This window comes from Salvelinus alpinus, chromosome 16 (assembly GCF_045679555.1).
Source record: "Salvelinus alpinus chromosome 16, SLU_Salpinus.1, whole genome shotgun sequence".
Lineage (NCBI taxonomy): Eukaryota > Metazoa > Chordata > Actinopteri > Salmoniformes > Salmonidae > Salvelinus > Salvelinus alpinus.
This window is the reverse complement of record NC_092101.1, coordinates 5,250,398-5,322,486: the sequence shown is the minus strand read 5'-3', so window position 1 is coordinate 5,322,486 and position 72,089 is coordinate 5,250,398.

The following is a 72,089-nucleotide window of genomic DNA, read 5'->3' as shown; positions in this document are numbered from 1 at the left end:
CCACACGTTGTTTTCACCATATCAATTGCGGCCGTTAATATCAAAGTCTCTGCAATAGTGTGTGGTTTCATAGCGTAGCGGGCCTAGCCATTCACTGTGGGAACGATTCAAGTGCAATGGTCAAGTGCGGCCATTTCCCATGATCTAAGAGCGCTCTCTGGTTGAATTTTATCTTTTAGATTTGAATCATTTTTATTTTTAAGGTTAACCATAGTACAATGATTTTGAGATACAAAGATGTTATTTTTTTGTATATTACATCATTTTTTTGGAAAAAAAATGTGCCCCCAATTTTGTGATATCCAATTGGTAGTTACAGTCTTGTCCCATTGCTGCAACCCCCGTACGGACTTGGGAGAGGTGAAGGTCGAGAGCCGTTATCCTCCAAAACACGACCCCGCCAAGCCGCACTGCTCCTTGACACAATGCTCGCTTAACCCGGCAGCTAGCCGCACCAATGTGTCGGAGGAAACACCGTACACCTGGCGACCGTGTCAGTGTGCATTGCGCCCGGCCTGCCACAGGAGTCGCTAGAGCACGATGGGACAAGGACAACCCGGCCGGCCAAACCCTCCCCTAACCCGGACGACGCTAGGCCAATTGTGCGCCGCCTGGAATTGAAACAGGAGCTGTAGTGACGTAGCTAGAACTGCAATGCAGTGCCTGCCTTAAACCGCTGTGCCACTTGGGAGGCCCTTTTTTGTCAATTCTCCCGCTACTCCATTTTCATATCAGGCGACCCCAAATGGGGTAGTGACCCTTAGTTTGGGAACCTCAGTATTAGTGTGTGTGAGGGATATTCATATTCAACAAATATGTTTAGACGGTGATCTTTATATTGCCGTGGATATTTAGATTAGATGTTTGATTGGAGGATCAAAGGGAAATATGGTGTTGTTATAATGCATTATATTAAATTACAAACAGATTACAGATACAGTGATTTTGGTGATATATTATTCTATGAATGTAATAATTATTTTAAGGAACTCAAAAGTATTAATACAAAAATAGGATTTTCTACAGCTACAGTGCTTTCGGGAAGTATTCAGACCCTTTGACTTTCCCACATTTTGTTCAGTTACTCTATTCTAAAATGGATTTAATAAAATTCCTCAGCGAAAACAGGTTTTTAGAAATGCTAGCTAATTAAAAAATACTGAAATATCACATTTACATAAGTATTCAGACCCTTTGCTATGAGACTCGAAATTGAGCTCAGGTGCATCTTGTTTCCATTGATCGTCCTTGAGACGTTTCTACAACTTGATTGGAGTCCACCTGTGGTAAATTCAATTGATTGGACATGATTTGGAAAGGCGCACATCTGTCTATATAAGGTCCCACTGTTGGCTGTGAATGTCAGAGCAAAAACCAGGCGATGAGGTCGAAGGACTTGTCCGTATAGCTCCTTGACAGGATTGTGTCGAGGCACAGATCCGGGGGGGAAGGGTACCAAAACATTTCTGCAGCATTGAATGTCCCCAAGAACACAGTGACCTCCATCATTATTAAATGGAAGAAGTTTTGAACTCCAAGACGCATCCTAGAGCTCTGTGGAAATGGGAGAACCTTCCAGAAGGACAACCATCTCTGCAGCACTCCACCAATCCGGCATTTATGGTAGAGTGGCCAGACGGAAGCCACTCCTCAGTAAAAGGCATTTGACAGCCCGCTTGGAGGTAGCCAAAAGGCACCTAAAGACTCTCAGACCATGAGAAACAAGATTCTCTGGTCTGATGAAAACAAGATTCAACTCTTTGGCCCGAATGCCAAGCGTCACGTCTGGAGGAAACCTGGCACCATCCCTACGGTGAATCATGGTGTTGGCAGCATCATGCTGTGTTTTATTTCTTCAGCGTCAGGGACTGGGAGACCAGTAAGATCGAGGGAAAGATGAACAGAACAAAGTACAGAAAGATCCTTGATGAAAACATGCTCCAAAGCGCTCAGGACCTCAGACTGGGGTGAAGGTTCACCTACCAACAGGTCAACGACCCTAAGCACACAGCCAAGACAACACAGGAGTGGCTTCGGGACAAGTCTCTGAATGTCCTTGAGTGTCCCAGCCAGAGCCTATACTTGAACCCGATCGAACATCTCTGGAGAGACCTGAAAATAGCTGTGCAGCAACACTCCTCGTCCAACCTGACAGAGTTTGAGAGGATCTGCAGAGAAGAATGGGAGAAACTCCCCAAATACAGGTGTGCCAAGCTTGTAGCGTCATACCCAAGAAGACTCGAGGTTGTAATTGTTGCCAAAGGTGTTTCAACAGAGTACTGATTAAACGGTCTGAATACTTATGTAAATGTCATATTTAAGTTTTTAATATATATATTTTTTAATTAGAAAAACACATTTAATAATCAATTTTTGCTTTGTCATTATGGGGTATTGTGTGTTGATTTATGAGGGGGAAAAAACGATTTGATCAATTTTAGAATAAGGCTGTAACCTAACAAAATGTGGAAAAAGTCAAAGGGTCTGAATACTTTCCGAAGGTACTGTATATAACTTACTATTCTTCCTTTCATCCAGTTGACCTCAGGTGATTGTTTTGTGTACCAGGTGGGTGAAAGGTAATTTGTCACACACACACACGCACGCACGCACGCACGCACGCACGCACGCACGCACGCACGCACACACACACACACACACACACACACACACACACACACACACACACACACACACACACACACACACACACACACACACACACACACACATCCCAGGCCAGGGTGTGTGTGTGTTGGTGAGCGGTCAGTTGTAACAGAGTGATCCCGTCCCCTCTCTGTGACCCAGGTCACCACATTCACTGCTATCTACTCTCTACTCCTGGACCCAATGGAGCGCACTGCGGACCTTTTTTATTTCCCCACCGGCCCTCGCAAAGGTATCATCTAACACCACGCTAATGACACAGAACAGTTAAGAGGCTGCTTAGAGACTCTCAGAGCCTCTTAACCACCAATCTTCAGAGCACAAGCATTAAGATATCGTCCTTATTAACCATTGATGAGATAAAATCCCCCCCCCCGCCCGCCCGCCCTCATTTGATGTGCAAACACCTCCAAATCAATGTGATACCTTTCAATTAGGTCCTACATTAACAGCAGCGTCAACTGCGGGCCATAATAAAGGTTCACCGCAGCGAGTCAATCTATCAACGTAGACAGGTGAGGTGAGGAGGTCGAAAGATGCGGTTTATGGCTCTGAGAGACTAAAATAGCTCTCAGACTAAAGAGGGACTTAAAGAGCCATTGTTTTCTCCAGATAAACTCCCAGGGTGGATGTCTGTCAGACAGTGTGCACACAAACTCAGCGAGGTTTGACTAGTTCTTTCCGCTAAACACTGTTGTTTGCACACCTCTCCAAGAGAGACAGCGGCAGAGACACACACACACCCCGTGGCTGTAAGCTGCCCCATGTACTCATCTCTGGCTGTGTGTACTTCCGTACTTCCTTCCGTCATCGAGACTTAGCTTTGCGCCGGTTAACCAAGTACTAATGGAGGGCAAATACTGGGCCTAACCATTAACAGTGTAGTTGTGTTTGGACAGGTCAATACAAGGGAATGGCGTTTATGGTTGGTCCCCCCCATTTTAATGTGGTTCAGGTAAGGAGGAAAATATGGAAATAAGGTAGATGTACACTGTAACAGAAAACTGTCATTTTTTTGTATTAACAACAGTAAAATACTGTTTTACTGCAGCATACTGTAAATGATGGTGCATTGTGCGTAAATGTTTTGGGTGGGGATATAATTTCTGTATTTCGAATGGTACTGTAATTCCACCCCACAGAATACAGTACTGTATCTTTGGAGCACCAAAACATATTTTCAGCACTAGTGCATGGTATTGTTGTTTCTGGCTCATAAAATGTATTTTGAGGCGTGCCTTGTAAAATTCTATATTTGTTGCACCCGTGAGTGAGAATGCTCTACCAATTTAACTTCTATACGTTTATAGTGCCTCATCAATTTAAAATGTATAGGGGACAATTTGGCGTGTCATTAAGTCTTAGACTTTAAATGGTTGAGCATTTTGCCATGTCCTTTCGGTCTGTTTTGACCTGTAGTCGCTGCCTTTGTTAAGGCTTTGAGAAGTGCGAGTGATATAAAACACCATTCATTAATATGTAGTAATGGGGAAACAATGCTTCCTGTAGCATTGAGGTTTTCCAGCCAATTGTGTCTCAAATAGGTTCCACCCTCGAGGCTTTAATCAACGCAGAGCAGCCAAATTATTATAGATGACGTCCCACACTCTATACCACATGCGCAGCGTAGCCTTTCTCTCTTATACCAAACCAATCCGGTGTTTTTTTTGACCAAACACCTGATTGACCATTGATCATGTGCTTCTGACAAAGTGATACAGGCATAGGCACACTGCTTAGCGATTTCAACGCATGCCTCGGAGGTCCAGTATCAAACGTAACATCAATTTGAATATGCTGTAATGTTTGTAAATCCCATGTAATTACAGTAAAATAGTGTGAAAATATACACCCTCAACAAATTTCATTCATTCAGCCATTAATTCATTAATTCATTTCAATTGCGGTAGCATTAACTTTTTTTTTTACAGTATAATACAGTCAATTTTACAGTATTGTACTGTCATTACACAGCACTTGATTTGATACCTCGTTTATATTACAGTAGGTGTGCTGTAATTTCAAATACAGAATTTCACTTGCCACCGAGCTGCCAGTAAGTTACTGTCAAAATCACGGTAACCTGTTTACTGTGTAAGGTTGATGCTATCTTACCTGTTTGTGATGATAAACAATGAATGGACATGGCCCTTGTCCCCCCCCCCCCCCCCCCCACCTGGCATTGTTTATTCTGACTTTGCTTGTTCTGATATTTCTTAATCTCTTGTTTCTTATTTTTTCCCCTTGGGATTATTTGTATGTGACAAATAAACCGATTTGATCTTAAACATGACATTATAGCTTCATAGAGCACATATCAATTTGAACCTATAAAATGTTTTTCAATCACATCATTTGTGCAACCCCATAGATATACAATGATATTATGTTATTGCAGAGCAAGATATGACTCCTCTCCCTTGAACGGTGTGTGTGTGTGTGTATTATGGCCATGTGCTAAATACAGTTTGCATAACGTATAATGGCACTCTAACTCACAAGCCGATCATTAACCCATTAGACCAACAGGTCACGAAAGGTGAAATCCTAGTGACCAGGGAGAATTCTCACTCCCATGTGAGTGTTTGAGCACTTACAGTAAAGCATACACACACACACATGCAGCACACGCACATTCATGCATATACACACTTCCGCGCAAGCATGCACACACACACACACACACACACACACACACACACACACACACACACACACACACACACACACACACACACACACACACACACACTTCTTCTTCTTTGTGAGAGATCTCCAATGCCAATCCCCTTCACTCTGTGCATCATGCTTCTGAATAAAGCATCGCAGACAAGAACAGACAGCTCCTTCTACCATTGGCATTAAAGGGCCATTCTTAAACGTGATGCCTTAGACACCATGCCATTAAAATGTCATGAAGGTTGAATGGCTCCTGTTTGTTTTGGCCCAGATCAATCTACATTGTGCAAAGGCTCACTCAAGTCTATTCCTTCCTTCTCTTCATGGCACCGAACCCAACCTTTAGAAAACGTTTTGGAAGTTATCCCAATATAGAAGATTCTTCTTTGATTAAGCGACGGCAAAAAGAAATCGTCTACTTCAACTTGAATTAAAAAAACACCCAGCAAAATCAATGGTGTAGATTTAACTCTGAAAGTGTAAAGTGTACAACATTTTCCGTTCACATGAGTCCCACTGAACTGGTCTTAAAATAACTATTTTGAAAGTGTTAAAGATTTGACTCTGTTGCAGTGTTCCCCATTTTACTCTTAAAGTGTTCAAAGTAACTCGTTTGTGGTTTTTGCATAGCTCTACTGTAGAGTAATAAGCAACACCTAAAGTGTCAAACATAACACTTGATTTAGTGTAAACGGGACTCACTCTGCTTAGTGCTGACGCTGTTACACTTTCTTCAGTGTAAGAAATTAACAACTGTAGTGTTACAGTAAATCCTTTTGGGGTGTTGTTTTAACACTGTATGGTGTAAAGTCTAATTTGCATATTTCCCAGGGTACGTTTTCTTTTTGAGTAAATTGTAGAGTTAACACCCATGACTGTATTTGTTAGTGACAAAGACATGGCTGTTGAATTATTTCCTTTTAAAGGCCTGTTGCTTCCACCCCTGCGAGTTTCTAGTCGAATGTTATCATTGAAATTAAACTCTATGACACTATATCATAAGGCCTTACTTATTGGCCTAGTTTTACCCTAACACAGTGGTGTTAGGAAACTCCTGGTTTACAGGCCAGATCGGGCCTACAAGTCACGTTATGCTGGCTTGCAAAGTGATGTGTAATTCCTTGGAACAGATCAACATTTACTGGGGGGAGGGGCTGGTCCAACTCAAAGTGTCGTAAAAAAAAATGCACCCCCCTCCCCAATGTGAAAAATATTTTCACATGACCCTCCTGTTGTACTGTAAAATAAATTGAACACCCTCCCTCCTCATAGAATTAACTAAAAATAATGTTTACGACCACAAGTAACAATAACTGTAGCGACCGTGTGTTTATAAACGTGGATATCGACTTTGTCACTTCAGCATGCTTTTGTGGCACAGTTGATGCCACGCAGGGCTACGGGACCAGAAGGTTTAGGATTTGCTGACCACCTGTTTTATTAAACTACCATTTATTACACTACGATTACACAGAGCCAGCTGTAGACAATAATCAGCTCGGGGGAAATCAGATTTTCAACATTTCGATGCCATATTTATAATTATATAAAATATATGCAATGAATTTTCCACCAACAGGTTTCTGTGCCAATGCACCACACAGACAATAAGCAAAGCATACCGACTTCAGACACTTCAATATAATGGTTTGCGTTTTCAACATCCCAATTAATAGACTATTTCAATTTTGACAAACAGAAAATACATCCCTCCCTAAGTTGTAGGCTTGCTCAGTATCAAAGGCTTGGTTTGACAATATCAAATCAAAGTTTATTTGTCACGTGCGCCTTACAGTGAAATGCTTACTTACAGGCTAACCAATAGTGCAATGCAAATAGTCCTGGTAGCCATTTGATAACCTGTTCAGGAGTCTTATGGCTTGGGGGTAAAAACTGTTGAGAAGCCTTTTTGTCCTAGACTTGGCACTCCGGTACCGCTTGCCATGCGGTAGTAGAGAGAACAGTCTATGACTGGGGTGGCTGGGGTCTTTGACATTTTTAGGGCCTTCCTCTGACACCGCCTGTTGTCGAGATCCTGGATGTCAAGCAGCTTAACCCCAGTGATGTACTGGGCCGTACGCACTACCCTCTGTAGTGCCTTGCGGTCAGAGGCCGAGCAATTGCCGTACCAGGCAGTGATGCAACCAGTCAGGATGCTCTCGATGTTGCAGCTGTAGAACCTTTTGAGGATCTCAGGACCCATGCCAAATCTTTTTAGTTTCCTGAGGGGGAATAAGCTTTGTCGTGCCCTCTTCACGACTGTCTTGGTGTGTTTGGACCATTCTAGTTTGTTGATGATGTGGACACCAAGGAACTTGAAGCTCTCAACCTGCTCCACTACAGCCCCGTCGATGAGAATGGGGGCGTGCTCGGTCCTCCTTTTCCTGTAGTCCACAATCATCTCCTTAGTCTTGGTTACGTTGAGGGATAGGTTGTTATTCTGGCACCACCCGGCCAGGTCCCACCTCCTCCCTATAGGCTGTCTCGTCGTTGTCGGTGATCAGGCCTACCACTGTTGTGTTGTCTGCAAACTTAATGATGGTGTTGGAGTCGTGCCTGGCCATGCAGTCATGGGTGAACAGGGAGTACAGGAGGGGACTGAGCACGCACCCCTGGGGAGCTCCAGTGTTTAGGATCAGCGTGGCAGATGTGTTGCTACCTACCCTCACCACCATCTCTGAATTTCAATAAACTTTTTGGTGTTATGTAACAGATGTCTCTTTCCATTCATCGATTGGCAGTTTGGATTGATTGATTTATTTTATTTGTCAGTAAAAATAATACATATATACATAAATATTTGTTTTTAAGTGACCGGGATTGAACAATAAAGTCAGGGACTTATTTAGCTAGATTTCCATCCAATTGGCGACAGATTTACAGGTGAATGTTCTAAAATCTTCATAAAAACAATATGCCATTTCAGATTCCTTTAGGAAAATTTAACACCGGACAACATGACAGGGAAGATTTTAATTTACTGGACATTTGTGAAATTTTACGGACATCCATATGCATTCAGATCCAACCTGGCGCAGCCAGCGCCATTAATAAACAAGGGATGTTGGGCAAATAAGCCACATTAATGTGTCCTTGTGTGTCCTCAGTCAGTTGAAGCTAGAGATATCATTTATTTTTGTCTCAATCCACCGCATCCGCCCATGGCGTACTTCTGCATCTGCGGTGAAAGGTGACAGAGCTAGAGCGGTGTTTGAGACATCCCGAAAATCTGTCTTCTCACAAAATTGTCCAAACAGTTTGGGCTACACACTAATATGACCCCTCTGTGGAAAGGCGAGTCTCTCACGAACACGTACAGAAACAGAATGGAAGTATATATATGGAGACTGTTTAGTTCCAAAAAATAAGGGGTTAAATGTAAAAAAAAAAATCTCTCCGATATAGTACAGGTACTTTATCTTTATTTATCTTTTATTCCATGTAGTGAATCTGTTATTCAATGCGTTTGTATGGGCTAATAGCTGCTATTTATTTTTGATTCTTCAAGGGGTCTTAAAACTCAAAATCAAATAGCAAAATTATCCTTGGTATGACTTTCTTAAAACAATTCCATACAGCTTAGTAGAACCCCCCCCCGGCTTAGACTGTAATGGGTTAATTTCACTCGTACAGAGTGAATTTAACTCCTCAATCAAAAAAATCAACACTGGTCAATTTGCTGTGCACGATGTAGTTGTTCTTTATGCTGACATGGGGAATGGAGGTGGGTGCATGTGGGGTTTGGGGGATCTAGAGTTAAATTGGGCTGGAAGGAACCCTTCGTCGTTCTGACAGACTTGGCCTGAGAGGGTGGCGAGGGGTTTGTACTGTATATTTTCAGAGCAAGGCAGCTAGCTGTGTGTGTTTGCATGTGTGTGTGTGTGTGTGTGTGTGTGTGCAGGGTTTGTGTGATGGTGGGGGATCTAAGTGTGTGTGTGTGTGTGTGTTTGAGGACCACCCATAGGCTGCTCCTCTCTCGGTGAAGCCTGGGTATGGCCTAATTGAGTGCCCTGTGTGAGGTGGTTTTGTGGCGGGGACACCTGTGAACTCAGATGTGGGCCGTCACCAAAACCTCAAGTCGGACTTTGCTTCGGCACGGTGAAATGGCTTTCAGCTTCCTCAGACAGAAGGAAATCTCTGACATCTGTTTCTTATGCTGGTTAAAGTACAATGTAAAAAGAGAAAGAAATCTAAATACTGTTTAAACTCCTGTAAAAATGTGACCTATTCCAAAATAAAAAGGGCAAAAAAATGTCCCCCATGCAAAAATGTTATCCGGTTTTGAAGCTTTCGAGGGGAGAGACGTTTTGGTGTTGGAATCCATTCCTGCCCCACATACAGGCCCTGTGGATGAAATATATCGGTGAAGCTCTTTACTGGATATCCAACTGGATATAAATGGTGGTTCAATCTCTCTCGGCAGTGGTCTCGAGGCGTTATCGGGGGTTTGAGGCGTTTTACCTCATGCAGACACCAATAAATCTGTCACCCCGAGAAGATCCGTCTCTCGCCTGCTGGAGGGAACAAATTGTGTCTTTCGGGGGAGGGAGCGCGGAGAGTGGGGTGAGGAGTGGGGGTGAGAGAAGTGACCTGTCAGCCTTCCCCATTCATCATCCGGACAAAATGGCTCCCGCATCTTTTCCGCTGACCAGGGAGAACATCCCGTCGTAAGCAAGTTCAGGAAAGACGTTGAAACCTCCGTCTCCAATCCTTTTCCCCTCATCAATATTCCCAAAGATTTGCAAAAAAAAAACTGTCTGATGTTTTCGGCCCCAAAATCAAAATGTTCCTGTCTTTTTCTCACACTGCGTATTCTCCTGAGCAGTAACAGTGGCCAGGGAATCTGCTTACATGCAATTGGTATTTGAGAAAAAAAACAACAGTGGAAAGTGTGTGTATGAAGTTATTGAAGTGAAGTTGGACCAACGGGGGATCGTGTGTGGTATTTATAGAATGTGGTGCTGAGGCTACTCAAAACCATTTTTATAACAGGCCCTGATCGGGAGATGTATGGCTGAATGTAGCTATATAAAAGTTGGCTTGTAACAGACCACATTAATAAAGTACCTCCAAGTTAAAATGGTCAAATGTGGGGCTGTAGCAGCCAACAACCTGACAAAGAACTCCCCTCGAGACTACGGTTGGCATTTGGAGAGTTTGGCAGGATTCTGAGGGACACGCATAGGGTGTCTCACACACATGTACACGCACACGCACACGCACACGCACACACACACACACACACACACACACACACACACACACACACACACACACACACACAATCACTCGCACTTCAAAGTGTCATTCATAAACTGGCATGTAGAGCATAACAAAATTCAGATTTCATTGTGAAACCTGGATTGAAAACATTTAAATGAAACAGCAATGTTTGGCAGACAGGCTTAAAGAAATCACCAGAATAATTCAACAACTTAACGAGGGAGGTGTTTGCTTATTTTCTCTTGGTTTCTGCATGACAGCACAATAGAGAAGGTCAGTTTCTGTTTAGTCAAAGGGGTTCCAACTGCACTATCACATTTCCTATCATTAAAAAAAAGCAGGATATGACAAGTAAACGAATCCAAAAATCCAAAACGGGCCACTTTGAATCCCCCTGGGAATACACATTTTTTTGCCTTCAATGAGTCTCATCTCATTCACCACACACACACACACACACACATGTGCACGCAGACTTACACGCACCCCCCCCCCCCCCCCCCAAATGCAGACACTCATCGATTACTATTTTTGAGTCAGCGTAATAATTCATGCTATAAAATATTCACGGTTCAGCTAAGTCCATCTGCTGTGGCCATAATAACGTAGAGTGTACTTTGTTTTCAATAAGACAAGTGGACTAATGTGCACATTGAGCTATTACAAAGCTCAATATCAGAAGCACTATTGCTACTACTGCAACAATCACTACTACTAACTACACAGTACGATTCCTAAGTACTGATGCGGCCAAATATATAGGCACCCTTGCACAATTCACAAATTCTTCTAGAATAAGTTGAAATATTTGGTGGTCACACGTGTATTTGTTTGATTTACAACTGCACGGGACCAATAAAGTAAAATAAATCAAAACTTCAAAGTAAAAAATGCCTGGACTAAATAATTATTAACAATTCAAATGAATTTGGTCGGAGGCCAGTGATTCACATTTTATATGTAATTTATCTCACCTGTGATAAGTTGCAGGTGCCTACAGGGGACCAGTTTTGATAAGAGAAAACAGAACATTCCGCTCCATTGCACTCCCTTGTAAAGTGCAAGGGTGCCAACATATTTGACCGCATTTCCTTTGCTACTACGGACAATAACAATAGCACTATTTACATCACCTTGGCCCAAGTTGATGTGCAATTATTATAAAAAATAACATGCAGTACCAGTACAATACTAGCATCTTTACTCCAATACTAGCATCTTTACCCCATTTAAATATTGATTTAACATTTTCCCATCCCGTTCACACCACCATGCGATGGAAGGCAGATGAAGATGTGGCTCTCCACACTGTGTGGAGTCATGCATTCAACCCTGCACAGCCCCCTCGCATGATGATGAATTGGCCATCCACCAATGGCTGTCAATAAGACCATATACAGGAAATAAACAGAACCTTTTTTCAATGGCAGGTATCTGGGCAGATAAATCATAGTAACAGCCAATAATAAATGGATCATGCTTCTATGTTTTTAAACCCAGTGGAAGCTGTATTGAATGGGGAACCTTGTGTGTGGGAGAAAATAGACCTTTATTGATCAGAAATAACAGAGGAGGAGGGGGGGGGGGAAGAAACGTCTGACATCCAGGAAAATGATGTTCTCACCAGATTTTTTTATAGACTCCCCAGCGCAGTAAATTCAAATGGTAGGGCTCGGTTTAAATAGATGGCGTGATAATGATGCCATTAGACAAAATATACTGTGTGTGTGTGTGTGTGTGTGCTCATTTCACTAAGCCACTCACCTCTTTGAGAGGATGGCAGATGATTATAACTGCCTCCGTATGTCAGGGCGATCTTTCAGAATGAGAATAGTAGAATTAAAAAGCCATTCAGTGTGTCAAAATGCTCTTGAAAAAGAAAGCACATCTCTATTTCTATTTCACAGTGTAAAATTTCAAATGAAACTGAAAACGAAATGTTTCAAAAAATCCGCCCATATTCATTTCCAGAATAGTGGTGATTGAAATAACAAAAAATGTAAAAATGTATTTGCTCAGTCTTACATGCCAGATGCAAATTCCGAAAAGGATTTCTCTATTTTTTTTCTCATCTCGTTCTCACTCCGGTCCTGCACGAAACATCAAGTTACAGACTGGGTACAGGACCAATTTAAACACGCCGGGTCCGCAGCTGAACACTGGCTGCAGCGGTGTGGTCTCCAGAATACTTTGTCTGTGGCCAGACAATTAAGGATTTAGGTGTGTCGATAGGAAGAATGTGGAAACTGGATCTGTGCGGCCAGGGAGAGCCCACACCCTTGCTGCTGCTGGAGATTGGGCTTCCTGCAGATTCCACATGCACCCCGAGACACAAGCCTGCCAAACAGTCAGTCGGCCAGCCAGCCAGCCAGCCGGGCCTTATAGCTTTGCTCTATTGTTCGGCTCCCTTTAGGCAGCCCTACAGGGCCAGGGGCGATGGGGGAGAGAGAGTATCCCAGTACATACCCCCTTCCCCTCCATCTCCACCCCAGCACCCCCCACCTCTGTAACCTGTGGGACACCAATGGGAACCTATCCGTCAAAGCAGATGACATTCGACTCTTCCTGTCGGGAGGCCTTGTTTTGCACTGTACGCCACCCTATAGAGACAGATATGTGTCTGACAACATATATTTCATTAGAACATACTGTCGCAGTGTCTATTTCCACTGTTCGGAGGAGGAAGATCTAGAATTGTGCATTCTCTTAGGGCATATGGCTTGATTTGGTTTAATTTATTAAAAATAAAAGGGGAATTAGTGATTTGATGATAGTATGTGTAAACTGGCAGGCATATGACTGATTTTAAAGACAGGAAGCGGAGCAAGAAGTTGAGCTGAACTAGACCTCAAAAGTTCACGCACACGACATGCATCCTCTACACCAAATCTGTTTTTGTGTTTTCAGGGTTTCAGGGATTATCAGATTAATATTTCAGTATCATTTCAGTTCAATTTAATTTCAGTATAATTTCAGTATCTCATCAGACATTTCAATATACTCTACATGAGGACAAACTAACTAAAAAGAGAAAAGATATTAAATTGACTATACTGAGAAAATTGAAGAATCTATGGTTGTATTCTATCACGTTATCATACACTGTGGCCTGTAAACTTTTACAGACAAATCCCCTGTGTCGACTAACTTATGATCCATGTAAACTATTAGATGTCCATTTATTATGCAATTAAATCAATTATCATGGATGAGAGGGGATCAAACCTCGAAAAAAAATCATTGCAACAACTGGCCAATATTACTGCCTGGATGGAGAACGGAGAGATTGGGAGAGACCGATAGAGCCATTCCTCAAAATAAGTGAAGTGGCCTGACTGGCGCTGAGATAGACCTAGTGATAATGGCCCTGTTTACCTTGACTTCCAACAGGCTCCAGATCAGTGCAGGTAGGTATCACTCTCACTGGCGAGCAGTGATGTGTCTGTCCACGTGTCCATGTGTCTGTGTCCATCTATGTGTGTGGTGTGGAGCAGCTGCAGGTGGCTGTGGTGATGGGTGTGAAGGCTGAAGAGAGAAAAGAGAAGAGAACCAGCAGGTATGCCAAAGGGCAGCCATCAGAACTCCTTTTCTGAGCGGTTTTGTGAATTGCTAAATGCAATGCTTAATAACCCTATTCAATCTAAACTGGTAGGCAGGTATTGCCGTAAAAGGTAAAAACGCACTTACAGATTTGAGTTTCTCTTTGTTTTTTTACCACCAACATTGTTTCCTTGAGCCCAAACAACATCGACAAAAGAAGAAAGGCAGGTTCGTCACAACGGATTTGAGTGAATACAAAATAGTATAATTCTATTGTCGACTTGTGTTTCATCTCAACAAAATCGTGCCATATGTGCTATCTATCCTAAACATCTCGGGGGAATTTTCAGTACGGTGTATCAGAGAATATCATTATCACTACTAATAATTCCTTAGGAACAATTTACAATACAGCAGAACCTAAATAGCAACCACTCTCCCAAGTACTCTTCCCAGTATTTGGTCCTGAATGAAGTTGTGTACGGGGAACACAGACAGACGCGCAGACAGACCTTGGGTATGTAGCTGCTGCTACTGTCGTGGATGAAAACTGGGGGGGGATGAGAGGAAGGCATGGGGGTAAGGGATTTCCTGATGCGACTGTATCAATATGTTTAACATGTCCTCCCTGTTTTACTATCAGTCCACAGGGCTCTCCCCCTCTCCTTCCCCGTCACTCCTTCCCAACATAAAACACATCATCATGTCTTCTTTTCTGCCGCAGCTTGCAAAGACGTTGACGAAGCTTCAGGCGTGGTGGAGGACCAGGGAGAAGGAAGGGGGTACTACCGAGGGCTACCCTCTCACCCCTCTTTAACTTTCTAGAAAAGGCTGCCCCTTCTCCTCTGGGATACGTCAGCCCCTTCTAACTCACAGAACAGCACGTCTATGTCAAGAGCGCTGTTATGCCATATGCGAGTGTCACTGCTGCAATCGTGAAAAAAAAAGAAGGTGCAAACCGTGCAGAGCCAATTACTCATGGTAAGAAAGTATTCAGTCTGTTCTATCTATCCATCCCTAGGCTTTAAAGAGAGTTCAGCCGACTTACAAATTGACATCGTTTTGTTTCAATGCATGGATTGCGGTCTCTCCCAGTCTGACTGCATGTCAAGCCGAGGAAACATATTTGACCGAACTGTCTCTTTAACATCTAACCCTGTACAACAATTATGTTCTGTGATATTACAGGGACATTTTCAATTCAACTTCCGTTATCCTCCAAGAGAGGATGACTATCTCTTTCTCACGTCTCAACCTATAATTCACAGCGGTTGCTACTGCCTCTTTAACCCTGTCAACCTCTTGTACAGTAGGAAGCACCTGTTTCAGTTTCCAACATGTGTAGAGAAAGACTATTCAAATCACTGTACATATCAGTGGAGGCTGGTGAGGGGAGGATGGCTCATAGTAATGGCTGGAATGGAATGGTATCCAATTCATGGAAACCTTGTGTCTGATGTGTTTGATACCATTCCATTTATTCCATTCGAGCCATTACTATGAGCCCGCCCACTGATTTAAAGTGACACCAGCCACTACTGGTACATATGCATAAAGTACCGACATCACTCTGAGTATTTTAATGTACATTCCCCCGTCTCCGACATGTTAAAGAGCGCCCGATGATTTAAATTGATTTTTTTCCTACGGTCCAATATTTTCATATCGTAAAAGCGATTAAGCATATTGATTTCCACCCAGGGTTGGTCGGTGTATGTTTTTGGGATTCCGACTGACTCGGTGGCTGGGAGTCTGGCAGAGAAAGAGGGGGAAAGAGGCTGTGGATTGTGACTTGCTGCCTGTGCTGCCTCAGCATCCTGGGCCAAGCTTGGATTGATATGTTTCCCCTCAGGAAATATCTGTGGAGCTAGCTAGCATAGTGGAGGGAGTTCAAGCCTCCAGCGGCAGCCAGTGGGAGAAGCCTTATATCAGCCCCAAGACAAGACTCCCATCCTGGGGGAGAGAGCCCGGCGAGGCAGGCCCAACGTGGATCACCTACATAGATTATTACCGAGTGTTTCAGAGTGCTGGCGGAGTAAAGCTTATCTCGTGTGAGTAAACCCCACTGGGTTTAAAAACATAGAAGCATGATCCATTTATTATTGGCTGTTACTAGGCAGAAAAACGAATGTATAAAGCCAATACAGAATAATATATCTATATATTTTCTTAATGGCTAAGATTTTTCCATGAAGTACATTATAACTTGTCCAGTGCTTGACTTGGACTGAAATAGGTGCTGGTGGTCAATTTGGGTCCTGGAACTGTTTATATTTAGGTGCACTCTGCAATACTTTTAATTCAATATTCTATAAGAGGTCACGGAACTCAAGTCTGAATCTATCTCGTAATGGAATGAAATGAGATGTGAGAGCATCATCCTCCTCATCCTCAAGCCTTGAAAGCTTTAAGGTCACATAACTTTTTCTCAAACATTTCTATTGCTGGTCCTGTAAAACGACTGGCATGGAAAATGTGGATTATTCCTTCACACAGCATATCTTCCACAGGTCTGTGGCTGATTTCAGGTGGACTCCTGTTGTTTATGAATTATTCCTACCAACATTTTTTTTAAATAAAAAAAACTGTTGAAGTAGCAATTAATAACCAATGGCTGGACTGAACATGGAATTCTGCAGCCTGAGAAAGAGAACACATGTTCTAGTCTGCAGTCCTTAGTGTGGCTTTTCCCCTCAGGCTGCAGTCTGCGGGCCTGTGCGTGGCTTTCTCCCTCAGGCTTTCTCCCTTTTTGTTTCCTCCCCAACGGGGAAATAAACGAAAAATTCCAAGCCATGGTGATGAACTCCAGAAGCACCGTTTGGTTGACCACACAGACATGTGAGGGATTACGTTGAGATTTCCATGTTTCAAACGTCATCAAAGCGATAAACAGGACAAACAACAGACAAAAAAAACAATACACACAGACCCAAAACCTTGCAATGGTTGCTATACAAAGGACTTCCCAATGTTCTTGGCGATGCATTTCGTTGTTAGAGTTTGTTTGCTTTGGTGTATATGGAGATAATTGTCTTGTGAAGTGATATGGACGTTTATAGTCAGTTCTCAGAACAATACATGCTAGACAGCTCCCTGTTGCTATCAAGGAAAGTAAACAGGTTTTCCAGGGCGGGTGTTAAAGTAGTGGGAAGTATTTACCCTTTTTCTCAGGTGCTAGCTAAGTGGGCTCAAGCAGGTGCATGAGTCACACTCTCCATGGCTAAAACAATCCAGCTGCCTTCCTAACTCTCTCACCCTCTTTTTTTTTGTTGCTAGTTCCTCTTGGTTGTCTGTCACAGGGAGAGATAGGAAGCCCAGGAACACTCTTGATCGATGTCATGGTGTGCCGTGAGGAGGAAACAACATAGCAGAGGGCATGGTTATTTTTGAGTCGTCGCACGGAAATGGGATGCATCCCAAGGAGGATGCAGATAGGCCAGAGGGAGTTACATAGAAACCTCCCCTCATTCTCTCACACACATGCACAACACGCACGCACGCACGCACGCACGCACGCACGCACGCACACACGCACACACACACACACACACACACACACACACACACACACACACACACACACACACACACACACACACACACACACACACACACACACACACACACACACACACACACATCACTACTTAAGAAAGAAGCTATGGCAGGGGTGTGTGGTGCGTGTGTGTATACATGTGTTGGCATACATATAAGCCACGTATGCAGAAAAACTATGTACACACACAAACACACACCACGCACAAACAACAAAACAAGTTGAAAGAGGACGGCAGGCCAACTGAAAGTGATAATGAGACATCAATGCTTTATTCATGCTGAATTCGGAGACAAAAGCCAAACTAGGAACGAAAAACATCAGGAGTTGATCCTTGATTGTACATGAACAATATTTCTTTGATTTAATCGTAGGAAGAAAACGCCCTATGAATCTGTAAGCAACATTTCAGAGAGTGATTTTTCCTAAAAATCATCGTCATTTTTCTCGTCTGGATGCTGCGTCGGGGTAAGAGGGCTACATGTGTGGTCTCACCTAAATCGCCAGAAGTTAATATCACAGCTGGACCCTGGCGGGTCTTGTGGCTAGTCCCGAAAGAGAAAAACGACCTCTCCTAATAATATAAAAAGAGACAAAACCCCCAAAAGGGAAAAACGCAATTACCTTTGAGGAAAAGGCAATTCCTTCTGTTTGACTGGATTCCTGAACTAAATACGAATTCTGTTTCAGGATCCTGTTTCAGGAATGACACATCCAAACTATTATTTTTAATAAACTTATTTTAAAGGCCCAATGCAGACATTTTTATATTAATATCAAATCATTTCTGGGTAACAGTTAAGTACCTTACTGTAATACATTTCCATTCAAATTAGCAAAAAACGATTTCTCAAGCAATACTTTTGCCAGGACTGTCTAGGAGTGATCTGAGTGGGGAGGGGAAAACGGATAAAGCCTTTAAAGAGGCTATATGGTGACTTTTTAGAGGGAGTGTTTTTAGCAGAAAGACAACCCCCCACTCTGAGAAAGGATCCCCATAACCTCTTTAGTTTCTCCCTCTGTCATAAGTGGCTGCGGACCACAATGTTTTCACTGGGTGGTTGGTTGCCCATCCTACTCCCAGAGTTGCTAGACCGTGGCAAAGAAGAAGCTTGTTCAACATGTTTCCCCCTTCTACTGGCCTGCCTCCTCAATACCACCCAAGTGTCGAGAGAGCCCTCAACACGGGGGCTGCGCATGAAATCAAACAGATGACATCACATGATTTAGATGACTTAAAGTACAGACTGCGAGTATATGTCAAATCCTCCCCGGAAAAACACATTCATATATTAGTTAATTTTGTCCTTGAGCTAGAGTCTTTAGGGTTAATATGTCTAATATTTAAATAACATTCTACAATGGCACCAACAGGAGTCTCATTCAAAAACTATGTTCTATATTTCGGTTGTCCAATAATGACCGGAGGTTGAGTTGAGTGCTGGGGGCAGGGGTGGGTTGAGGTGATTGGTTTTTCACCGGTGCAACGCAGCAGAGATTAAACGTATACAGCCTCCAATGCAATCTGTCAGTGCAGTTATTACCGCGTTCACGACAATGAGGACGACCTTCACCAAATCAGAATGGATCTGTCTGAGTGGCCAACACACACGCATGTGCACACACGCACGTACTCGCACATGCAGGCCCACACGTATGCACCCACCCACGTGAGCACGCACACACACACGTGCACCTAAGCATCAATGCAAGAGTAACAACTCTAATCGGAACAAGTGGTCCTTATGGACGCAAGCACTAACACGCACAAAGGGCACACACCTGAAAAATGAGGCGTACACATGTAACATAAGTAAACACACATCAATACACAATGACAATAATACACACGAGCACACATACATTGTGGTTCCATTTGTTAAGGTAATGGAGTGATATTAATTTGATTGGCCCTATCCTATCATTTTAACCATAGGTTATGATGCAGTAGTTGCCAGCTACACCGCAGTTTAAAAAAGCCCTATTTATTACCCACAATACCCAGAGAGAGCCTGTGACCTCCACATCACGGCTCACATGATGGGCTCTTATTTGGATGGAGGAAGTCAATTAATTCATAAATACTTAAGCACCTTTACAGTAAGGCAGAGGGAAGAGAGGACTATTGATCGATTAAGCCTTTGGCCCCCAGGCCATAGGTTTAACGAACCTGGGCATCTCAGTCCAATCATACCATGATCAGAAAATACAGGGGGAAAATAACTTTAATGATTTTACTTTCAGTTAGATGGGAAATGTTGTGAAAAATGTATTAATATAAGAAGGAAGATGTTTCTATGCAATTACAGTAATATGTCAACAATCATTTTTATCAGATACCTGTATGGTTAGAAAATACATGGGAAATAGTAATAATTTGGTATAGTAGTGTTCTGTTAAATACCAGGTGGAATATGACTAGTATTTCATACCAGAGTACTGAGTAGTGAATACAGTAAAGACAGAGATACTGTTCAGTGAGAAAGAGAAGTGAGGTTGTGTGTGGAGTCTAGCGCTGCTGGCAAAGACATCTGGGAGATTGTGGCGGAACAGCAGAAAAAGGTGACCTCATTTTTGCGGCGCTTAGACGGGCAGGCTTACAGTGACCTAACCAGACCTCTAATTTTAAGTCAGCACTTCAGGAAAAAGTAATTGAGATCTTGAGTAAAAAGAAAACGCTGCTAATGTCGAATCTGTGGAAACTATAATTATTCTTGTTATTTAAAAAAAAAAGTACTTACATTTATATTTGTTCATAAAGTACACGGCCGTCACCTGTACCCGGCCGGACACTACTATGTCCCCCAAGTTAGGTAGGAAAAAAAGCAATTGAAAAACAATCCAGTGGCTGTTGATTTATAAATGAGATGGAAATCCCTAGAAACATTGTTTCCTATCAGTAGAATCTATGCACTATAGGCTATTAAGCACTCTTAACATTATGAATTACTGGCAAGCCATCAGCTAAGCAATATCGCACTGGACTAAAATATGAATGGAGCCAACCTTTGTAGCCAACACCACATCCAATACCAAGCCAAGCAGATAAATGGATACATTAAACATTTCTGAGGCTGAATTAATGGGGAGAGATATTGAGCTAAGTAATTGCAGGTGTTTAATTAATTGATCTCAAAAGAAATGATAATAATGATAAATTATAATTGTAGGGTACAGTACGTGGAGTCAAAAGAGCTAAATAAAATGATGAATGTGTGCATAAATAGTATTATATGCGTCTTACAATCATTCACAAACTGTTTAAAATTGTTCTTACACATAAGACACAGATTATTCATCACAATAATCATAATCCTTGCATTAAATTACAGCATTTGGTAGATGTTGAAGATCTGCACTCTAAAAAATACTAGGTTGTTTGGTTAACCCAACTGCTGAGTTGCAGTTATTGGGTCTCTTATTTAGGTTGTTATTGATGCTGGGTGCTGGGCAGTGCTTCATTTGTAAATCGGAAGGTCCCGGAACACATAGTGAGCGCTAGAGAGGGGCTTTGAGGTACCGGAACACATGGTGAAAAAAATTGCCAAACACAACGTAGCAACCAAGTAGCTTACCATCTATGGTGGTGAATCGGACAGCACTCATATCAAGCGAAATGCTTGCGTTTCTAGCTCCAACAGTGCAGTAATACCTAGAAATACAAAACAGTACACACATAATCCAAAAGTAAAAAATAAAGAAATTAAGAAATATCAGAATGAGCAATGTCAGAGTCTGGACTATATATATTAAAGTGACCAGTGTTCAATGACTCTGTGTACATAGGGCAGCAGTCTCTAAGGTGCATGGTAGAGTGTGTGCATGTGTGTGCTTTTGTCTGTGTGATTGAATGTGTATTTGTGTGTGTGTGTGTTTGTTTGTGTGTATATGTGTGTTTGTGTGTGTGTGTTAATATCACTCCATTATTTTAACAAATGGAACGACAATGTGTGTATGTGTGTGTGCCAGGGTATAGACAAGCAAGGGGCCATTTGTTCTGTTCACGGCCCCCGGAGCAATCAGTCCGTCAGCGAGGGTGGAGCCCAGCTAATTTACCCCCCTCCTTCCATCCCTCCCTCCCTCTCTCCCTTCCGCTCCCAAGACTGATGCTTTGGGTAATAAGGCTAATCAATACACTTTGCCTCTGTCCCCAGACATAATCAGCCATTTGTCATAAGAGCGTCGCCCTTTTATTAGACATCCCCATCTTGTTTACATGGTGCCCCCCCCCCGTCAGATTTACCCCTGTGGTGATGAATAGACACATCGGCAGGTTGACAGGCTACACATGCACACTGGTGTCGGGATAAATTAATCAACCTCGGCAAGAACAATGACAATGACAACAACAACAACAGCCCCCTTCAACAAATAACACACGCTGTAATTTGCCTCGTTTGATTTCTCAAGGGCCCCATGGCAACTGGCACCTTTTCTTAATTAATTAAGCAACGCTATGCAGGGTGGTGGGGGAGCGTCGCGTGAGTGGAGTTATCCGAAGTTACCTTACTGAGGAACTACTTTGTCTAATTTTTCTGAAATCACGTATTCATCAATGAGAGGAGACAACATTTTGCTATCAAATTAAATACTTTAGATACACACTAGTGGAGGCTCCTCAGAGGAAGAAGGGGAGGACCATACTCCTCAGTGAATTTTATGAAAATTAAATAGTGAAACATTTGAAAAAGGTATCATTTTTTAGATAAAACTATACTAAATACATTCACATCACCAAATAATTGATTAAAACACATTGTTTTGCAATAAAGGTCTATAGTAGCCTCAACAGCACTCTGTAGGATAGCACCATGGTGTAGGCGGAGGACAGCTAGTTTCCGTCCTCCTCTGGGTACATTGACTTCAATACAAAGCCTATGAGGCTTGTGGTTCTCACCACCTTCCATAGACTTACACAGTAATTATGACAACTTCCGGAGGACATCCTCCAACCTATCAGAGCTACTGCAGCATGAATGGACATGTTGTTCACCCAATCAAAGGATCAGAGAATGAATCTAGTACTGAAATCATAAGCTACAGCTAGCTAGCACTGCATTGCATTTGTGTGGGGGAAGGTTTATGTATATATCGGTCCGCTAATACAGGACTAGTAAAGGCCCAGTGCACTACTTTTGTGAAAACATTTAAACTAAATGTATTTCAGTGTTTACCAGAGTCTGATAATTATCAGTACAAAAAAGTGAATCTGATAATACTTGTGGAATATAAAAATACTGTCTAGATATGTTTTCCAGTTTCTTGAAATACTTTGCAAATGCAACTTATTTCTATGTGAAAACTAAAATGGTCTATTCATTCCTTTTTACTAGACGCTCTTATCCAGAGCAACTTAGTGAGTACATCCAGAGCAAGTAGTGAGTACATTCATTTTCGTACTGGTCCCCCATGGGAATTGAACCTATAACCCTAGCATCGACATGTTCTACCAACTGAGTCACATCACATCATCACAAGCCAGTTGATGTCTCAATGTACTCTGTTAATGTATGGGGCATTATTTTTCTTCATAGTGATGGAAAGTCTACAGGTACACGCCTAGATAACCAGCCTATGCACAATACAGTAATGTACATTTACATTAAGTGGTTTGTAAGGATGATAAAAGAATACAGCACAAAAAGTGTTAGTTTTCCATGTTATTTGATCAATAATTTTTTTAAATTTGATGTTGGTTTTGTATCTGCACCTTTTTATGTAAATGATTGAGCACAAGGTTTTGTTCTTTCTGGATTTTGTTAGAATGACAATCGCAGAGAAAGGGACATGGCAATAACTAGTCCGCTAACACTAGTAAAGACCCCTTTTGTTAAATAAAAATAGTGAAAAAATTTATTAGAAGTTAGTAATAGTTTGTTTTATTCAGATTTTTTTTCAGTTGAAATTAAGGAGAAGCGAGAGCGCTATATTTAGTATTTTGTTTTACTTTCACTTACTTAGCTAGAGAATGCAGCTAGCTAGTTAAGATGGCTATGGCTATCCAACACTGGAACTCTTCCAGGTCAAGGTAAGCTTTTGTTTTTATAATTTATTGCCTCCGTGGCCCACCGGTTTAACTGCTAATGCTGGAGGAAACAGGTACAGAAGTATCTATATCCACAGTAAAACGAGTCCTATATCGACATAACCTGAAAGGCCGCTCTGCAAGGAAGAAGCCACTGCTCCAAACCCGTCATAAAAAAGCCAGACTACGTTTTGCAACTGCACATGGGGATAAAGATTGTACCTTTTGGAGAAATGTCCTCTAGTCTGATGAAACAAAAATAGAACTGTTTGGCCATAATGACCATCGTTATGTTTGGAGGAAAAAGGGGGAGGCTTACAAGCTGAAGAACACCATCCCAACCGTGAAGCACGGGGGTGGCAGCATCATGTTGTGGGGGTGCTTTGCTGCAAGAGGGACTGGTGCACTTTACAAAATAGATGGCATCATGAGGGGGGAAAAGTATGTGGATATATTGAAGCATTATCTCAAGACATCAGTCAGGAAGTTAAAGCTTGGTCGCAAATGGGTCTTCCAAATGGACAATGACCCCAAGCATACTTCCAAAGTTGTGGCAAAATGGCTTAAGGACAGCAAAGTCAAGGTGTTAGAGTGGCCATCACAAAGCCCTGACCTCAATCCCATAGAATATTTGTGGGCAGAACTGAAAAAGTGTGTAGGCAAGGAGGCCTACAAACCTGACTCAGTTAAACCAGCTCTGTCAGGAGGAATGGGCCAAAATTCACCCAACTTATTGTGGGAAGCTTGAGGAAGGCTACCTGAAACGTTTGACCCTAGTTAAACAATTTAAAGGCAATGCTACCAAATACTAATTAAACTTCTGACCCACTGGGAATGTGATGAAAGAAATAAAAGCAGAAATAAATCATTCTCTCTACTATTATTCTGATTCACATTCTTAAAATAAAGTGGTGATCCTAACTGACCTAAGACAGGGAATTTTGACTATGATTAAATGTCAGGAATTGTGAAAAACTGAGTTTAAATGTGTTTGGCTGTGTATGTAAACTTCCGACTTCAATTGTATATTGACTTGATGTTAGCTAATATGGTGACAACGATGTAGGCTATTTGTAGCCGTTAGCGGTTATGATATTTAAAAAAATATATATACAGTGGGGAGAACAAGTATTTGATACACTGACAATTTTGCAGGTTTTCCTACTTACAAAGCATGTAGAGGTCTGTAATTTTTTATCATAGGTACACTTCAACTGTGAGAGAAGGAATCTAAAACAAAAATCCAGAAAATCACATTGTATGATTTTTAATTAATTAATTTGCATTTTATTGCATGACATAAGTATTTGATACATCAGAAAAGCAGAACTGAATATTTGGTACAGAAACCTTAGTTTGCAATTACAGAGATCATACGTTTCCTGTAGTTCTTGACCAGGTTTGCACACACTGCAGCAGGGATTTTGGCCCACTCCTCCATACAGACCTTCTCCAGATCCTTCAGGTTTCGGGGCTGTCGCTGGGCAATACGGACTTTCGGCTCCTTCCAAAGATTTTCTATTGGGTTCAGGTCTGGAGACTGGCTAGGCCACTCCAGGACCTTGAGATGCTTCTTACGGAGCCACTCCTTAGTTGCCCTGGCTGTGTGTTTCGGGTCGTTGTCATGCTGGAAGACCCAGCCACGACCCATCTTCAATGCTCTTACTGAGGGAAGGAGGTTGTTGGTCAAGATCTCGCGATACATGGCCCCATCCATCCTCCCTTCAATACGGTGCAGTCGTCCTGTCCCCTTTGCAGAAAAGCATCCCCAAAGAATGATGTTTCCACCTCCATGCTTCACGGTTGGGATGGTGTTCTTGGGGTTGTACTCATCCTTCTATTCCTCCAAACACGGCGAGTGGAGTTTAGAGCAAAAAGCTCTATTTTTGTCTCATCAGACCACATGACCTTCTCCCATTCCTCCTCTGGATCATCCAGATGGTCATTGGCAAACTTCAGACGGGCCTGGACATGCGCTGGCTTGAGCAGGGGGACCTTGCGTGCGCTGCAGGATTTTAATCCATGACGGCGTAGTGTGTTACTAATGGTTTTCTTTGAGACTGTGGTCCCAGCTCTCTTCAGGTCATTGACCAGGTCCTGCCGTGTAGTTCTGGGCTGATCCCTCACATTCCTCATGATCATTGATGCCCCACGAGGTGAGATCTTGCATGGAGCCCCAGACCGAGGGTGATTGACCGTCATCTTGAACTTCTTCCATTTTCTAATAATTGTGCCAACAGTTGTTGCCTTCTCACCAAGCTGCTTGGCTATTGTCCTGTAGCCCATCCCAGCCTTGTACAGGTCTACAATTTATCCCTGATGTCCTTACACAGCTCTCTGGTCTTGGCCATTGTGGAGAGGTTGGAGTCTGTTTGATTGAGTGTGTGGACAGGTGTCTTTTATACAGGTAACGAGTTCAAACAGGTGCAGTTAATACAGGTAATGAGTGGAGAACAGGAGGGCTTCTTAAAGAAAAACTAACAGGTCTGTGAGAGCCGGAATTCTTACTGGTTGGTAGGTGATCAAATACTTATGTCATGCAATAAAATGCAAATTAATTACTTAAAAATCATACAATGTGATTTTCTGGATTTTTGTTTTAGATTCCGTCTCTCACAGTTGAAGTGTACCTATGATAAAAATGACAGACCTCTACATGCTTTGTAAGTAGGAAAACCTGCAAAATCGGCAGTGTATCAAATACTTGTTCTCCCCACTGTATATATTTGACCTTTATTTAACTAGGCAAGTCAGGTAAGAACAAATTCTTATTTTCAATGACGGCCTAGGAACAGTGGGTTAACTGCCTTGTTCAGGGGTAGAACGACATATTTTTACCTTGTCAGCTCAGGGATTTGATCTTGCAACCTTTCGGTTACTAGTGCAATGCTCTAAACACTAGGCTACCTGCCGCCCCATATGAACTTTTGGCTTGGAAAGTTTTTTTTCACCTGGTCACAGACAGCTGATGTATTGTGCACTGAAGTCCACAAACGAAGGGAAAGGGTGAAAGGAGGAGAGCGCGTAGATGCGAGAAGGAATTATCCAATGATCATGCTGTTTGTATGTGGCTGCTATGAAAGTGAACTGTGTTTGCGTGGGATCAGGGGTGTATTCATTCCGCCGATTCTGTTGAAAAAACGTTTCTTCAATGGAAGCAAATGGAATGAAACGGGGATAAACATACCTGAAATAGAAATTCTTGTTTGCAACTGTTGGACTAATGATTACACCCTAGATCAGATAGATGCAGGCAAGATTGTGCAAGGCAGTATTGAATGTGTCGATGTCTGTCACCTTGATTACTCCATTTTCCCTCGACCTGTGCACCTACAGTACGTTCATAGGCTAGGTTGTAGCAACCTCATGATGGGAATAGGGAAAATTAGAGAATAATGAAGTAGCCTAAACCTATCAATGTTATATTGGGCTGGGTGAATGGAATATGAATGACAGTCATCTAATATGCTGTAATAGAAATAAGACCATGCCCATAAGAAAATGAGCATTCTCCCTCATCTTAAATGACACCGACATCCACTGATACACACATATCCTGTATATTACTATGATTTCATGATTAATATAATGCTATAATTTCTGGATTATTATACAATTATGGTTCCATTATTATTTGTTTCATTTTTAGACATTTTAAAACCAGATTCCCATCATTTTTTGTTAAGACATATACGGTGTATTCTGAAATGGTACAAGAACAGGTATCCATTGTAAATCCATACTTTTCTAATACATACCAACTGAAACAGGACTGTAAAATACATTTTTCACAGACAAAGTCAGCTCATTGTCCCTGATGAATAAGAAATAGGAACATAGGCCCCAAATAACTAACCTTCCTATTTCTCAGCAAATGCATCAACAGGACAAAGACCTATACTACTGTATACAGTACAGTCCATCACTCACATGTCCAAACCTTAGCAGAAACGGAAAAGACTCAAAGATTACTGAGGGAAATAGAAGTGTAGGTTACACCAGTAAATGTACCCACACCCGGGAGAGAGGAAGCTTATTGCGTAGTAACCCCGCGAGGAACCAGTTACCTGAGCATTTGCATGGAGCATGACACCGGTGACACAGGTTGACCTCAGTCACAGGTAGGTTAATTAACATGTGAAAGGGCCTTCCTTTGATGCTCTGGAACTTCTGGGTTAAGTTTCCCCTAGGTGCAGATCTAGGATCAGCTTCCCCTCCCCCAATGCTAACCTTAACCATTAGTGTGGAAATACGGACCCAAGATCAGCATCTACAGGCAACTTCACCCACCAACTTCTTTGATTCCCCTGTCCTGACGGAAGGCTGTGATTGGGTGTAGGGGGTGTGTCGGGGTGGTCCCACACCCTTGAGGGGGGAGGTTGATAGGTTGACAGTGTCAACTGACACTACTGTTTGTCCTCTGATGATACGGCTTCCAGATGATTTAGAGGTCTCTGATGAACGGCTAATTCGTCACCCTCTGTCTTGGATTAATGATAGTTAATGGTGCCACCGGTGACTAGGCCTGGGACTGACGTCAAAGGGAGAAGATGTGTGTGTGTGTGCCTGCGCACGCACGTGTGTGTGTGTGTGTGTGTAACTTTCTGTCCCCTTTGTGTTTCATCAAAGGACGAACTATACAGATTTGTATATCTGTCATCAAAATGATCTGTTATCTCATACAATACAACAATACAGCCATTACTGTCTTTCAGTTGTTCTAATCCAAGTTAACGAGTGCACATTGAATTTCAATAGGAAAAAAACAAAGGCTATTTTCTACAGAAAGACTAATGTGTTTGCCGCACCAGAGACCACCTTTCATCGTACAATTGTTTCAAGGACTGCGTGCCTTTGTTTTTCTTGTTGCTATTCTTCTCTTGGTGGACCATATTGGAAAAAAGTTGGAAGACGAGAAACAATCACATAAACTCCATCACTCTCTCCGGGCCCAACAATAACACTTCAGCTGTCTGTAGTAAACACCCGTCCTTAAAACGTGGGCTGAGACGAGTATTGCTCCTGAAACCAATACATTGTCGGAGACTGAAAAAAAAGACCAAACAAACGCTATGGAGTCGAAAAAGGCCAAAGCCTCCTCCCTTTGAAAATCGCACCGAAGAAACTATGTATTATAAATAAAGGCAACGGGTTCCTTTGAAAAAGCCTTCCTTCCTGGACCTGTCATCCAGGGGGAAAAGCCCACTCCAAGCCATACTCTTAAATTCCCAAAGACCCATTCTGTCATCAAACTCCTAACTGCTGCTTTTCAAACACGTGATGTCTGCCCCCCCCGTCTCTCAACCACATGCCCCCCTCAACCCTTTCATCTGTGGACTTGTGGACCCATGGATGGGAACCTTACAGTTAGCTGTGTCTGGTTAAATGGCTTAAATGGCCTAAACGGGGTAATTTATTTGAAAGGGCACTAGAAACCTAGCCATGGTGAGGGGGCACCATGCATCCCCTATCCCATCTTTCCGTCGGTCCTCCGTGTTCTCTGATATTGAGACCAGGCCAGCGGATGCTTGGTAAAGACACACTGACAGACGATCGGTTGATTGGCTGAACAAAGATATTTCATTCGTTAGCTACTGTATAACCTTAATCTGTGTGGTGGACATTTGTTTATGTCTGCTTGATACTCACAGGAGAGACCAACATAAAAAGCAAAAGCAAGCAAAGGACTTTAGGCACACTATGCACACTGACAATTTCGTACCTCATCCATAGAGCGACACTAGGTCAATTTCAGCAGACGGAGGCACACGCACACACACACACACACACACACACACACACACACACACACACACACACACACACACACACACACACACACACACACACACACACACACACACACACACACACACACACACACAATCCTCAACTTGTCCTCTGTACGAGTGCAAAAATATGAACTAAACTGCAGGATCATACATCAAATGAAACCTGGACACAGACTGGGGCACACAATGACCCTCAGCAGCAGGGACTTTAATGACATCCACCATTTTGGCTCAGACAGGGCATCCCAATTTAAGCAGTTTCCACTGAGAGTGGGGCTTTTTCTGCACATCTGCTGAGCTGGTACAGCGAGTGGGTCAAGGGGACAGACATGGTGGTCAGCACACTGGTCAGACACAGAATGGACCCCGGTCCCTTAGATGAATCAGAACCCCTTACCTCTTCTTTTATAATTTAATTTCACCTTTTTATTTTGTCATTTTGTTTCACTGTTTTCTGCATGGATCTAAGTCAAATAGTGGTATGAATCAACTGTTTTACTCCTAATTTGTAAGCTTGGAAAGTTGTATATGTATGTATACGTAAGGAATATATTTGGTGTCACTGTATTTTACATTCCAATTTTTGCTAGTTGACCTGGTATTTACCCCCAAAAATATTTGAGTTATTATGTGTACTTTCAGGTTCTTCATAGAATTCCACACAATTGGGAATTACATAACGGTGCATCATTGTGTTTGTTTCAACGAATCCGAAAGAAATATGAAATTGTTAAAACAATAAACAAATGTTTCCAATATATAATAAAGCAGAATGTAAAGCAGTTGTAAATATTTTGTTTTCTTGATCATTCATTCATTTTTAGCCATATACAAAACCAGAAAAACACAGAAAAGATCTTTAAAATAATACACCGGGTGTGTTTCTAACAAAAATACACAATAAACAGAAGGGTAGAGTCTAGAGTCAGAAAGATATACAGTATGTTGCTTAGGGGTTAACACGTGAGTCTAGACTAAAGATTAGGAAACTGCTAATAAATCACATTTTACTACACTTTCAGAAAAAGAAGCTAAGTAGAACCATACAGGGTTCTTTGGTTTGTCCCCAATGGGGAAACCTTTTTGGAGATGGGTAGAACCCTTTGCAGGGTTCTTCAAAGAATCCCCTGTACGTGGTTCTACCTAGAATCTTTTATGAATCTGGAATCCTTTTCTACCCAGCCTTATTCCCCTTTAACATTGTATTATTTATGACAATACATTACATTCAGTTTATCATGAGGGCCTAGTTATACCTGCTGGGAAATATTATATATGGTTCTATGTAGAACCTTTCTTACCTTCCAAAAAATCCTTTCTTCCAAAAAATGGTTCTTAAAACAATATCCCTCATCGCAGAACCCTTTTTGGAACCCTTTTTTCTACGAGTGTACACAGGAGTCACATCTAGCAGAGATTAGCTCTGCAAAATACTGTACTTCTTCTGTAAATTATATACATGTCATATATCAATATTATATTATGTGAAATGTATTATCATTACTTTTAAAACATGTTTTAAAGCTATAGATAATTTCCTTATCTCATTTGACAACAATAAAATAACCAATTCCGTTAAGGGTCCTATACAAAATCAATGGGTATATTTCATTAATTGATGGATGTGACTTTAAAATGTATCTATTTATTTGCCTTTGCTCTGCTTTTGTGTGGCCTTTGGCATTACGTTTCTTGGCAAGACTTTACAATAATAAGGTTACCTTCATGAAGGGTTTATAAAGGGTTTATGCCATTTTCTCATACTATGTAGCTCGACTCCTGATAGACTTACACCTACTACACAGGTTGACTTAATATTTTGATGGAATAATTACAGTGACTAAAAAGCTATTTCATAGCTTCCTGCCGGAGAAACGACTCAATAACAAACGTGTTGTCTGGGTCAGACTAAATGTGCGAGGAAGTGAATAGTAATCAAGTGAAAGAGAAAGAAAAAGTAGTTGTGAGGAAACAGACATAAAATAATGGACAGGAAACAAAGATCAAAGCGCCGTGCCTGAGCAGGTCAGTTTGTTCTCATACTCGCCGGCCAGCGATAAAACACGCAGGCTGGCTTCAGAGGGGTTTTGTCGAGGCGGGGAATTGCTGAAAGCGTTACGTCCCATCCTGAGGATCCCATGCTACTATCCCCATGTTGTGTGTGGGAGAGAGAGAGGCAAACCTGGGCTCAAATACTGTTCTAAATCATTTCAAACACTTGATGTGTGCTTGATTGCACTTGCCTGGATTAATGGCCTAATAGAATAGTCCCAAATCTGTAACCCGCCCATCTGGCACTCCAGGCAGGCTCAAACAAAAAATCTGTATATTTGAAAGATTTAAAATAGTTTTTGAACCCAGGTCTGGTGTGAGAGAGAGAGGCGCTAGGAGGAGGGTTGATGGGAGGAAGACAGAATTACCAGGAAAAGGGACAGGGCTTTACAGAGCTCCACTTCAGAGGCAGTGCCATCTTGTTAAACACAGAATGTGTGTGTTCATGGGAACCACTTTCCCCCTCTTGATGCCCTCACACATAATGGATTGGTGTTTCTGAGGACACGATAAGAAGTAGCAGTGGCTGGGTGTGAGAACGACTTAATACGTCGACGGGTCGAGTCAGAACACAGACATAGACAGACATGTTTCATTCATCACTTAAATATTAAGAGATGGTGGTAGAATGTCTTGCAAGCCTCCATGATCTCTCTCCTGCTCATTAAATAGGACTCAGCTATTACAGTTTTTTTTCAATCACTTTGGTGCAATTTTCACAAGTACAGTGCATTTGGAAAGTATTCAGACCCCTTCCCTTTTTCCCACATTTTGTTACGTTACAGCCTTATTCTAAAATTGATAAAATATTTTTTTCCTTCACAATCTACACACAATACACCACAATGAAAAAGAGAAAACAAGTTTTTAGAAATGTTTGCAAATGTATAAAAAATTAAAAACAACAATACCTTATTTACATAAGCATTTGCTATGCTATGCTTTGAGACTCGACATTGAGTTCAGGTGCATCCTGTTTCCATTGATCATCCTTTAGATGCTTCTACAACTTGATTGGAGTCCACCTATGGTAAATTCAATTGATTTGACATGATTTGGTAAGGCACACACCTGTCTATATAAGGTCCCACAGTAGACAGTGCATGTCAGGGCAAAAACCAAGTCATGAGGTCGAAGGAATTGTCCGTAGATCTCAGAGAAAGGATTGTGTCGAGGCACAGATCTGGGGAAGGGTACCAAAACAATTCTGCAGGTTTGAAGGTCTCCAAGAACACAGTGGCCTCCATCATTCTTCAATGGAAGAAGTTTGAAACCACCAAGACTCTTCCAAGAATTGGCCGCCCGGCCAAACTGAGCAATTGGGGGAGAAGGGTCTTGGTTAGGGAGGTGACCAAGAACCCAATGGTCACTCTGACACTCTGACAGAGCTCCAGAGTTCCTCCGTGGAGATGGTAGAACCTTCCAGAAGGACAACCATCTCTGCAGCACTCCTCCAATCAGGCCTTTATGGTAGAGTGGCCAGACGGAAGCCACTCCTCAGTAAAAGGCACATGACAGCTCGCATAGAGTTTGCATAGAGTTGAGACCAGTCAGGATTGAGGGAAAGATGAAATTAGCAAAGTACAGAGAGATCCTTGATGAAAACCTGCTCCAGAGCGCTCAGGACCTCAGACTGGGGCAAAGTTCATCTTTCAACAGGACAATGACCCTAAGCACACCGCCAAGACAATGCAGGAGTGGCTTCGGAACAAGTCTCTGAATGTCCCAGCCAAAGCCTGGACTTGAACCCGATCTAACATCTCTGGAGCCACCTGAAAATAGCCGTGCAGCGATGCTCCCCATACAACCTGACAGAGCTTGAGAGGGTCTGCAGAGAAGAATAGGAGAAACTCCCCAAATAAATGTGTGCCACGCTTGTAGCATCATACCCAAGAAGACTTGTAGCTTGTAGGGTCATACCCAAGAAGACTTGTAGCTTGTAGCGTCATACCCAAGAAGACACGAGGCTGTAATCGCTGCCAAAGGTGCTTCAACAAAGTACTGTGTAAAGGACCTGAATACTTATGTAAATGTGACATTTCTGTTTTTTTATTTGCAAACATTTCTAAAAACCAATTTTTGCTTTGTCATGATGGGGTATTGAGTGTAGATTGATGTGGGAAAAATAACAATTTAATACATTTTAGAATAAGGCTGTAATGTAACAAAATGTGGAAAAAGTCAAGAGGTCTGAATACTTTCTGAATTCACTATATACAGTATGGAGACTGTTTAATGCCCAAAAATATGGGGTTAAATACATGGGGTTAAATACAAAGAAATGTTTCCTGATCTGTCTTATATCTCTCAGATATAGGAGAGACACTTTAGAACAAACTTTATTTAGATTTTTTTTTTTATACAATTATCTGTTGTTCCGTGTAGTGAATCTGTTTTTCAATGCTTTTGTATTGGCTAATTGCAGTAAGGCCCCAAAAAATTATTAATCAAATAATTGTTTTATATATTTTTTTGATACTTCAAGGGGTCTTACTATTCTAAATCAAACAGCTATGTGATCCTTGGTATGACCTTCTTAAAACAAATACATATACTGTAGCTTAGTAGACAAGATGGATATACAAACCAAATCACACGTTATCTTTTAAAGATAACATTTCCCAGATCAGGCAATGGATGACAATCATTATTATGTTGCTTGGCTTCAACCAAACAGAAACCTTACTCTGTAAAGTCTGGAGGTATGGCTACTTATGTACTTCATAACCAAATGCTATGTTTGCAAGCCATGGCACAAACGTGTGTTTAAGAGAGTGGTAATCTCGTAAGTGTGGTTTTTCGGAAGCTTGGTTGATCTGTTGCTACAAAAACAGATAATATCTGTTCTAAACAATTTGTACATCAACTTCTCATCGAACAATCTTTCCTTCAATGGCCTAATAGTATGCAAAAACGATACGACTATGTCCAGTAATACGGGACCTGATGTCTGCTCTCAAATGCACATGACTTATAATCAATAGCATGTTGACCCCACTTGACCCTTTTTTTAAATAGTGTTAAGCTATTCCTCAAATACTGTACATTTTCCTTAATGGACACCGGGGTCAGTGGACTTTGAACCCATCTGAATAAAAGGTTGGACATCTTCTCGCTCTCGTCCCAGGTCACGTACAGTTCTTCTTCAACTCTCACATATGTCCGATGGTGCCATTCACTTAATTCAGCCCCAGTGCTCCCAGAGACCCCCAAATGGCCCCGAAGCGGTCCATCCATACCGGCTAATAGCAATATTATGAACAGTGTGCAGGTAGGACTAGATAACATATATTAATTATTTGCCATTAGTACGGGTTGTGTTATTCAAATGTGTAAATGTCCATCTTACAGAGTTGCACTCTTAGAAAAACTGGTTCCAACACAGGGTTTTCATGTTTTTTTTGGGGTTCTTTGATTCTTTGGATGGCAAGAAGGATTCTTTGGAAAGCAAGAAGAGTTCAACATAGAACCATATATAATATTTCCCAGCATGCTTTATTGCAGGGAGATTTTCAGAATTGTTTGTTTTACTGTAATATCTGCATATGCAGTACATTGATTGGTTGATGCATTTTATGCTACACAAAGATAAATTGCATACAGTTTTCTAAACAAATCCAATTTGTTAGTACTTGGATGTATAGCACCTGTTTCTGAGATGGTTATTCTAGTTTAAATGATTGATGTCATCTTAGTATTCCATCTTCCCTACACTGACAGTTATTCTGAATAAAGGTTGTGGGTGATTAACAATTCCACTTGTTCAATATACTAACTCTGGCTGGATACCAATAGGAATCACTTTGCGAGCCAGCATAATGTGATTTGAAGGCCTGATGTGGTCTGTAAACCAGGAGCTTCCTAACACCACTGTGTTAGGGTATAACTAGGCCCTCAAACAAAGGCCTTGTGATATACACTGTGAGTACAAAACATTAGGAACACCTGCTCTTTCCATGACATAGACTGACCAAGTGAATCCAGGTGAACGCTATGATCCCTTATTGATGTCACTTGTTAAATCCACTTCAACCAGTGTAGATGGAGGTGAGGAGACAAGTTAAAGAAGGATTTTTAAGCCTCGAGACATGGATTGTGTATGTGTGCCATTTGAGTGCCTTTGAACGTTGTATGGTAGTAGGTGCCAGGCGCACCGCTTTGAGTGTGTCAAGAACGGCAACACTGTTGGGTTTCCCATGTGTATCAAGAATGGTCCACCACCCAAAGGACATCCAGCCAACTTGATACAACTGTGGGAAGCATTGGAGTCAACACTGGTCAGCATCCCTGTGGAACGCTTTCGTCACCTTGTAGAGTCCATGCCTTGACAAATTGAGGCTGTTCTGAGGGCAAAAGGGGGTACAACTCAATATTAGGAAGGTGTTACTAATGTTTTGTCCTCTCAGTGTATGTATTGTAATAAATAATTACATGTTAAAGGCTAACATAGCTGGTGGGTTCTACTTGTTCATGGAGGGTTCTCGGTATCACCCTTCATAGACGGTTCTAAGAAGAACCTTTAGCTGATCAAATGGTTCTTGGTAGAACCCTTCATAGAGGGTTCTGGGTAGAACCATATACAGGGCGTTCTTTGAAGAACCCTTCATAGTGGGTTCTAGATCGAATTATCTGCAAAGGGTTCTACAAAGCATCAAAAAGGATTCCCCTATGGGGACAAACCGAAGAACCCTTTTTGGTTCATCTTAGCACCTTTTTGTAGACCCCCCCCCCCCCCAACGTCTTATATCACTCCTGGCTAGATAAGCACTCTGGGCCAAATGGTCAGGCGAGGTGAAGTTTGTAGAGTTCCATTGACATGCAAATAAATAAGACTTTGGAGAGGCTGTGGTGCAGTGAATCTGGTTCTGAACACAACTCATTACCCAATGACTTCCACATCCATTTGTATCGATCGTGATCTCTCAAGCTTTTCCAATAGAGCTGGGTTCATGAGTTCATTATTACAAACATTAAGGTGTAATTGGCTTTACCTATTAGAGGAAGCTATTTACACTAATCCATGTGATACAACATGTTAAAAACTAAACTGTGTTTGAATTATTTTGTGAGAACTTACACCTAATGTATATTTGTCAGTGTTATGTTTAAAGTGATTGCAGTCCCTCCTCTGTTTCAAGGCAAGGAAACGAATATCTAAATATGTCAAATGTATGTTAATTGAATCACACCAGTGTGCCAATCCATTGACATACTGTATATTACAAAACGGACATACCTTGTTGAAAAACTTTTGGTTGGGAACACCCATATGAGTTTCTTCTGAGGAAAATGATGCAAAAGCTTGAACAGCAGGACAACTTTAATATGAGACGACCGCTTCTGTTCAAAATTCAGACAAAATCAATATTAGGGGTAGCAATGCTTACAACAAAATGACACATTTCAGAATGTTTTATTGCAACCAACTTATGTCACAAAGATTGCCAATACGGCTCAATTATGTATTCGGAAAAATATGACTAAAGAATGTCTATGCCGTGTCACTGACCCAAATTTTTTTTAGCAGGGAAATACTTTGATTTAGTTATAAAATCCGCTTGCCATTTTAATTCAACCTAACTGTGTAGCTGCTGTCTTTACATCACAGGACATATTTCTTCACAATCACATCAGATACACCGTATAACATCTAACCCCAGACTCCGAGCACGAAAGCTTCTCAGAATAATCGCTCCACGATAGTTTCCATCCAAACAGAACAGAGCCTTGCTCAAGGCAGGTTGATGTTTACTGTCAGAAATCTTGGCCTGGGGGCAGAACTGACTGAGTTCCGTTAGCTCGGCCAGCTGCCATGTCAAAATTGTCTACACTGTTCAAATTATTTAAAACAAAAGTGTGCTTTTTGGTCGTAATTTAAAGGTAGGGTTAGACATTAGGGTTAGCAGTGTGGTTAAAGTATAGGTTTAAAATCTATTTTATGACTTTGTGGCTGTGCCAGCTAGTGACCACTCTGCAGAGCTGTTTCCAGGGCAATGACAATAAATTCCAACCTACTCACTAAAGCCTAACCAAGTACAGAGCCGTGTTCATTAGGCACAACACGGAAGAAAAGTGACTTAAAAAGGGAGGGACTAATTGAACTTATCCACTAAGAAAGCTCGTTTTTGTTTTCCATGACCAAATGTGGTCCCACTTTATTATTTGAAGTGCATCTTACAAAGGCTTTATAAAGCATTCATATAGGCTCCATAAGCACTGCATAAATGGGTCCAAAATAATCTATAACATTATTCCATGCTCTATAAAAGATTAATAAATGTGAACAAATAAATAGATGGTTATGTCACACAGTTATGCCACATTATGAATCTTTATAGAGCATGATATACGGTTGTAGATGATTTGTGAAGCATCTATGTAGTGCTTATGAAACCTATATGAAGGCTTTATGAAGCCTTCAGAAGATGCAGTTAAATGTTTTGCGATTGTGTGCACTGTTTCATAATGAACACAACCCAGGTCTGGGGAATCAAACACAGGCTGGTGGTTGGCTGGCCTCCTGCATGGCTCCCCTTCCGGCTGACAAGATGGAGCCATCAAAAGATCCCTGGCTTTCAGAAGAAGTTTCGTGGGGCAGACAGCCAGCCCGCTGAGTAGACTTCCTCTGATGAAAAGGTCAGTGGCACCTGTAAATCTAGGGGCTGCAGAGAGCAGCTGGAGGAACTTCAGCAGTCAGGCGCCCAGGGACCCTAAACTACCCCCGCTACTACATACACACACTCACACAGATGCATATATAAGCGAGGACACACACACACACACACACACACACACACACACACACACACACACACACACACACACACACACACACACACACACACACACACACACACACACACACACACAATCAGAAAGACAATTCTACAGACATTGCACACACAAAAATACGTCTACACAAACAACAGGGAAATGAAGGGAGTTAGCAGAGTGAAAAGCCCACTGAGCAAGGAAACATCCACTGAGGGATGTAATACAGTGCATTCGGGAAATGTATTCCTGTCACACCCTGGCCTTAGTTATCTTTGTTTTCTTTATTATTTTAGTTAGGTCAGGGTGTGACATGGGGAATGTTTGTGTTTTGTCTCGTTTCGGGTTGTTATATGGAAAAGGGGGTGTAGGGTTTAGTGTATGGGTTTGGGTTGAGTGAATGTTTCTAGGTATGTCTATGGTTGAGTGAATGTTTCTAGGTATGTCTATGGTTGCCTGAGTGGTTCTCAATCAGAGACAGATGTCTTTCATTTGTCTCTGATTGGGAGCCATATTTTAGGCAGCCATGGGCATCATGTTTTTGTTGGGTCATTGTCTAGGTCTGTGTCTGTGTCTAGGTTGCATGTTTGCATTTTGTTTGGTTATAGCTTCACGGTCGTCTATTTGTTGTTTTGCTTCGTTCGTTCATCTCCTTAATAAAGAGAAGATGTATTTTTTACACGCTGCGCCTTGGTCCTCTCTCTCTCCCTTGGACAATCGTGACAGAATGACCCAACCCTTCAGGACCAAGCAGCGTGAAAGGAGGGAACCAGAGCCAGTTGTGCGGATATTGGAGGTGAGCAACGGGAATGATACAGAGACTGTTAAGGATTTATTGAGGAGTTTGGAGGAGAGTGAGATGAGGGAGCTGCTGTGTTGGTGCGTGAGGCACGACATCCACCCGACAGAGCGCGTGCGGGATGTGATGTTACCTGAGTCAGTTCTCCATGCTCGTCCTGAGTTGCGTGCTAACCGTCTGGGAATGACAGTTCCACGAACTAGGTCTCCTGTGTGCCTCCCTAGTCCTGCACCTCCTGTAGCACCTTCCCGCTCCAGCCCGGTACCACCAGTGCCGGCACCACGCACCAGGCCTAATGTGCGTCTCCAGAGCCCTGTACGCACTGTTGCTTCTCCCCGCACTCGCCCTGAGGTGCGTGCCCTCAGCCCGGTACCACCTGTGCCGGTACCACGCACTAGGCCTATAGTGCGCTTTGAGAGCCCAGTGTGTCCTGTTGCTGCTCCCCGCACTAGCCCTGAGATGCGGGTCCCCAGCCCGGTACCACCAGTTCCGGCACCACGCACTAGGCCTGATGTGCGTATCCAGGGTCCAGTATGCCCTGTTCCTTCTCCCCGCACTAGCCTTCAGGTGCGTGTCCCCAGCCCGGTACCACCAGTTCCGGCACCACGCACCAGGCCTATAGTGCGCCTCCGCCGGCCAGAGCTGCCCGTCTGCCCAGTGCCGTCTGAGTCATCCGTCTGCCCAGTGCCGTCTGAGTCATCCGTCTGCCCAGTGCCGTCTGAGCCATCCGTCTGCCCAGTGCCGTCTGAGCCATCCGTCTGCCCAGTGCCGTCTGAGCCATCCGTCTGCCCAGTGCCGTCTGAGCCATCCGTCTGCCCAGTGCCGTCTGAGCCATCCGTCTGCCCAGTGCCGTCTGAGCCATCCGTCTGCCCAGTGCCGTCTGAACTGCCCGTCTGCCCAACGGCGCTTGAACTGCCCGTCTGCCCTACGTCGTCTGAACTGTCCGTCTGCCATGAGCCTGCAAAGCCGCCCGTCTGCCATGAGCCTGCAAAGCCGCCCGTCTGCCAGGAGCCTACAGAGTCGTCCGTCTGCCAGGAGCCTACAGAGTCGTCCGTCTGCCCAGTGCCGTCTGAACTCCCCGTCTGCCCTACGTCGTCTGAACTGTCCGTCTGCCATGAGCCTGCAAAGCCGCCCGTCTGCCATGAGCCTGCAAAGCCGCCCGTCTGCCAGGAGCCTACAGAGTCGTCCGTCTGCCAGGAGCCTACAGAGTCGTCCGTCTGCCAGGAGCCTACAGAGTCGTCCGTCTGCCAGGAGCCTACAGAGTCGTCCGTCTGCCAGGAGCCTACAGAGCCTTCCGCCAGACAGGAGCCTACAGAGCCTTCCGCCAGACAGGAGCCGCCAGAGCCTTCCGCCAGACCGGATCAGCCAGAGCCTTCCGCCAGACCGGATCAGCCAGAGCCTTCCGCCAGACCGGATCAGCCAGAGCCTTCCGCCAGACCGGATCAGCCAGAGCCTTCCGCCAGACCGGATCAGCCAGAGCCTTCCGCCAGACCGGATCAGCCAGAGCCTTCCGCCAGACCGGATCTGCCAGAGCCTTCCGCCAGACCGGATCTGCCAGAGCCTTCCGCCAGACCGGATCTGCCAGAGCCTTCCGCCAGACCGGATCTGCCAGAGCCGCCAGCCAGACCGGATCTGAGCGCCAGCCAGACCGGATCTGCCAGAGCCGCCAGCCAGCCATGAGCGTCCAGAGCCGTCAGCCAGCCATGAGCGTCCAGAGCCGTCAGCCAGCCATGAGCGTCCAGAGCCGTCAGCCAGCCATGAGCGTCCAGAGCCGTCAGCCAGCCATGAGCGTCCAGAGCCGTCAGCCAGCCATGAGCGTCCAGAGCCGTCAGCCAGCCATGAGCGTCCAGAGCCGTTCGCCATCCAGAACTGCCCCTCTATCCTGAGTTGCCCCTCTATCCTGAGCTACCTCTCTATCCTGAGCTACCTCTCTATCCTGAGCTACCTCTCTATCCTGAGCTACCTCTCTGTCCTGAGCTACCTTGTCCCGGAGCTGTCCCTTAGCTTAGAGCTGCCATTTATCCAGAACTGCCCCTCAGTCCAGAGCTGTCTCTCTGTCCGGAGCTGCCCTTCAGTCTGGAGTTGCCCCTCTATCCTGAGCTACCTCTCTGTCCTGAGCTACCTCTCTGTCCTGAGCTACCTTGTCCCGGGGCTGCCCCTTAGTCCGGTGCTGCCCCTTAGTCCGGTGCTGCCCCTTAGTCCGGTGCTGCCCCTTAGTCCGGTGCTGCCCTTTAGTCCGGTGCTGCCCCTTAATCCAGTGGGGTTAAGTTGGAGGGTGGTCATTTGGAGGAGGCTACGTAAGCGGGTAGTGACTATGGTGGGGTGGGGACCACGACCTGTGCCGGAGCCGCCGCCGTGGACGGACGCCCACCCAGACCTCCCCTAGACTTTATGCTGGTGCGCCCGGAGTTCGCACCTTAAGGGGGGGGGTTATGTCACACCCTGGCCTTAGTTATCTTTGTTTTCTTTATTATTTTAGTTAGGTCAGGGTGTGACATGGGGAATGTTTGTGTTTTGTCTCGTTTCGGGTTGTTATATGGAAAAGGGGGTGTAGGGTTTAGTGTATGGGTTTGGGTTGAGTGAATGTTTCTAGGTATGTCTATGGTTGAGTGAATGTTTCTAGGTATGTCTATGGTTGCCTGAGTGGTTCTCAATCAGAGACAGATGTCTTTCATTTGTCTCTGATTGGGAGCCATATTTTAGGCAGCCATGGGCATCATGTTTTTGTTGGGTCATTGTCTAGGTCTGTGTCTGTGTCTAGGTTGCATGTTTGCATTTTGTTTGGTTATAGCTTCACGGTCGTCTATTTGTTGTTTTGCTTCGTTCGTTCATCTCCTTAATAAAGAGAAGATGTATTTTTTACACGCTGCGCCTTGGTCCTCTCTCTCTCCCTTGGACAATCGTGACAATTCCGAATGCACATTTTCCACATTTTATTATTTTACAGCCTTATTCTAAGATGGATAAAATTATTTCCCCCCCTCTTCAATCTACACACAATACCCCATAATTACAAAGCAAAAAAACAATATATATACAAAATTCAACTGAAATCACACATTTATATACGTTTTCAGACCCTTTACTCAGTACTTTGTTGAAGCACTGTTGTGACTTTCATTAATCTGATGACTGTTATTTATTTAATCGTTACCCGATTAAATTAATCATGTAACAATTAACTCATTAGAATTTGGGGCACCACGGAAGAGGTTGTTTAAAGAGTTACCATCTCCCGAATTAAACTCGATAAGGTATACTATATCTATTTCATCGATAAACAGTCATCTTATTAACTATTACCTCTTATCAAATCAAATCAAATTTATTTATATAGCCATTCTTACATCAGCTGATATCTCAAAGTGCTGTACAGAAACCCAGCCTAAAACCCCAAACAGCAAGCAATGCAGGTGTAGAAGCACGGTGGCTAGGAAAAACTCCCTAGAAAGGCCAAAACCTAGGAAGAAACCTAGAGAGGAACCAGGCTATGATGGGTGGCCAGTCCTCTTCTGGCTGTGCCGGGTGGAGATTATAACAGAACATGGCCAAGATGTTCAAATGTTCATAAATGACCAGCATGGTCAAATAATAATAATCACAGTAGTTGTCGAGGGTGCAGCAAGTCAGCACCTCAGGAGTAAATGTCAGTTGGCTTTTCATAGCCGATCATTAAGAGTATCTCTACCGCTTCTGCTGTCTCTAGAGAGTTGAAAACAGCAGGTCTGGGACAGGTAGCACGTCCGGTGGACAGGTCAGGGTTCCATAGCCGCAGGCAGAACAGTTGAAACTGGAGCAGCAGCACGCCCAGGTGGACTGGGGACAGCAAGGAGTCATCATGCCAGGTAGTCCTGAGGCATGGTCCTAGTGCTCAGGTCCTCCGAGAGAGAAAGAAAGAGAGAAAGAGAGAATTAGAGAGAGCATACTTAAATTCACACAGGACACCGGATAAGACAGGAGAAGTACTCCAGATATAACAAACTGACCCTAGCCCCCCGACACGAACTACTGCAGCATAAATACTGGAGGCTGAGACAGGAGGGGTCAGGAGACACCGTGGAGCCATCCGATGATACCTCCGGACAGGGCCAAACAGGAAGGATATAACTCCACCCACTTTGCCAAAGCACAGTCCCCACACCACAAGAGGGATATCTTCAACCACCAACTTACCATCCTGAGACAAGGCCGAGTATAGCCCACAAAGATCTCCGCCACGGCACAACCCAAGGGGGGGGGGGGGGGGGCGCCAACCCAGACAGGAAGATCACGTCAGTGACTCAACCCACTCAAGTGACGCACCCCTCCTAGGGACGGCATGAAAGAGCACCAGTAAGCCAGTGACTCAGCCCCTGTAATAGGGTTAGAGGCAGAGAATCCCAGTGGAGAGAGGGGAACCGGCCAGGCAGAGACAGCAAGGGCGGTTCGTTGCTCCAGAGCCTTTCCGTTCACCTTCACACGCCTGGGCCAGACTACACTGAATCAAATGACCCACTGAAGAGATGAGTCTTCAGTAAAGACTTAAAAGTTGAGACCGAGTCTGCGTCTCTCACATGGGTAGGCAGACCATTCCATAAAAATTGAGCTCTATAGGAGAAAGCCCTGCCTCCAGCTGTTTGCTTAGAAATTCTAGGCACAATTAGGAGGCCTGCGTCTTGTGACCGTAGCGTACGTGTAGGTATGTACGGCAGGACCAAATCGGAAAGATAGGTAGGAGCTACCCCATGTAATGCTTTGTAGGTTAGCAGTAAAACCTTGAAATCAGCCCTTGCCTTAACAGGAAGCCAGTGTAGGGAGGCTAGCACTGGAGTAATATGATCAACTTTTTTGGTTCTAGTCAGGATTCTAGCAGCCGTATTTAGCACTAACTGAAGTTTATTTAGTGCTTTATCCGGGTAGCCGGAAAGTACAGCATTGCAGTAGTCTAACCTAGAATTAACAAAAGAATGGATTCATTTTTCTGCATCGTTTTTGGACAGAAGGTTTCTGATTTTTGCAATGTTACGTAGATGGAAAAAAGCTGTCCTTGAAACAGTCTTGATATGTTTCGTCAAAAGAGAGATCAGGGTCCAGAGTAACGCCGAGGTCCTTCACAGTTTTATTTGAGACGACTTTACAACCATCAAGATTAATTGTCAGATTCAACAGAAGATCTCTTTGTTTCTTGGGACCTAGAACAAGCATCTCTGTTTTGTCCGAGTTTAACAGTAGAAAGTTTGCAGCCATCCACTTCCTTATGTCTGAAACACAGGCATCTAGCGAGGGCAATTTTGAGGCTTCACCATGTTTCATTGAAATGTACAGCTGTGTGTCATCCGCATAGCAGTGAAAGTTAACATTATGTTTTCGAATGACATCCCCAAGAGGTAAAATATATAGTGAAAACAGTAGTGGTCCTAAAACGGAACCTTGAGGAACACCCTCTTATCATATCAGTCGTAGAAAAAATGGTAGACCTCCACAAGTCTGGTTCATCCTTGGGAGCAATTTCCAAACGCCGGAAAGTACCACGTTCATCTGTACAAACAATAGTATGCTAGTATAAACACCATAGGACCACGCAATCGTCATACCGCTCAGGAAGGAGACGCGTTCTGTCTCCGCTCAGCAAAGAAGAAGCCACTGCTCCAAAAGCGCCATAAAAAGCCAGACTACGGTTTTCAACTGCACATGGGGACAAAGATCGTACGTTTTAGAGAAATGTTCTCTGGTCTGATGAAACAGAAATAGTGCTGTTTGGCCATAAGGACCATCGTTATGTTTGGAGGAAAAAGAGGGAGAAGAACACCATCCCAATCTTGAAGCCCGGGAGTGGCAGCATCATGTTGTGGGGGTGCTTTGCTGCAGGAGGGACTGGTGCACTTCACAAAATAGATGGCATCATGAGGGAGGACAATTATGTGGATATATTGAAGCAACATCTCAAGACATCAGTCAGGAAGTTAAAGCTTGGTTGCAAATGGATCTTCCAAATGGACAATGACCCCAAGCATACTTCCAAAGGTGTGGAAAATGGCTTAAGGACAACAAAGTCAAGGTATTGGAGTGGCCATCACAAAGCTCTGACCTCAATCCCATAGAAAATTTGTGGGCAGAACTGAAAAAGCCTGTGTGAGCAAGGAGGCCTACAAACCTGATTCAGTTACACAAGCTCTGTCAGGAGGAATGGGCCAAAATTCACCCAACTTATTGTAGGGAGCTTGTGGAAGGCTACCTGAAACATTTGACCGAAGTTAACCTCTAACGAGCCTCTACCCCGGGTCCGGGATCACCCCCCACCCCCCCACACACTGATTAGCATAGCTAGCATAGCTTCACAAGTAGATAGTAGCATCTAAATATCATTAAATCACAAGTCCAAGACACCAGATGAAAGATACAGATCTTGTGAATAAAGCCACCATTTCAGATTTTTAAAATGTTTTACAGGGAAGACAAAATATGTAAATCTATTAGCTAAACACGTTAGCAAAATACACCACTTTTCTAACTCCATCAGTTTCTTACTACTTCAGGTGCTATCACCAATTCGGCTAAACTAAGATATTGATAGCCACTAACCAAGAAAAAACCTCTTCAGATGACAGTCTGATAACATATTTATGGTATAGGATAGGTTTTGTTAGAAAAAAGTGCATATTTCAGGTAGAAATCACAGTTTACAATTGCACCGACCATCACAAGACGACTAGAATTACTATAGAGAGCAACGTGTATGACCAATTTACTCTTAATAAAACATTTCATAAGAATAGACAAAGCATAGCAATGGAAAGACCCAGATCTTGTGATTCCAGACAATATTTCAGATTTTCTAAGCGTTTTACAGCGAAAACACAATAAATCGATAAGTTAGCATACCACATGTGAAAACGTTACCAGAGTATCGATTCCAGCCAAAGAGCGCTATAACGTAATCACCGCCAAAATATAATTTTAATTAATTTTTTCACTAACCTTCTCAGAATTCTTCCGATGACACTCCTGTAACATCATTTTACAACATACATATACAGTTTGTTCGAAAATGTGCATATTTAGCCATACAAAACCGTGGTTATACAATGGAAATAGTCACAACTCAAGCCTCAAAATGAGGGACGTCAGCTTTCAGAGTGATCTAGTTTAATCGAAAGCTAATCATATACTTGACTAAAAAATACAGGGTTGACAGGAATCGAAAGACAAATTAGTTCTTAATGCAACCGCTGACTTACATTTTTAAAATTATCCTTACTTTTCAATACAGGGTTCGCCAAGTGAAGCTATACCAAACAAAATGGCGAAATATGCGTTTAAAATATTTCGACAGAACAACGATTTATCATATTAAATATTGCTTACTTTGAGCTGTTCTTCCATCAGATTCTTGGGCAATGTATCCTTTCTATGTTATAAACTTCTTTTGGTCGATAGATGTCCTCTGTCCTTCGAAATGTCCACTAACAACGACCGAGACCCCGAAACGTTCCCAAAGCTTAAAAGTGCACGACAAAGAAATTCCTCAGAATCGCACTAAACGGATATAAATTGCTATAAAACGGTTCAAATTAACTACATTATGATGTTTTTAACAACTATAACGAGTAAAAACATGACCAGACAAATATTACTGGTTAAACAACGATTTGGAATGAGGCAAGTCCGATGTCCATCCTGCTTGTGACGCGCGAAGAAAAGAGAGTGGTACTTCCACGTTTTCTTGTTTTATAGTGGCTGTGATTGTGCAATCGACTCCATTCAAAACGTGATGACGTACAGACACCCAGAGGAAGACGTAGGCAGTGTCGGTTTCTTCATAGCATTCACTGTCGCCTTAAAAACAGACTCCAGATCAGGGGTAAAAATTTCTGAAATCTGACCCCTGTCATGAAAAGTGCTGTAGATATAGTTCTGTACCACTCAGAGACAAAATTCCAACGGCTATAAAAACTAGAAAGTGTTTTCTATCCAATAATAACAATAATATGCATATTGTACGATCAAGAATTTAGCACGAGGCAGTTTAATTTGGAGACCCAAATATGCTAATGCGGAACAGCACCCCCTATAGTTCCAAGAAGTTAATTAAACTATTTAAAGGCAATGCTACCAAATACTAATTGAGTGTATGTAAACTTCTGACCCACTGGGAATGTGATGAAAGAAATAAAAGCTGAAATAAATCATTCTCTCTACTATTATTCTGACATTTGACATTCTTAAAATAAAGTGGTGATCATAACTGACCTAAGACAGGGAATTTTTACTCTGATTAAATGTCAAGAATTGTGAAAAACTGAGTTTAAATGTATTTGGCTAAGGTGTATGTAAACTTCCGACTTCAACTGTATCTACGGTAGTAAATCCATGTGTATGTATAGGGCGTATGTTATCATATGTATGTGTGTGTGTGTATGCATGGGTCTGTGCCAATGTTTGTGTTGCTTCACAGTTCCATAAGGTGTTTTTTTATCTGTTTTTTAAATCAAATTTTACTTATTGCGTCAATTACTTGATGTGGAATAGAGTTCCATGTAGTCATGGCTCTATGTAGTACTGTGTACCTCCCATAGTCTGTTCTGGACTTTGGGACTGTGAAGAGACCTCTTGTGGCATGCCTTGTGGAGTATGCATGGGTGTCCGAGCTGTGTGCCAGTAGTTTAGACAGACAGCTCGGTGCATTCAACATGTCAATACCTCTCATAAATAAAAGTAGTGATGAAGTCAATCTCTCCTACACTTTCAGCCAGGAGAGACTGACATGCATATTATTAATATTAGCTCTCTGTGTACATCCAAGGGCCAGCCGTGCTGCCCTGTTGTGAGCCAATTGCAATTTTCCTAAGTCCTTCTTTGTGGCACCTGACCACACGACTGAACAGTAGTCAAGGTGCGACAAAACTAGAGCCTGTAGGACCTGCCTTGTTGATAGTGTTATTAAGAAGGCAGAGCACCGCTTTATTGTAGACAGACTTCTCCCCATCTTAGCTACTACTGCATGTTTTGACCATGACAGTTTACAATCTAGTGTTACTCCAAGCAGTTTAGTCATCTCAACTTGCTCAATTTCCACATTATTTATTACAAGATTTAGTTGAGGTTTAGGGTTTAGTGAGTGTTTTGTTCCAAATACAATGCTTTTAGTTTTAGAAATATTTAGGGCTAACTTTTTGGTGTGGAGGTGCCATATTACTCTGTGCCAAATGGCCAAGAGGAGAAGACTGAGGGACACCTGAGAGAGGCAAAGTGTGAAATCTTTTGTCGTCTTCACTCCTTCGTGTACCGAGCTCCGGTTGCGAGCTTGGTTGCATAGTCACACTGTAGCGTGTGACCATTCTGGACTTCCTCCAGATGGTACCGAAGGGTGCTATTCTGCTGCATCGCAGAGTCCACTTGGGCGCTTAGAGTACTTATTTTAGACACGCGAGTGTCACACTTTCCCCGTTCTGCCTCATACTTATCACTCATGGTTTGCAGGTAGAGAGGTCTTGAGTGCGGAGCGAGAGATTCAGTGATGAGATATCCTTCACTTGCTTAGAAATCTTATTTTTTCTCTTTCTCACCTGGGTTTTCTCATCAATCATTTGATCAGCGACTTCGATGAGTTCCACAGTTTTTTCATCCAACTTGGTCATCGTGTTCATTCATTGACCATCTTTGGTCTGCTGCAGTTGGACTAGAACATTACTGCTTTGAGTGTTGTTGATCAAAACCTTATGCATTGTTATCAAGTTGCGCACCCTGTTTGTAGATAACTTGCCAGATTTATCTAGTTTGCGTAGACTTCGTCATATTTCATGTTAGCTAAATCGAGTTGTTCCTGTAGAAGACGTTTTTGTTCCTGTCTAAGACAATTTTGTTGAAGAGTTTGTGCTCGTTTGTCATCATAAGTATTTGCCATTCGTTTCCTGGTTCCTTGTCCCTTCTTGTCAACCATTTCTTGCTCGTGCTTCTGCTGTGCACTGCGGTACTGGACCGATGTCAATCTCTGATGGCGGCCATACATCAGGGCTAAACCTTTACAATGCCTGCGCTTGATGGTTTATTTTGGAGGGTGTTTTTTGCTATTTCTGCTCAGGTCAGCAATCAATCTGTCCATGGGTGGGGGTTTACTAATTAGCGGGAGAATGGGGGCCATCCCCTCTGACAGCTTGCACATTAAATATATGTATATAAAAATTATTCTCCAAACTTTGGGTTTTGAGTCATTGGACATTGCAAAAACGTATTTCATCTATTTAGAGACGTTAATCAATCATCAATACTGGATCAGTAATGTGGGATTTGGGCTTCAACGAGCTTGCAAAAGAAAATGTAATTGATTTAATCAATGTTAATGATTAATCATACCTGCATAGGCTATCTGGGAATTAAACTTTAATTAACCTGAAAGCGTCACTGTATCTAGGTTAATGTGGAAAAGTTTAAAATGTCTCATCGGTTGGAACAAATTAATTTGGTCCGTATCCATAGATCAACCTAGTAAAAGGTTTGTTTGGCAATTAAATTGAATGAGACAATGATATCCAATCAGTTGAGATTCGTTGGATATTCTTAAAGCGTAACCAGTCGTTACAAATGTGAGAAGACGTTGGCGCTCACAATGGACCCCCCCCCCCCACAAAAATACTGGTAATTTTTACAAGCGGGCTGTCATGTACATTTTACTGAGGAGTGGCTTCTGTCTGGCCACTCTACCATAAAGGCCTGATTGGTAGAATGGTGTAGAGATTGTTGTCCTTCTGGAAGGTTCTCCCATCTCCACAGAAAAACTCTGGAGCTCTGTCAGTGTGACCATCGGGTTCTTGGTCACCTCCCTTACCAAGGCCCTTCTACCCCATTTGCTCAGTTTGGCCAGGAGGCCAGCTCTAGGAAGAGTCTTGGTGGTTCCAAATGTCTTCCATTTAAGAATGATGGAGGCCACTGTGTTCTTGGGGACCTTCAATGCTGCAGTCATTTTTTGGTACCCTTCCCCAGATCGGTGACTCGACACAATCCTGTCAAGGAGCTCTATGGACAATTCCTTCGACCTCATGGCTTGGTTTTTGCTCAGACTCACACTGTCAACTGTTGGACCTCATTATAGACAGGTGTGCGCCTTTCCAAATCATGTCCAATCAATTGAATTTTACCACAGATGGACTCCAATCAAGTTGTAGAAACATCTCAATAATGATCAATGGAAACAGGATGCACCTGAGCTCAATTTCGAGTCTCATAGCAAAGGGTCTGAATACTTATGTAAATGTATTATTTCATTAATTATTTTATTAGAAATGTTTAAAAATGTCTAAAACCTGTTTTTGCTTTGTCATTATGGGGTATTGTTTGTAGATTGATCTGGATTTTTAAAAATGTAATTTTTACATTTAAGTCATTTAGCAGACGCTCTTATCCAGAGCGACTTACAAATTGGTGCATTCACCTTATGATATCCAGTGGAACAACCACTCTACAACAGTGCATCTAACTCTTTTAAGGGGGGGGGGGGGGTTAGAAGGATTACTTTCTCCTATCCTAGGTATTCCTTAAAGAGGTGGGGTTTCAGGTGTCTCCGGAAGGTGGTGATTGACTCCGCTGACCTGGCGTCGTGAGGGAGTTTGTTCCACCATTGGGGTGCCAGAGCAGCGAACAGTTTTGACTGGGCTGAGCGGGAACTGTACTTCCTCAGAGGTAGGGAGGCGAGCAGGCCAGAGGTGGATGAACGCAGTGCCCTTGTTTGGGTGTAGGGCCTGATCAGAGCCTGAAGGTACGGAGGTGCCGTTCCCCTCACAGCTCCGTAGGCAAGCACCATGGTCTTGTAGAGGATGCGAGCTTCAACTGGAAGCCAGTGGAGAGAGCGGAGGAGCGGGGTGACGTGAGAGAACTTGGGAAAGTTGAACACCAGACGGGCTGCGGCGTTCTGGATGAGTTGTAGGGGTTTAATGGCACAGGCAGGGAGCCCAGCCAACAGCGACTTGCAGTAATCCAGACGGGAGATGACAAGTGCCTGGATTAGGACCTGCGCCGCTTCCTGCGTGAGGCAGGGTCGTACTCTGCGAATGTTGTAGAGCATGAACCTACAGGAACGGGTCACCGCCTTGATGTTAGTTGAGAACGACAGGGTGTTGTCCAGGATCACGCCAAGGTTCTTAGCACTCTGGGAGGAGGACACAATGGAGTTGTCAACCGTGATGGCGAGATCATGGAACGGGCAGTCCTTCCCCGGGAGGAAGAGCAGCTCCGTCTTGCCGAGGTTCAGCTTGAGGTGGTGATCCGTCATCCACACTGATATGTCTGCCAGACATGCAGAGATGCGATTCACCACCTGGTTATCAGAGGGGGGAAAGGAGAAGATTAATTGTGTGTCGTCTGCATAGCAATGATAGGAGAGACCATGTGAGGATATGACAGAGCCAAGTGACTTGGTGTATAGCGAGAATAGGAGAGGGCCTAGAACAGAGCCCTGGGGGACACCAGTGGTGAGAGCACGTGGTGCGGAGACAGATTCTCGCCACGCCACCTGGTAGGAGCGACCTGTCAGGTAGGACGCAATCCAAGCGTGGGCCGCGCCGGAGATGCCCAGCTCGGAGAGGGTGGAGAGGAGGATCTGATGGTTCACAGTATCAAAGGCAGCCGATAGGTCTAGAAGGATGAGAGCAGAGGAGAAAGAGTTAGCTTTAGCAGTGCTAAGCAGTAATCCATTTTAGAACAAGGCTTTAACTTATCAAAATGTGGAAAAAGTCAAGGGGTCTGAATACTTTTCAAATGCACTGTATATGTGTGTGTGTGTCACGTTCTGACCATAGTTCTTTTGTGTTTTCTTTGTTTTAGTGTTGGTCAGGACGTGAGCTGAGTGGGTCTAGTTTTCCCGTTTCTGTGTTTGGCCTGATATGGTTCTCAATCAGAGGCAGGTGTTAGTCATGGTCTCTGATTGGGAACCATATTTAGGTAGCCTGTTTTCTGTTGGGGTTTGGGGGGGTTATTTTCAGTCTTTGTGTATCTGCACCAGACAGAACTGTTTCGTTTCGTGTTATCCTCGTTTATCGTTATTTTGTTTGTTTGTTTAACGTATTCTATTAAAATTGATACTTTTCACGCTGTCCCTTGGTCCTCCTCTCTTCCTCCATACGACGAACGTTACAGTGTGTGACATTGTTTACGACTTAGGAAAGGCAAGTTGAGTCTTCTAAAATACAGTTTCCCAGGACCATACAAATACCAAATTCATTTAACATTTTCAAACCAATGTTCTTGCCACCCCAACACTAATATTTATGAGCTGCTAATAATTATTTGGGCACATAGCACTGAATTAAAAAAAATAAAAAATGTTAAAAGTAAAACAATCAAAATGAGCTAGCAGCAGATACACCACAAATGCTCATATTGTTTAATTTAATAGCTAACCAATACTGTAATAAAAACGAATTCTTGTGTAGGCCTACCGATTATAGGAAAAATATCAACACTACCAATTTACGTACTGTAGGCCTACATACTGTCTCCGTGTGTCGGTGGATTTACCGATTTTACTGGCCTTACCTCCTTTGTCATGTCATCGACTGGCAGCTGAGGTCTAGCACAGGGCACAGAGGTTTGCTCAAGGCTGTTTCCTTCTTTGACAGAAAGTGATATTTTACTGACAGATGAGAGATTATGAATGACATAACACTTCCTCTCCAAAAGCACTAATTTGGGAGAAGTTGTAGAACGATTGGAGGTGTTTCTAGTCCAGAGTCAGAGCGGTGGATTCTGCCCTTTATGACATTTTGACGTTACATTTTGTGTGTCCTTCTCATAACAAAAGTCTCGAGAAGGCTCATATTGTGATTAGGGCAGAAGACAAGTGAAGGGGGCTAGACTATAACAAATCCACTTCCAAGCATTGTGAACTGACAGTTACACTTGTTGGCTGTTACAGTTGTTCCATTTAGGTTCTCTGATATAGGCCACTTCTGAAGACATGCCTTCACATTCTTGAAGATGCGTCGCAGGTCAGAGAATAAGGAAAATGTTCTAGTATTGGTTACAGTTCAAATCCCGCAAAAACGTGTCGTTTATGACAAACTGCAGAGACAATGCAACCCCCCTTCTTTTGAAAGAACAGCCCGCCAAGTTCAAACTGCAAGCCAAAGTAACACAATACCGCTGCTGCGCATTACAATGTCAGAATGCCGCACATTTGAATCGCAACGGGCGGTGGGTTGTGAGTGTCACAGGAGCGCATTGTTATTTTGGAAGGAGCATGTGTTTTTCTTACCACAGCTCGGATTTCTTGGCTCTCCGCTGCCTGTTGTCCAACTCGAGCGCTTACTGGGCGTAGGAGACGTGATGGATGGTGACCCAGCCAGCCGCTGCTTGCCCCCTCCACCCCCCCTCGGCACATTCCCGGTCATCTTATTTATGATGTTCAAAACTAACAAGGGGGTAAGGATAGGCTATCTAGTTGTGGAACAGTATTAATTACTGTTCGCATGGCAAGTCCTCACATTTCCGTTCCTTCTTCAAGTCTAAATTAAGTTTGGCTACTACACAAAAAAATGCTGGGTTGTTGAGATACTGTATGACTCAGCGGGTCAGACTCAGATCAGAAGACTGGAGGCGTAGCTTTCAAATAGTTATTTTTAGCCACCCATGAGAGTAAATGACATTCCTGTTTGTCTGTTCTGTTGTATAGTTATCGCATGTTGAGGTCAAACAGACAATTTTGAAGTTTCAATGAGGTGTATGGCAGTGTATAAGTTTCCTGAAAGCCTACCTAAATCCCATTGTTAAAATAGAATAAGGTGGAGTCCCTTATCATAATATGTAATAAATAACTAGAAGAATGTGTCAAATTGGCAACATTTTGTTTGCGGTATGTAAACTTAAAATTATGAACAGGAATGTAATTTACTCTTACGGCTGGCCAATAAGATATCAGAAAGACAAGCTCCTAATGAGCCACACCTGAAAATAACCTAAGTATTTATCTATTTATTATTTTATTTAACTAGGCAAGTCAGTTAAGAACAAATTCTTATTTACAATGACGGCCTACCCCGGCCGAACCCTAACCCGGATGACGCTGGGCCAATTGTGTGCCGCCCTACGGGACTCCCAATCACAGCCGGTTGTGATACAGCCTGGAATTGAACCAGGGTCTGTAGTGACGCCTCTAGTATGTTACATTCAATTCCAAAGAAACTTTGTTTTTACAGTATTTTTTGTACAGTGCAGCTGCTAGGTTAACCCAGCATGCAGCGGTGAACTGTGATTATGAGACCTATGCCTTCAGAGGGACAAAACATTGTCCAGTATGTTTTATCAAACCAAAAAAATCTAGAAAATAACAGAAAACGTAGCTCCACCTGACATAATATCTTCTGTAGTCGGGCCATTCTAGTTCTAGTGAAGGAGGAGCAATACTTTTTGATGACATTATGAAAAGATCAAAAACAGGCCAAGCTTTGGGCTGCCACACACAGAGACAAAACACAACACGACACACTGCATAAAATAACTTATGGCAGCCAACACCACTGTCACACCGTCACCAATAGCGACAACAACAGCGTCACATCAGAATGTAGACGCGGCTGATAGACAGGCGACAGCAGACACACCGCATCAAATACTGATAAAGAATAAAATGCCCATTCACTCCGGTAGGCCCCATGAAATCATACCGATACAAAAGCACAACCATTTGATGTCCAAAATGAAATGAACAAACCAGCTATTACTTCCCATTGCAAATAGATTTTATCACGTTCTTCACACTAACCGATGATCTAAAGTTTAAATACAACAATGTTTCAATCATTATTTTCAAAGAGATAGCTAACAGAACGCGAGCTGCAACAAAAAAACAGTGCCACTCACCAGATGATGATCATTTGTAAACGAAGTCTGAAAGTTAATCGTGAAAAGGGTAATGCTACCAAATTACCAACAACATCCACCTCAGCCACTGTCGTATCGCTACTACAGCTAATATTGTCACACTACTACAATTACGTGATAATGCCCTCGAAGCCTGTGTTTGGAGGATATATTGGCGCGGGTGTTGTTATGCCCGAGACGTGTTACCAACATATTCAAAAACTGATTGACGTATTTTCATGAAATACATTATGTCCACATCACTGTCAGCCCATTTTATTAGTAAACTACACGGCAATGTAAAAGCATAATTTTTTTGTGATCCAATATATAATATAGTACAATTATCATAATTTGGTTGTAATCCAGAGAGGTTGGAAAAAGTATCTAGATCCTCTATGAGGCTGCGAAGGGATTGAAATTGTATATTTAACAGAAAGCATGAAGCATGAATCGAGTACAATGACACCTTTGTTTTTCCAGCTTCTGAAGGAGTAGCCAATGGCTGGCTGAGCTAGGTAGATTTCTCTACCCAGAGAAAGACCTGCCAGCATGAAAGTAAAAAATACACAATTTATGTTTAAAATTAACTAATGTTTGGGTAATCTCAACAACCCAATATGTTGGGTTATTCACACAACCCAACTGGATGGGTTAAAATACAAATTAAAGTTACTGAGAAGGCTATTCCTGTTATTCCAGTAGTCGCTAACAACAGGATTCTCCTTCCTGCTCTGACATGCATTCTGAATGTAAGTTTTGGGTGATGTAAAATGGCTGGACATTCTCCCTTTCAGGGGTGGACTGGCATTTCTGGCACATACCAGATAACCCAGTGGGCCTGTCTAACCTATTGTTTTCTTTTGTGTGCAAAATGATCATTATATGTCTAAATAATGGGGGCCTCAAGAAAAATTATGGGCTGGTGTGGGGTCCTCGAACATAAAAATGGGCAGGTGTGTTAGAAAGGCCAAAGCCGACTTCTGGTCCCAGTCTGCTCCTGCTCCCTCTTTAATGGATAACACTAGATATTACATGTCAATATTGCAAACCACCATAATATGTCACATTACGAAATATGTAAATCAGACTTCACAGCTTTACATCTCAAATGGGACCATATAAACCCCAAAAGTGTTGAGTTTAACTCCACGCGATTATATTGACTTTATTGAGAGTATACATTACTCTAAACAATTCACTCTAGAACACTGAACAACACTGCAGAGTTAAAAAATGAAGTTATTTTCAATGAATACTGTACATAGTGAAACGCAATGATGCAGAGTTAAATATCAACACTAAATTGAGCATGTACAACTCTGAACAAATTGCTCTGTTGCGAGAGTACATTTGACTCTTTTTAGACTGGGACCAAACGTTATCTGTGGCAGAGTCAAATAGAATAATTTTTGCTGTGAAATAAAATAAAATGGGTTGTTTTCAACCCAGCATTTTTTTGACTGTATAGGGAGGTGTGTGGGTTCATGGAACTTCCGCCAAAGATCTACTGTTCAAGTCTACTAAAATTCTCAAGGCCTATCTTAATAAAATGTTGTAACACGGATAATCTAGTGCCTTCAGAAAGTATTCACACCCTTTGACTTTCACATGTTGTTGTGTTACAAGGTGGGATTAAAAATGGATAATTGGATGTATTAGGTTACGAAATCGCGCTTTGGGCAGAGTGGGTGGACACACTAAAGCTAGCCACTTAGCTAGTAGGTTATTGCCAGGGACCTCACAATACGATATTATCACAATACTTAGGTGCTGACACGTTAGGTATTGCGATTCTCACAATTCTATATGTATTGCGATTTTACTGCGGTTTGAGGTTCCAAACACATTGTTCTGTATACAGTGCCTTCAGAAAGTATGTACACCCCTCAACTTTTTCCACATTTTGTTGTGTTATAAAATGAATTTGTCCATTTTTGTGAACGATCTACACAACATACTCTATTATACATCGCTGCAACTCCCCAACGGGCTCAGGAGGCGAAGGTCTAGTCATGCGTCCTCCGAAACAGGAACCCCCAAACCATGCTTCTTAACCCGGAAGCCAGCCGCACCAATGTGTCGGGGGAAGACCGAGGTCGGCCTGCAGGCGCCCAGCCCACCATAATGAGTCGCTAGAGCGCGATGAGCCAAGTGAAGCCCCCCGGCCAAACTCTTCCCTAACCCGGACAACGCTGGGCCAATTGTGCGCCGCCCTATGGGACTCCCGATCCCGGCCAGTTGTGACACAGCCTGGGAACGAACCCGGGTCTGTAGTGACTACTCTAGCACTGCGATGCAGTGCCTGAGACCGCTGCACCACTCGGGAGGCCCACTACTATTTCATTTTTTATTAATGGAAAATGAAACTCTAATATACAGTATCTTGATTATATAAGTATTGAAACCCCTGAGTCAATACATGTTAGAATCCCCTTTGGCAGCGATTACAGCTGTGAGTCTTTCTGGGTAAGTCTAAGAGCTTTGCACACCTGGATTGTACAATATTTGCACATTATTCTTTTGAAAATTCTTCAAGCTCTGTAAAGTTGGCTGTTGATCATTGCTAGACAGCCATTTTCAAGTCTTGCCATAGAATTTAAAGCCGATTTAAGTCAAAACTGTAACTAGGCCACTCAGGAACATTCAATGTTGTCTTGTTAACCAACTCCAGTGTATATTTGGCCTTGTGTTTTAGGTTATTGTCCTGCTGAAAGGGGAATTTGTCTCCCAGTGCCTGTTGGAAAGCAGACTGAACCGGGTTTTCCTCTAGGATTTTGCCTGTGCTTAGCTCTATTCTGTTTCATTTTGTTAAAAAAAACTCCCCAGTCCTTGCCGATGACAAGCATACCCATAACATGATGCAGCCACCATCATGCTTGAAAATATAAAGACTGGTATTCAGTGATTTGTTGTGTTGGATTTGCCCCAACAAAAACAAAAAGTTAATTTGTTTGCCACATTTTTTGCAGTTTTACTTTAGTGCCTCATATCAAACAGGATGCATGTTTTGGAATATTTTTTCTTTTGTACAGGCTACCTTCTTTTCACTCTGTCATTTATGCTAGTATGGTGGAGTAACTACAATGTTGATCCATCAGTTCTCCTATCACAGCCCAAAAAAACTCTGAAGCGGTTTTAAAATCACTATTGCAACTTATGTATTACTTGTTAAGCACATTTTTACTCCTGAACTTATTTAGGCTTGCCATACCAAATGGGTTGATACTTAGACTCAAGACATTTCATTTTTTATTAATTTGTAAACATTTCTAAAAACATAATTCCACTTTGACATTATGGGGTATTGTGTTTAGATCAGTGGCTGTGCGAAGTTGCTGGATATTGGCGAGAACTCGAACAGACTGTCGTACACTTCGATCCATATCATCCCAATCATGCTCAATGGGTGACATATCTGGTAAGTACGCAGGCCATGGAAGAACTGGCACATGTTCAGCTTCCAGAAGTTGTGTACAGATCCTTGCGACATGGGGCAGTGCATTATGCTGAAACATGAGGTGATGGAGGCGGATGAGCGGCACGACAATGGGCCTCAGGATCTCGTAATGGTATCTCAAATTCAAATTGCCATCGATAAAACGCAATTGGGTTCGTTGTCCGTAGCTTATGCCTGCCCATACTATAACCCTACCGCCACCATGGGGCACTCTGTTCACAACGCTGGCATCAGCAAATCACTCACCCACACGACGCCATACCCACAGTCTGCCATCTGCCTGGTACAGTTGAAACCACGATTCATCTGTGAAGAGCACACTTCTCCAGCATGCCAGTGCCATCGAAGGTGAGCATTTCCCCACTGAAGTCAGTTACGACGCCGAACTGCAGTCAGGTCAAGACTCTGGTGAGGACGACGAGCACGCAGATGAGCTTCCCTGAGATGGTTTCTGACAGTTTGTGCAGAAATTCTTCAGTTGTGCAAATCCACAGTTTCATCAGCTATCCGGGTGGCTGGTCTCAGACGATCCCGCAGATGAAGGAGCCAGATGTGGAGGTCCTGGGCTGGCATGGTTGCACGTGGTCTGTGGTTATGAAGCCGGTTGGACTTACTGCCAAATTCTCTAAAATTATGTTGGAGGCCGCTGATGGTAGAGAAATGAACACTAAATTATCTGGGAACAGCTTTGGAGTCAGCATGCCAATTGCAAGCTCCCTCAAAACGTGATACATCTATGGCATTGTTTTGTGTGACAAAACTGCACATTTTAGAGTGGCCTTTTATTGCCTCCAGCACAAGGTACACGTGTGTAATGATCATGCTGTTTAATCAGTTTCTTGATATGTCATTGGATGGATTATCTTGACAAATGAGTAATGCTCACTAACTGGGATGTAAACAAATTGGTGCACAACATTTGAGAGAAATAAGCTTTTTGTGAATATGGAACATTTCTGGGATCTTTTATTTCAGCTCCTGAAACATGGGACCAACACTTTACATGTTGCGTTTATATTTTTGTTCAGTATATATGGAGTAGACAGTGCAACGAATTACTATCTGACATCATAAAATGGTAAGGCCCACTCGGATATAGTGTAAAAGTCAAATAACTAAAAAATTTGATTTTATAATTAAATTAAAAGCATTCTAGCGTCTGATGTTCATTTGTTAGGTCAATATTTTCAGCGCATTGCCTCATGATAACGGCCATTGTTGTGCCAACAGTTGAGGGGAATAGTAGGCCTAGTCATAATAAATCATTAGGCTATAATCATATACCTCACCAACTCTTATATGATTTATATGATCAATATTGAGTTTTAATTTGATATTCTATCTTTTTTTCTTGACTCTTCTCAATGCATGCTTCCGATCTGAGATCTAACAAAATGCAATAGAAGGGTGATGGCCCTGATCATAGTTCAGGCTACTATTTTAAATAGGAGGTTATTTAATTAGGATATGTCATGAAAGATTTCCAATGTGAAGAATGTGTTCATGGGAGTTTGGCGTTCACGGGAATCAAAATAAAACAATATACAATGTTTTATATTGACGGACATTGATACTGGTTGCAGACATTAAGGCTTATGAATATGCATGAACTGCTCAGAGCATAACTATCAAACGCATATTAATTCTCGAGATGTGTGTCTAGAGATCACATTTTCCAACATCAATACAAATATGCAAATGGTTGCAGTTTTAAGTGTAGTCACTGGACACCGGCTACTGATGTGCATTTTGATATTTAATTCAAATACTGGATGAGAAAAAAAGAACAACGCTAAAACAAATAAAAAACACCCACAATGCCTTGATGTAAACTCGCCTGAGGTTGTGGATAATTACTCTGTGGAGGGCCTTACCTGCATGCATCTCCCAGCTTCCTAGCACCCCCCCCCACACACACACAAACACACATAAACACACACACAAGGGACGTATATGCCCGGCCTCGCGTCCACAGGGGAGAAATCGTGAACTAATTTCTGACCCTCATTGCGGAGGAGTTAATTGCCCTCCTGAGTTAGCATTTTCAGGGTAAAGGTGCTACCCTTGATGTATCAGCACACTAGCCACCGGTGACTGATTCTTTCAACTCTGACGTGTTCCGTGCATATCCTATATCTCATTAAATCTCCGGATGGGAGGAAAAAACACAGACACGCACATACACACACACACACACACACACACACACACACACACACACACACACACACACACACACACACACACACACACACACACACACACACACACACACACACACACACACACACACACACAAAGGCACGTATTCAAACACAGGCACACACGCGCCCTCATGCATGCATGCATATACAGTTGAAGTCGGAAGTTTACATACACCTTAGCCAAATACAGTTAAACTCAGTTTTTCCACAATTCTTGACATTTAGTCCTAGTAGAAATTCCCTGTCTTAGGTCAGTTAAGATCACCACTTTATTTTAAGAATGTGAAACGTCAGAATAATAGTAGAGAGAATGATTTATTTCAGCTTTAATTTCTTTCATCATATTCCCAGTGGGTCAGACGTTTACATACACTCAATTAGTATTTGGTAGTATTGCCTTTAAATTGTTTAACTTGGGTCAAATGTTTCAGGTAGCCTTCCACAAGCTTCCCACAATAAGTTGGGTGAATTTTGGCCCATTCCTCCTGACAGAGCTGGTGTAACTGAGTCAGGTTTGTAGGCCTCCTTGCTCGCACATGCCTTTTCAGTTCTGCCCACACATTTTCTATGGGACTGAGGTCAGGGCGTTGTGATGACAACTCCAATAACTTGACTTTGTTGTCCTTAAGCCATTTTGCCACAACTTTGGAATTATGCTTGGGGTCATTGTCCATTTGGAAGACCCATTTGCGACCAAGCCCCCTTTTTCCTCCAAACATAACGATGGTCATTATGGCCAAACAGTTTTATTTTTGTTTCATCAGACTAGAGGACATTTCTCCAAAAGTACGATCTTTGTCCCATGTGCAGTTGCAAACCGTAGTCTGGCTTTTTTTATGGCGCTTTTGGAGCAGTGGCTTCTTCCTTGCTGAGCATCCTTTCAGGTTATGTCGATATAGGACTCGTTTTACTGTGGATATAGATACTTTCGTACCTGTTTCCTCCAGCATCTTCACAAGGGCCTTTGCTGTTGTTCTGGGATTGATTTGCACTTTTTGCACCAAAGTACATTCATCTCTAGGAGACAGAATGTGTCTCCTTCCTGAGCGGTATGACGGTTGCGTGGTCCCATAGTGTTTATACTTTGGGACAATTGTACAATTGTTTGTACAGATGAACGTGGTACCTTCAGGCGTTTGGAAATTGCTCCCAAGGATGAACCAGACTTGTGGAGGTCTACCATTTCTTTTCTGAGATCTTGGCTGATTTCTTTTGATTTTCCCATGATGTCAAGCAAAGAGGCACTGAGTTTGAAAGTAGGCCTAGAAATACATCCACAGGTACACCTCTAATTGACTCAAATTATGTCAATTAGCCTATCAGAAGCTTCTAAAGCCATGACATCATTTTCTGGAATTTTACAAGCTGTTTAAAGGCACAGTCAACTTAGTGTATGTAAACTTCTGACCCACTGGAATTGTGATACAGTGAATTATAAGTGTATGTAAACTTCCGACTTCAACCACACACACACACACACACACACACACACACACACACACACACACACACACACACACACACACACACACACACACACACACACACACACACACACACACACACACACACACACACACACACACACACACACACACACACACACACACACACACACACACAGGCTTTGTCTTCCCATGTTGTCAAAGACACACCAACCAAGTGGTAGTTAATATTGTTTTGGAGAGTATGTGTGTCCCCCAAATTACACACTTTTCCCTATAAAGAGCCCTGTGGGCCCTGGTCAGAAGTAGTGCACTATATAGGGAATAGGATGCCATTTTGGGTTGCAACCTCTGAATGCTCTGATATTGTCAAGAGTGGACTGTTGCTTTCAGTGCTTTGAAGTCAGAGAGGAGATTTGGTGGGAGACCCAACTCCTATCCATGCTAAAAGAGAGCTTCCAGGCAGAGCCAGACCATGTTGTGTCCGTGTGTGTGTGTCCATGAGTGTTTGTCTGTGTGTCTCGTGTGTGGCGACCGGCTGATGCACTCACCAACTGAAATCATAGTATTTTTTTTGCAGAAACCAATAACAGTCCAGTTCATGACAGGATCAGATATCATGAAGCGATCCATGTGTGACTTCAGATCTTCGACATATTCAATTTGGAGCGTCTAACTTCAGACGCTGTGGAGTGTGGAGAAATAGAGAGCAACACACACGCACGCACAGAGAGAGGCACACACACACAGAGAGAAACACTCTCAGCGGCACAGTACACACAGACCTGTGTACCTGTCTGAAGTAATCACAAAACAATGTATTATACTACCCAATGTATATTCAAGAGCTACGGCTACGTTCTTCGAACATCAAAAGTATTGTTCGTGTGTGTGTGTGTGTCTGTTGCTCTCTGTTTCTCCACAGACTGTGCATGTGTATCTGGGTAAACATCTTGATTAGGGCGTCTCATTTCACCCCAACATTTCAGATCCAAGTTGCACCCGCTGACAAAAAGCTCCGACTGTCATCCCTTTGAAAATGATCATGAGGATTACTTGTAAAACATCTCAACTGTTTACCGAATTTGTTTCCCAGGACGAAAGTTAAAATATTAACCGATTTTCCTACCTGCAGCTCTTTCAGAGCGCCGGGATTCATTTGGAGTTGCTGCTTTTTAATTTGAGTTCCAACACATTCATTTTACATGGTTGTATATTGGTATCCAGTGCATTTGGAAAGTGTTCAGACCCCTTGACTTTCATAGCCTTATTCTAAAATCGATTAAATAGTTGTTTTCCTTCATCAATCTACACACAATACCCCATTATGACAAATCAAAAACAGTATATATATTTTTTAATTTCTGCAAATGTATTAAAAATAAAAAATGAAAATCACATTTACATAAGTATTCAGACCTTTTACTCAGTACATTGTTGAAGCACCTTTGGCAGCGATTACAGCCGATTACTGGCCCACTCAAGGACATTGAGACTTGTCCCGAAGCCACTCCTGCGTTGTCTTGGCTGTGTGCTTAAGGTCGTTGTCCTGTTGGAAGGTGAACCTTTGCCCCAGTCTGAGGTCCTGAGTACATTGGAGCAGGTTTTTACCAAGGATCTCTCTTTTCTTTGCTCTGTCCATCTTTCCCTCGATCCTGACTAGTCTCCCAGTACCTGCCTCTGAAAAAACATCCCCACATCATGATGCTGCCACCACCATGCTTCATCGTAGGGTTGGTGCCAGGTTTCCTCCAGACGTGACCCTTGGTATTCAAAGAGGCCAAAGAGTTCAATCTTGGTTTCATCAGACCAGAGAATCTTGTATCTCATGGTCTGAGAGTCCTTTAGGTGCTCTTTGGCAAACTCCAAGCGGGCTGTCATGTGCCTTTTACTATGGAGTTGCTTCCGTCTGGTCACTCTACCATAAAGGCCTAATTGGTGGAGTGCTGCAGAGATGGTTATCATTCTGGAAGGTTCTCCCATCTCCACAGAGGAACTCTAGAGCTCTGTCAGAGTTACCATCGGGTTCTTGGTCACCTCCTTGACCAAGGCCCTCACCCCCAATTGCTCAGTTTGGCCGGGCGGCCAGCTCTAAGAAGAGTCTTGGTGGTTCAAAACTTCTCCCATTTAAGAATGATGGAGGGCACTGTGTTCTTGGGGACCTTCAAAGCTGCAGAAATGTTTTAGTGCCCTTCCCCAGATCTGTGCATCGACACCCTGTTTCAGAGCTCTACGGACAATTCCTTTGTCCTCATGGCTTGGTTTTTGCTCTGACATGCACTGTCAACTATGGGACCTTATAGACAGGTGTGTAACTTTCCAAATCATGTCCAATTTATTGACTTTACCACAGATGGACTCCAATCAAGTTGTAGAAACATCTCAAGGATGATCAATGGAAACAGGAAGCACCTGCGCTCAATTTCGAGTCTCAAAGCAAAGGGTCTGAATACTTACATAAATATTATTATTTAGAAAAAAATCTAAAAAGCTGTTTTCTCTTTTCCATTATGGGGTATCGTGTGTAGATTGATGAGGAACAAAAATGTATTTAATACATTTTAGAATAAGCCTTTAATTAAACAAAATGTGTAATAAGTAAAGGGGTCTGAATACTTTCCGAATGCACTGCATATCTAAGATTTAGAGGAATGGGTGCAAAGAGCCTGAGAAAACATTATTCAGTCAAGTATACCTTCAACACTTAAGAAATCTATACCGCTGATAGTTTGTACTATACTCTGAAATATGGAATCAAATCCTTTCCCATCTCGGTGAATTTTACTGTAATTTGATAAGGGTAAGGCTACATACTGTAATAGTGTACAAACCACTACACAGGGTTTTGAGTTTGAAAAAAGTGAGGCAATTTTGAAATATTGAAGGATGACAATCTCATTCAGCATTTATTCTAGGCCTGGATGTTTTCATTGTCCGATATAATTAATTTTAGGCAAGTAATTAAAACCCATAGTTGATCATAAAAAAGTATTTTGTACCCACCTGAAACTTTTCTTTTAATTCAATCTAATTGTCTCATCAAAATCACTAACTACTCCACTGCAGCTAATCATGTTCCTATGAATTATTACTCAAACATTTAGCCTTGATAGATTTTAGTGTTCCCTTTTCTCTGACTCGATTTGAGACGCAGTGGAGGTTCTTTTCCGCTCTCTCGCTCTCTTTCTTTCTCTCATTATCTCCAAACACTCACTCTCTCTCGCACACACACACTCTCTGTCAGGGTGTTACTCACTGGTCATCAGAGGTGTGTGTGTGACCTCAGCACAGCACCACCAAAAAAATACAGCAAAACACTTGTATAGAACTATAAACCAGTAGTAGTGTATCTGGAATCCAAGTGTAGCGGCATAAATATAACATTGTCTAGGAAATGTACGCTTTTTAAACTTTTTGGTCTACATAAAGTAGATAGTATATTTCCTAGGTAGATTGAATCTTTATCAGGGTTGGGATGGATTCCATTTCAATTCAGTCTATTCAGGAAGAAACTGAAATTCCAATTTGACTTGCAATTTTCTTCATTGCTTTTCAATTATGTGTTGAATTTTAGCATCATATCTGCTCTTTGTCCAGTAAGAAATCTGTGGTGTGTGTCTGTGTCTTAATGAACATCTCAGCTTTGGGAAAATTCCTCATCACAGCATAAGTGTTAAAGGCTAAAAGGTGACTATGTTTAGAAACAGTGACAGGCAGTTTGAAACTACTACTACTACTACTAGTGAAATAAGGTACTTTAAATACACTAAGCATGTCTAACAACTTGTTTGTGATATAAATAACAATACTTTTAACACAGCACCTTTTAATATATTACCCCACCCCCCAGTTAAATTGTGGGGAAATGATTTAGACTGTTAGTGAAACAGTGTGTTGGGGGAAAAAAATTGCAAGCACTCTTCTGCCATCTAGTGAAAGATTTATGTTATGAAAATCTTCCCTGCAAACAAATGAAAATTAAATCACATTTTGTCCATCAAACTCAGATGTAGACTATTTCATTGTTAAATAAAGTGCGATGATGTGCATAATTTAATCAAATAAGATTCATCTTGGTCAGTAGAGGTATTTCACCACAAATATAGACTTTTGATGTTCTCGGTTTAGAATTCACTGACAATATCGTCAGAATTTTACCCACTTCTACACAAATAAAACATCTGATTAAATCAGACATTTTTCAAATCCAATGACTTCAACCAATTAGGTGGTTCAATTTCAAGGAGTGCATACATCTCAGACAGACAGAACTATAAACACCCACAAAAATGTGTCTTTCCTCAAATATAAACCTCCGTGGTGACCACACAGGTGTAATGCTTTTTAAAATGATTTATTTGATTACATTTAAAATGCAGCAGGGAACAGGTTTTTTTGGTTTAATCAGTGGGGGCATATGTCCCCCCCCTGCACACACACTGAGACCCTTCTTACCCCATCCCCTCAACCCACACTCCCTTCTCCTCTCTTCCTCCCTCCACCTCCAAAAAAGAAAGAGGGATATGCTGAGGGTCTAAAAGTGTCCCATCTCTCAGTGGCTGAGCACTCCACAATGGTCATGCGGGCCTCGTAAATCTAGCCCCTCCCCCCCAGCTCCGTGCTGCAACCGGGCTCCCGGCTCAGTGTTTTGGAACCGACGGACGGCAGATTGCCCCCCTACACCATTATGTGCTAATAAGACACCTCCACCACATTCCTCAGCCAGCCAGCCACCTCTGAGACACCCGCTCCAAATTAGAAAAGTGACATGGCTGACCTGGTGATGGGGGTCACCACCAGGTCACCATCTGCTCCCTCCCTCCTTCGATCTTCTTTGTACCATTCATTCCTTCCTTCCTCTGTCCTGTACTGTTCTTCTGTGCTAAGTGTCCCTACTGTGGGTTCATCATTTGCTGTAATTTCAGATGAGAAAAGCTGATAGTATGTGGAGAGACAGAGATTTGCAGACATTTGTGGTAGTCATTGTGTGAACTGTGCACTGTGAATGGACATATGTACATTGTACACACAGATACACACAGTCTGTGTGCTTGTACAATGTGCTTATGAGTCTGTGTGTGTTTTCACTCACTAGCATGTATGCTCAGACAGCGGGACATACAGTGGGGAGAACAAGTATTTGATACACTGCCGATTTTGCAGGTTTTCCTACTTACAAAGCATGTAGAGGTCTGTCATTTTTATCATAGGTACACTTCAACTGTGAGAGACGGAATCTAAAACAAAAATCCAGAAAATCACATTGTATGATTTTTAAGTAATTAATTTGCATTTTATTGCATGAAATAAGTATTTGATACATCAGAAAAGCAGAACTTAATATTTGGTACAGAAACCTTTGTTTGCAATTACAGAGATCATACATTTCCTGTAGTTCTTGACCAGGTTTGCACACACTGCAGCAGGGATTTTGGCCCACTCCTCCATACAGACCTTCTCCAGATCCTTCAGGTTTGGGGGCTGTCGCTGGGCAATACGGACTTTCAGCTCCCTCCAAAGATTTTATATTGGGTTCAGGTCTGGAGACTGGCTAGGCCACTCCAGGACCTTGAGATGCTTCTTACGGAGCCACTCCTTAGTTGCCCTGGCTGTGTGTTTCGGGTCGTTGTCATGCTGGAAGACCCAGCCACGACCCATCTTCAATGCTCTTACTGAGGGAAGGAGGTTGTTGGCCAAGATCTCGCGATAAATGGCCCCATCCATCCTCCCCTCAATACGGTGCAGTCGTCCTGTCCCCTTTGCAGAAAAGCATCCCCAAAGAATGATGTTTCCACCTCCATGCTTCACGGTTGAGATGGTGTTCTTGGGGTTGTACTCATCCTTCTTCTTCCTCCAAACACGGCGAGTGGAGTTTAGACCAAAAAGCTATATTTTTGTCTCATCAGACCACATGACCTTCTCCCATTCCTCCTCTGGATCATCCAGATGGTCATTGGCAAACTTCAGACGGTCCTGGACATGCGCTGGCTTGAGCAGAGGGACCTTGCGTGCGCTGCAGGATTTTAATCCATGACGGCGTAGTGTGTTACTAATGGTTTTCTTTGAGACTGTGGTCCCAGCTCTCTTCAGGTCATTGACCAGGTCCTGCCGTGTAGTTCTGGGCTGATCCCTCACCTTCCTCATGATCATTGATGCCCCACGAGGTGAGATCTTGCATGGAGCCCCAGACCAAGGGTGATTGACCGTCATCTTGAACTTCTTCCATTTTCTAATAATTGCGCCAACAGTTGTTGCCTTCTCACCAAGCTGCTTGCCTATTGTCCTGTAGTCCATCCTAGCCTTGTGCAGGTCTACAATTTTATCCCTGATGTCCTTACACAGCTCTCTGGTCTTGGCCATTGTGGAGAGGTTGGAGTCTGTTTGATTGAGTGTGTGGACAGGTGTCTTTTATATAGGTATCGAGTTCAAACAGGTGCAGTTAATACAGGTAATGAGTGGAGAACAGGAGGGCGTCTTAAAGAAAAACTAACAGGTCTGTGAGAGCCGGAAATCTTACTGGTTGGTAGGTGATCAAATACTTATGTCATGCAATAAAATGCAAATTAATTACTTAAAAATCATACAATGTGATTTTCTGGATTTTTGTTTTAGATTCCGTCTCTCACAGTTGAAGTGTACCTGTGAAAAAAATTACAGACCTCTACATGCTTTGTAAGTAGGAAAACCTGCAAAATCGGCAGTGTATCAAATACTTGTTCTCCCCACTGTATAAACAGACCTCCGGCTCCTCTCATCTTTAACCCATTTTCCCCCTCCATCAGACAGCCCCCCACCCCCCTCCCTTTTCCCCATTCACCCAAAAGAGTATGTTCAGTCAGTCCCCAGGAGGGGCCCGGCCACCCATTGGGGCCCCATTAGGCCAGGGAGACACTGGCAGGTCAAATCACTTTACGGTGGCTGGGTGAGTAACTATCATTTACTGTAATGCAGGCCCTGTCACAGTGAAGGAGAGGGAAGGTTAAGAGCTGTAGCGTCGCCAGCCAGGGTTCATCCGACTCCATGGCCACTAGTCTGAAACCACCGCCACTTCGTTCCCCCACCACAACTCGTCACAAACCTCAGACCTATAGGCCTCAGACATTTTTCAGCCAGCAAACATTGCTTCTGTGAAAACAATAACACAGCTCATAAGAATACCTTGCTGTTGGTAGTCAATGTGTGTGTGACACTTTACATGAACTATGTCAGCGCCCACGTGGAAATCTAACTAGCATAATACAAAATTCCCCCCTAAAGTCAGTTTGAGCCAGAGATATGTTTGTTTGCATTTTATGAGTCTAAATCCACCGCATCGACTGATGTCGCACTTCCGCATCTGTCGTGCAAGGTGACAGCGCTAGAGCAGTGTTTGTCAGACCGTGGAACTGTTGTTCCATGTAGTGAATCTGTTTTTTCTTTTTTTAAATTTCACCTTTATTTAACCAGGTAGCATTTGTATGGGCTAATAGCAGTAAGGCGCACAATTTTTTTTCATCGAGTAATTCAATATATTTTTTGGGATGCTTCAAGGGGTCTTAAAATGTAAAATCAATTCTATACAGCTTAGTAGAATCCCACCCGACATGATATTCATTGGACAATCTATTTTAAGCCTAGGTAGGTACATGCCAGCTACCAGTGAAGATACAACAGGACAGCTGAGCATCCACCGCAAGCGCAAGTAATGCTTCCGACAGGACATTGGTCTGAAGTGATGGCAAGTCAGATTAGTAAACATACTGTGTCTTTCATAAGTATTCACCCCCTTGCATTTTTTAACATTTCATTGTTACTCCAACATTTCTGTCATTGATCTAGACAGGTGTTGGTCATCACGACATGCGGCACTTTGGGGTTGAACCACCTGTCTCAATAAATGACGTATATATAAAATTACATTTAACTAGGCAAGTCAGTTAAGAACAAAATCTTATTTACAATGACAGCCTACCCCAGCCAAACCCGAACGATACTGGGCCAATTGTACACCGCCCTATGGGACTCCCAATCACAGCTGGTTGTGATACAGCCTGGAATCAAACCAGGGTCTGTAGTGAAACCTCTAGCACCGAGATGCAGTGCCTTAGACCGATGGACCAACCCTGGATTGCTGATGCTATGTATTGAGGCTTTGAAGCTACTAGTCGCCCATATGGCACTCCCCAGTAGGCACAGTCCTCCATAGGAATGAATGAACGTAATTCTATAGTATTTCAATTAAATGTTAAGGACAAAATTACATGGATTTATTACATTAGTAATCTCAAAATTATAATTTAAGGAAAATTATATATTTTTCATTTTTGTTTAGCTCACATATCATTTAAAAGTATGCATCATTTAAAAGTCAGTCTGTAAGAGAATAAATGTGACAAAAACGAATGTAGAAATGAAAATGCATGTCTATAGCTTCGAAAATATTTTTAACACTAGTGAGGGAGTGCCAAGATGGAGACACGGTGGCCTCAACACAGCACCCTCTATTAGTCATCTAGTGTATATATAAATTGGTCTCCACAAAAGGAGCTGATTGGCTGACACTGCCATTCCAAAATGGCTGCTGTGGCTTCTGCTACCTAGCATAAGGACGAAAAGGACAGTTATCCAGAAAAACAGCTGTTCAATTTTATTGGTGTAACAGTTGGGATAATTCGGAGTACAATGTATTTTTCAGTCCTGGATTGAGGTACATTTTCCGAGCCACGTCACACCAGCTCTGCGGTGTTTTAATATACACAGGAATGTCCAACCTTAGTGCAGCTGTAGGCAAGCGGGTCGGATCTGCTGGCTACTTAAATGCATATTTTTTTGGGAAAAACTTTACACGAAGGAGAATGGAATTGTCGCTGTTTTCATAATTGTGTGTATCACTTTGGCAAAATTGACCCTGCTATTCATGCCATTAAAGCATATTGAATGGAAATGTATTTGAATTTAAAAGAGAGACTGTAAAACATTTCATCTATCCATGGCAACTTCATTACTATATACACAGTATGCTATAGCTTACAATGCATTTCTTAAGAATTCATTATCTTGAATTTTCTACTTCAAAAAGGTTTGGTGCATGAAACCGGTAGAACATTTGATTATCAAAGTAATCGCTAGTAATATTATTTACTAAGTGACACTGTTCATTTTCTCTATCATTTCAGGTTTGAAAATGTCACCTACAGCCACTATGACAGACATTCCAATGAAATGTACTGTGCCTTCAAAAAATATTTCTACCCCTTGACTTATTACACATTTTGTGTTACAGCCGGAATTCAAAATGATTAAATAGATTTTTTCACCTGTTTACACAAAATACCCCATAATGACAAAGTGAAAACGTGTTAACATTAATTTATTGAAAACGGTTTAGCTGTGGTTTAGCTGGTACAATGATTCTCTACATACTGAGTGCTTGAATTTTAGCAATCAGGAAATGGTGGCGCGATTCCTGCATATTGCACCGTTAATTGGACACAAATTAAAACAAAATAACACAAACCAGCAGACACACTGCCCTCGATTGTATGAGTTGGACACCCTTGCTCTTAACACTCACGATGTTGCCACAGTTAGTGATAAATGGTTCATTGTATACATTTTTCCCCCTAGAGTGAAGAACATGTAATGAGGATAGAAATGTTATTAAATAGAGGCAACTCGCCCTGTGGTTGGCATATCAATGGATGTAAGTTTGATTCAATGCACCCCCCCCCCCCCCCCCCCACTACACCTATACAACATTGTATGTGAAAAAGTAGTGTTATAATCCCTGTGACAAAACCATAGCCACAAGCATGCTTTGTCCCTTTTGTTAAATGAGTGTAGAGATGAACTCGTCTCAAACTAGTGTCCGCTTGTTTGCTTCTCTTTGATTTTTGATTTTTGCTCTGTATGAGCAAAGAACAAAGGCAGATTGGCATTGTCATCTTCCTCCTTTTCTTCCTCCTCCTCCTCTTGCTCCTCCACTGTGTCTTCCTGTGAAGAGGAGAGGGATGAAATACTAAACAAGGACAATAAGAAGAAGAGATCGAAGAGAAAGGAAAGAGAGCAT